Source organism: Pipra filicauda, unplaced genomic scaffold (genome assembly GCF_003945595.2).
Source record: "Pipra filicauda isolate LSUMZ 115617 unplaced genomic scaffold, ASM394559v2 scaffold11_size5308982_pilon, whole genome shotgun sequence".
Lineage (NCBI taxonomy): Eukaryota > Metazoa > Chordata > Aves > Passeriformes > Pipridae > Pipra > Pipra filicauda.
This window is the reverse complement of record NW_024103652.1, coordinates 3,352,050-3,423,936: the sequence shown is the minus strand read 5'-3', so window position 1 is coordinate 3,423,936 and position 71,887 is coordinate 3,352,050. Positions and strand designations below refer to the sequence as shown.

At 41.9% G+C, this 71,887-nt stretch overlaps 2 protein-coding genes across 2 annotated transcripts; one reads left to right on the top strand and one right to left on the bottom strand.

Annotated features, from left to right (window-relative positions):
- Positions 1-29,272: 29,272 nt before the first annotated feature.
- Positions 29,273-32,852, bottom strand: LOC120324281. Its single transcript, XM_039386326.1, has 3 exons — positions 32,773-32,852; positions 31,472-32,212; positions 29,273-29,326 (listed from the first exon to the last, which is right to left on the bottom strand). Exons 1-2 carry the CDS (start codon positions 32,850-32,852, stop codon positions 31,531-31,533), a joined length of 762 nt encoding a protein of 253 aa, XP_039242260.1. The 3' UTR covers positions 29,273-29,326; positions 31,472-31,530.
- Positions 32,853-33,074: 222 nt separating this feature from the next.
- On the top strand, positions 33,075-62,956 carry EGLN3 (egl-9 family hypoxia inducible factor 3). The gene is made up of 5 exons (XM_027726835.2): positions 33,075-33,789; positions 55,117-55,236; positions 57,125-57,261; positions 57,946-58,019; positions 59,194-62,956. Exons 1-5 carry the CDS (start codon positions 33,433-33,435, stop codon positions 59,229-59,231), a joined length of 726 nt encoding a protein of 241 aa, XP_027582636.1. The 5' UTR covers positions 33,075-33,432; the 3' UTR covers positions 59,232-62,956.
- Positions 62,957-71,887: the final 8,931 nt, after the last annotated feature.

The following is a 71,887-nucleotide window of genomic DNA, read 5'->3' as shown; positions in this document are numbered from 1 at the left end:
CTCCACTTACAGAAGTCTGGAATATAAAATAAGTTTGATAAAAGCCATGCTCAAATGCAATTTCCACTTAAGTCAGTGGGAATTTTTGCTTGAACAAGAACTACAGGATTTAGTACACAGAATTTCATAGAAATTATTTATTTTAGTGGGAAGTTTGATAGTAAGTGTAATGACAAACAAAGGGGAAATAAGTTGGGATACAGGATTTGTAAGAAAGTTCCTGTGTTTGCATAAAAAAAAATCATCCCAGATATTTTTTAACTTTTTTTTTTCGCTTGTAACACCTGTGTTGTAATAATCAAAAACAATGTTGCGTTATAAATTTAGATCCTTTAAATTTTTTTCTTCCTCTATTATTCACATTTCTTTTTCCGCTTTTTATTATCTTGGCCCAATGGGGATTTTCTTTTAACTTTGTTATATTATAATAGTTAGTGTGTATACATGAAAAGACCACTGACCTTTTACTGACTTCTGAGTCACAGGATTAATAGCTGTGCATATGACCTTCTGAAAATAGTGGAAAATATTCCCTGAACCTGCTTTTCACATGAACAAATGGTAAAAATCCTACTCTGTATTTTTTCCACAAATATCACAGTGGATTTCTTCTCTTTTATAATTGAGATTTTCAAGTTGTATATTTTGATTGCTAATCTATGGAGTTATACAGATAATAATATAGGTAATAATATAGTCATACATTCTAAGTTGACTTTAAAATGCAGATATTTTTGAGGATGTAGTCTCTATAATTGAAGTTATTTGTAATTGGTTGGTGAAGGTCAGTCTCTAAACTCATTATTATCTTCACTTACATGAATAGTTTCAGTGAAATATCATAAGAAATATAGAGCCAGTCATTACAGTGGTCATGCTGGTAGAAGCATAACAAAATGAGGGAGAGGATCTTGCAATTATGGAGGAACAAGTTGGTTACAGCTTTCCTCTGCAGTCTACCCAGCAAATGGATTTGTCTCACACAGTGACTCCTATAGTAAAGCAGATTGGTGAAAATATTTCAGAAATAATTCCTAATTTTAGAAGTTACAACTACCAGTAGATTTCTTTGAAATATGTGGGAACTAAAAACTCCATCCCCAAGACGTCCCTAGTTTCAGATACCCTGTATAGAGACATCCAAAAGTGGAAGTCACTTTGGGTGAGTTCTGGCCTTAACCTCTGTGTCTCTGAAACCATTCCATGTAACAAGTAGAGGTTATGAAAAGTGAGAAGATTGGGGAGATATCATGGGAGAAAAATGTCTGGCAGTAGCATTTGCTGCAGAGAAAAAGAAAATAAGGAAAAAAAGGAGACACAAATAGCAAGGAGATGTTTAGCCTCCATAGAAAGGGGAGTGGAGTGGTAAAAGTGTCACTTTCCAAGTGGAACAAAACACAATCTGTCTCAACATAAATTTTCCAGGTGCATTATGTAGCCTACAGAGAGTACTCCAGGAGTACATTACCCTATGTACTATCTGGAACTGGCTGTATAAAGTAACATTTAATTTGTGTGTTATATGTTTTTATTTTATTTTTGACCCTTCTTACATTATTTTAATTAGTTTAGGGCTTTCATTATTTACTGAAAACCAGACTTCTTGTGAGTTAGATTTGCTGACAGCATGGGGGTATGTAATACCAAAGAAGTGTATCCCTTAGCAACAGAATGCAAGTTAGTGTTCTTCAAAACTTCTCTATTCATGTTTTCTCTCATTGTTAATAGTCTTTTACAGAGAAATTGCCTTACATTGGCTTCATTTGGAGTGCTTTAGACACAACTCTTAGTCAGGTTTAATGAGACAATTTTGAGGGTTTAATTTGCCACCAAACAGTGAAAATTATGTACAGAGTTATATCAATTGTTCCAAAGGTAGAGACCTCCTCAGGAAAAAGATAAGGGGAGAGAACTATTTTTGTAGATATGAACTAATCTACTTAGATAACATATGAACTGTAGACAGGGTACATTTTAATTTAATTTGTCTTCATATGGTTTGCCTTAGTCAGGCTTTAGACATTAAGAAAGAAGTTGCCCTGTCAGATGTATCAGTTAAATGATTTTACCCAGAAAATATTTTAACACTATAGGAGTTACTCTTACAGCAACTGGGTATAATATCTTCCAGTGCCTGTTTTACTTCAAGCATACAGTGACACCCAGATGGCAGTTAGATGCAGGCATGCGATGGGCTCTCAGGTCTTACATCCTGAGATGTATGCCTTTCTTTAAGTGACCCAGCCCACTTGACTCCCCATGGTTGTCACCACCACCATTCCAACCTTCCTGCAGCCTCTTCTTCTTATCTGAATTCTGACAAAGCCGATGGATCCTGACAGCAAAGGACAAGAGACCTAGTTTCCACTGGTGCCCATCTCCCATATGGTGGCCCAAGGCAAGTTGGTCTAAGAGTATTTCCATACATTTCCCATGCAAGGCAGGGGTTGTTAGCACCCAGGGCTCACCCCTCAAGCTGCCTGGCTTTCGACAGTCTGTGTTTTCACATTGATGGTGACTGACAAACTCCAGACCGCTTCCCTCTATTCATATTTATTGCACCCATAACTCAGAATCTCAGGTACATGTTTAATGAAAAAAACCCAGGCAGCTAAAAATTGTCCCCTGTGTATAATAAAACATGTAGCAAAATCACTAAAGGCTAAACTGGCCAAGTAGTGCTGATCAAAAAGAGAGAATTTGGAGAGGAAAATATTTCTCATAAATGGAAATAAAACAATTATTTTGGGTGCCTTTTCTTATGGTGGGATAATTCATTCTCCTGATTATTTTTTCATTCTAAATAAACCTGTTATATTTTAAATGATAAAAAGCAATCCTAGTAAGCTAAAGAAAACTAGTCTTTATCTAAGTATATTGCTTAGTTAAATGAAGCATGTTGCATATTTTTACTCCAGATCTTTCTTTAACTGTGTTTTTCGTGTTGTTGATTCAGTGAATTCTTCATTTATTTTCTGGCAGTTTTCCTGAAAGGAAAGCCAAGGAACATCATCTGAATAAATAATTGTAGTTTATTTTGGCAATATCTTGTAACAGCTCAAGTGGTCAGGTATTTTATTTTTTAACTGAAGCACCCTATCATCTTGAAGCCTGACCACCAGCTTTCTGCCACTTTACATAACTTACTTGTTTCAGTCTACTACCTGACCATATTTTTTGCAGATAATGCAGAGAACTTATAGCTAAATGTTGCTCTTCCTAGTTCAAGATATCTGTCTTAAAAGCCGTAAAGCTAGCATTAGAATCATAGAACCATAGAATGGCTTGGGTTGGAAGGGACTTAAGAGATCACCTGTTTCTAACCCTCTACATTAGAAATAGTAATGTCTTTGTTGCACCCTGAAGAATGTGGCTGACTTATCCACAGGCATTATTATCTTCCTGGCAAATTTGTGATTTCTGTGGAACACCTTTTAAAAATAATAGGAAAAGGAATGAAGCCATAATCCTATGTATTCGAGTAGTTTTCTGTAGAAGAATCGTCCGCAAAATAGCAGATTTGAGTAAGTCTTGAGCCAAAATACTGATTTATAAATGTATTTCATCTAAACTTAGAAAAAAGTACTTCCATCAAAAACTGACAAACATTTCCATTGCAATTTTTTTTTAATTGAGAAAAGTTTTCATTTAAAAAAGTAAGTAGACTTTTTGGGGTATGTGTGTTTCAGTGTCATAATTACCTTTACCTCTTTGTAAACGTAATTATGACAGACAATTAAATAAGCAACAATTGCATAGGAACAAATAAATGTAGGCTGAAAATCAGTTGCGCTGTAGCTCAATGCTCAAGATACTCTTGAAGAAGATAGTTGTTCTCAGTTCCAGTTTTGGCTTCTGACATCTGTGGATTTTACCTGGACCGTTGTTATGTGAAATACATCAGCCATGTCTGGAATTGTACATGGGCAGAAGGAAGAGGTTTCACACAGGATCTCTTGGCAGTATCAGGCCTAAGAATGGGATCCTTGTACTGAAGGGACACTCTGTATTCTACCTATAATCTTGCCCCAGTCTTGCTATAAATTGAGAATTGTGTTAAGGCTTCTTAGCAAAATCAATTTTTTAAAGGGAGAGTCTGAAAAAGCACCACTTCACTACAAATTGTGTATGAACAAATAAATGTAGGCTAAAGATCTGCCATGCTGCAGCTCAGTGCTGAAGATACTCCTGAAGAAGATGGTTGTTCTCAGTTCCATTTGTGTCACTAATTCATGACATTGTCCTTCCTTTACTTCTCTTTCTGTGGATAGCTTTGGCAGAAAACTCACAGCCTAAGAGAATTAAAGGATTCCTTGGACCATGTTTGTTTTCCCTTTCCCATCTCCATTTTTTTTCTTTTCAAAGAGAGACCTATAAATGTAAAATGTTCAAAGATTCATTAAGGAGGTCAGATTATAATTATTGGTGAGTTCCACCCTAGCATAGCATGAAATGTGGCTGCCTGTGTAATGCAATACAAATCTGTTTGGTTTTGCCAAGAAGAGATTTCCTAGTTAATAAAACAGCCCTTTTCCTAAACAGGAGGAGTAAAATGATCTGTAATGATCTCTCTCCAATGAGCTCAGTGGATGAGAAGACCATGCCTGATCTTGGCAGGCAAAGGAGTTGAACTGCAGGTCTTTGACCCTTTACAGGCTGTTTTGCAGAGGTATGCCTGTGCTGACCATGCCCCTATGGAAGATGAATTTGGTTTGTGTTTAATTCATCCTTTACTTAAGTGGAAGTGGTGAGAGGCAGCTCCTCTAAATTGGTGCAATGCTATTCAAAGATGCAGGAGGTGATACTTCACTGCTGAGCATGCTGCTTGAACCTCCCCTCCACACTTCTGCCAAGACACTACTGCAAGTTCGATGCAAATACCCTCTGGCAAGAGCTGGGTGAGGAAATACTGGGTAGGTTGTACTGACCTAGCTGATGGGGTACTGAAATGTGAGTCTGGAAGCCTTGGGCTCTGGTTCCAGGTCAGGTAGAAATCTCCTGTTTTGCACAGCCAAAACACTAAGACTTTGCACATGAAATATACACCACTGTCCTTGCTGACTTTGTTGCTAGTAGTGGGTGGGGTTGTTTCTGGTTTTGGTGGTTTTGCTTTTGTTTTTCTTTTTTATTTAATTTGGTTTGCTTTTAAGAAAACCCTGGTGTGTATTTGGATGTACAAGACTCTCTGAGAATAAAGGATATTTACTTTGGAGGCTGGGCCTGGGCTGCCTTTTCCATTTTTTTTTTTCTAATCCCCTGAGTTGGGAAACTGAATTTTATTTTTCCTGGAAGACAGGGGGAGGGTGGCAACAAGAATCAATGTGTTAAGCCATTAGCCACCAACTGCTGGAGTACAAATATTGACAAGTGCAAAGGTTTGGTGGTCTTGCTTTTCTGCATGAACATCAGCAATCTATCGCACAAAGTATTCATGTACTTCCAGGAGGCCTGTCCCTGCGTAACATGATTATTGCAGTGTAACAGGGAGGTGAATGGTTAGACGTGGGTAGTACAGCTCCCGCTGAACCAACGTTACTCAATGTCTGCTTATGCAGTGTTTTGCCTTGCAACACAAATATCATAAACTTTATGGTTCTAAAATCAGCAAATTGCTTTCCTGAATCATACTTCCTCATAAGGACAATCTTGTAAGTTCACATCTGATAATTTGATTGTGGATCTTGGGTCTCTGCTTTAAAACATCATATGCTCTGAGGGACATCCCCAGGAAGAGTGCTGTAACTATGTCGTTCACATGCTAGGAATAGAATCACTGTGGGAACTGAGTAATTTTCAAAACTGAAGCAGCCTGCAGTGAGATCTATGAAATGGATGGACAGTGGGCTCTGAACATGGATCTGTGAGTAGAAGAGTAGATGGTAGTCTCAAAAATCTTGCCTGAAAGAAAAAAAAATTGAAAACTTTCCACTGTTGCTCAGTCTGGCTAAGATTCATCAGCTTGTAACGCTGAGTCATTATAAAAGATGAATCACTGGATGCCATAGGCAGTTTCAAATCCTTATTGATGAGACCTGCTCACAGCAAGGCTAGAAGCCCCGGTGTTGGAGATCTACAACCTGTGAGACAGATATAGCCAAGGAAAGAAGCGTAATCTTGGTCCATCACACTTAGTCAAATTGCATGTATACCCTTAGTCAAATTGCATGCTTATAGTCCCTTCTGCCCATATCATTCTGAAGCTGAGTATCCTTTGAAGGTACTGTCATCTCCTTTCTTTCTGAAAATCACAAATCACTTTCTACACAAATCCTACTTTTTACTAGACTCTCTAAGACCCTGGAACCACTGCTTTAATCTCCCCTCCTAGGAATAATACTGCTTTGACAGGTATATATCTGCACATAGGTAAATAGCTGCAAAAGAAGGAAGAACAGCATCAACTAAGTCTTCCACTGGCAGCAGTTAAAATCACAGTTCTGTTCCAAAACAAACTTTCAAACATACTTCCACCAAGTTCCATTCCCTTTCGGTGTTCATAGAATCATACAATCATAGAACGGTTTGGGTTGGAGGGGACCTTAAAGACCATCTTGTTCCAACCACCCTGCTACGGGCAGAGACTCCTTTCACTAGACCAGATTACTCAGAGCTCCATTCAGTCTGGTCTTGGACACCTGCAGGGACAGGGCATCCATAGCTTTTCTGGGCAACCTGTTCTAGTGCCTCACTATGCTCACAGTAAAGAATTTCTTCCTCATATCTAATATAAACCTACTCTCTTTTAGTTTTAATCCATTCCCCCTTGTCTTGTCACTACATGCTCTTGTAAAAAGTCCCTCTCCATCTTTCTTGTAGACTCCCTTCATATACTGAAGGCTGCAGTAGGTCACCCCTAGACTGTCTCTTTTCGAGAATGAACAAACCCAATTCTCAGCCTTTTCTCATAGGAGAAGTGGCCCATCCCTTTAATCATCTTGATGGCCCTGCTGTGGACTTGCTTCAACAGGTTGATGTTCTTTCTGTGCTGGGGACCCCAGAACTGGACACAGCACTCCTCATGGGGTCTTGCCAGAGTGGATTAGAGTGGCAGAATCCCCTCCCTCAACCTGCTGGCCACTCTGCTTTGGATGCAGCCTGGGATACATTTGGCTTTCTGGGCTGCAAGTGCACATTGCCATCTCATGTCCAGTCTCTCATCCACCAACACCCCCAGGCCCTTCTCAGCAGGGCTCCTTTTGATTTGTTCATCTCCCAGTCTGTATTGATACCAAGGGTTGCCCCAATCCAGGTGCAGCACCTTGTACTTGGTCTTGTAAACCTCATGAGATTCCCACAGATCCATTTCTTGAGCTTGTCCAGGTTCCTCTGGATGTCATCCCATCCTTCAGGAGTGTCAACCGCACCACTCAGCTGGGTGTCATCTGCAGATTTGCTGAGGTGTACTTGATCCTTTCATCTATGTCATTAATGAAGATATTAAATAGCACTGGTCTTGTGGAACACCACTTGTCACTGATGTCCATTGGGACCCTTGGTGTTAGCTTCTTCTGGAAACCACCCTATATTTGCTTAGCCTGGCAAATAGCTCCTTGGTGTCTCTGACTTCCTAAACTTGAGACCTGGAAATCTATTTCCTGGTTGCTTTTACTTTGATAGCATGTGTTTGTTATAGATGGTTTATCCATCTCTTTTAGGTACTTCTTTTTAGGATTGCTATACGTAACTCCTCTATATCCTTAAAATCTAAGCAGAGGCTTTGGTTGCAGCTAAAATTTTCTAAATCATCTAGAGTTACTATTCTTAGAAGCAATCTCAATTAAGTTAATTGATCTTCTCTGAGTAATAAAGAAATTATTTTGTTCTTGTGCAGGTTGCACGTTACATTCTTGTTAGCAGAAGTATTCAATAATGAAAACATTCGTTCTTTGGAAGGCCTCCTATGCTTTACTGGGTTTTGATCCATAAAGTTAATTCACAACTTTTGATCTTTTCCCAAAAAATATCTTCTTCAATTAATTGTGTTATGTCATCTGTTACCTATCAGGTCTCTGGAAAATGTGTGTTTGCCTAAGGGCCGTGGTCTACTGCTAGGAGCAGTGTGACGACTTTTACACTTAAGACCTTCTCTTGTGAAAGTAGTCACATTAATATAAACGGGAACCTTGCCTAAAAAGGAGCTAAGTGAAGTGAGAGAAGAGTCTGAATTTGGTTGTTGGGATGATTCATATACATTGAGTCCTACATTTGCATCTATTCCAGTTGTATCACTGGAATCTAGGACATTGTCTCTCTCACTTTCTGATGATGAAGAGCTGGAAACATGCTCCTTTGCATGTCCTTATACTAACAGGCAGTTAGATACATGTCTGCCATCTGTGAATATTGCTGGAAATATTTTTGGCGTGACTTAACTGTTTAGAGTTTGGGTGCTGAGAATCAACTGTTTCCACTGTATCATACACTGCATTTTTGTCTTTGACACATCAATTTTTAGACTTGGTGCTGAAAACACGAAACAACTCTGTTGACAGATGTGCAAGTCAGTTATTTCAGTGACTGTTCCTGAGATCAGGGCCTATATTTTTCAGACCCAGATGGGAAAAACCCCAGTTTTTCTCCAGTGAATCTACTACATTGTCTTGTCCTGGGGTATATTACAATACAGCATATCATAGGACACCATCCTGAAGTAGGAATGAACTATATTTCTGTAATTTTTGCCTGGGACTTATGTCTGGAAATTAAGATCTTGGTCATTTAATCTTTCTAAATTTCTATTTCTGTAGTGTGAATCAAATGCTACTTCTCATTTTTATCCCCTGACATTTGCTGGGAGCATGTTCTATACAGAGCGAGGCTGTACAAGTTTGAGAGCACTTGGGTATGAGTGCTGTCAAGGTGGCTATGGGGCTTTAATTTATAAGCAGGCAGTAGAGTTATTATAGTTTAGTGGTGGACTTGGCAGTGTTAAGTTTACAGTTGGACTCAGTGTTAAAATCTTTTCCAACCTAAATGATTCTGTGATTTATTTGTTTCTTACTACACAGTAGGTTAGCGCTCGTAATTTCTAATAGGTTAAAAGACCCTGTGTATTTGGAGTCCTTGAAAGATGCCATTCCACTTCAGATCTGTGCCCCTTCTGGTTATTCTAAACCTGTTCCGCACCATTAAACTTGTCTCCCTGGATTGTTCTAGTTAGGATTCACTTTTGGTTGTATCATGTAAGCATATTGCACCATGTAACTCCCACCCAAAGGCGGATTAGAAAACCTAAAAAACGTACACAAGGTTTTAAACTGTAAAACTTGTTACTGCTATTCCATCAGAAAAGATACAAGGACAAGGTTTCTCAGGCAATGAGCTGGGATTATTACTGAGACTCTCTCAGCAACAGTGATAGAGCAATTTACTAATTGCCTGATGTTCCCTTTCTGAAGCAAAGCCAGTAATACTTTTCTACCTCATCTGTAACTCTGAAGAGAGGGGCAATCTCAGGGATGAAATCCGACACTCACTGGCAAAATTCCTGCTCATCCATGAAAAGGATGCATTCCTCAGGAGTAAAACTAAACATATGGATGAGTTGGTAGAACACAGACTACCAGCACTGAGACCACTTCATTATGCAAGCCACATTCTCCCAGTGGAATTCCCACTGCGCAAAAGGATTTTCAAGGAAAGCTCTGTCATTTTCAAAATGACACTCTTGCATGAGCGTTTTGCAAATGAAAGAAAGCAGGATACACGGTCTCACTCATTTTGCTTACCTGGTACATTATGGTCAGTTTTGCCCTTTTTCCCGCATTTTCTGTTGGGTAATCAGTTTCTTGGGAAGTTTTGTGGCTTTTCAAGACATGATATCATGTCTTGCTATTTATAACTGCTCAGGGTTGTGAAAGCAGAGGATTTATCTGAGAACACAGAGACTCATGCAAACTATTTGCAGATCATAGGGTTTGTTAGAGGAACAGTGGAAATGCCCTTCTTTCTAATTCAGTGTTTAGATTTCCAGACCTGCAGAGGACACAGCGCATTGTGAAAGAAGATAGTAAAAGCAAGGAATGAAAAATACTATACATGCAATGCACAGTATGGATCACATCATGTATTACAAGTAACAGCAGCTATAAATAGGTCAAATCTTGAAGCTGAAGTAAACAGTCACCAGCAGGGAGAACTCAGATCTGTTTAGCTGTGGTTTAGCTCCTCCTCTCTGCCCTGCAGCAGGGAGAGGCAATGGTTGACCTCCTGAGGTCCTTTCTGGACCTTATTTCTGTGATTGCAGAAGCTACATGTAAATAGTTCATGTTGAACTGAAAAAAACATCAGGAGAAAGATAATGGCTGTGACAAGACCAGTCTTAGCTCACATAACTTGTTTTTGTTAGCATAACTACAGCAAAGATAAAGTAAATGATGCAGAGCTCTATTTGAAAGAAAGTCTCACAATTATTTCCTGTATTATTTCCTGTGAGATGATGGAATAAAGACAGAAGTGGATGCACTTACATAAAACAGATAAAATAGAAAGATATTCGAGTGAAAAACTACCGTTTTGTTACTTTAGCTACTTACCATACTAATATGAACATGAAGTATAAAAGCAGCGCTGCTGATCCCTTCATTGTTTGGGTTCTCAGGCTCTACAAAATAAGCTTGTCATGGGATAGTTATTATCAGTTACTGCTCTTGTATCATTGTGCAAAACAGCAGTCACATTGAACTAAAATGTCAGTAGAAGTGCTGGTTGCTATAATGTCCATACAAGTAATGGTGTATGACATAACAAGCAATTCTTGTCATTTGCTGGCCTTTATTTTACTTAAAAATTTTACTTAATAAACATTAAGACAGCTAAAATGCAGTGCTATGCCCTATAGCATATCTTACCAAAAGTGGACAACACAGAAAATATATCTGAAAAATAAGGTGTCTTATGGTTATAAGGCACACCTCTAATGCTGAACAGGGCTTGACTGGACTAGTACCTGCATGGAAAATCCATTAAAGCTCCTGTACATAGGAATATTTGACTAATGTGAATGAGACTCCAAAGGGCAGTGGTTATATATTATTTATCATACAGCATGGATACTTTTCCTCAGAATGAAAGTAAGTTAATACAATTTCTTCTCTTAGGGACATATTCAAACAGGTATTTAGGGGTGTATAGCCTGATTTATTCCAAGACCTGCGTCCAGTGTAAGCAGCATTACTTGCTAGACTGGGATATCTTTTATTTGACATGTAGGACCAAAAAGGTTTGGAGTCCTTAAAACGTAGACCATTTGTTTTACAAGTAGTTTCCCTGGCTAAATTCCAATTAGTGAGAAGAACGGACTTAAAGAAGAGGGAAAGGGAACTTGAAACACATGAAGGATGTCCTCTTGTGAGTACTGTGTGTATCTTGAATTTAATTCTCTGCTTAACATAGCCTTCCCTTGTCACCTTGGCATATCAGAGCTTCTGTTTTCTTTCCCTGGATTTTAAAGAAAAGTGAAGGACTGGTGACTGGGGAGTGGGAAATCAGTCTACTTTTCAGAGAGCACTCCTATAAAGGCATCCTCAAGAATGCCAGGTTTTCAGAGGTTCTGTTGTGTGAAAGACGGTAATGCAGAGATGACAATAGAAGTGGAAAAAAAAAGACTAATGGAGCAATGTGGTCCAATAGACAAGTATATGGACTGTATTAAAGACAGAGAGAAAAAGTACGCAGAGAAGAGACTATAGGAGTTGACAAGTCACTGCTTGAGGTCCTAAATGATATTAGAGTTTATATCATAGATTTCAGTGGGCATGCTGGATCTGTATCTTCCTTTGCCTTTTGTAGCTCTGGAACTAATTTTACTTCATAAATGAAGTACTTTGTCGACTCTGTGTGTCTAGCACTGAATTTGTAAGTCCATCCTTTCTATCAGTCAGGCATGATTGGGTGATAAAAGAAGTGACATGAATAATTCTTCCGTGAAATAAGGTCAATGTTATCTTCATGTGACTTGAGCTGTGTGGAAGGCACAAAGACCTACATCAACCAGCTGCTATTAGCAACTCTAGGTGCAGACATATTTTGTCATAAGTCTCAGCTAATAATGAAAGAGTCATTACAATTATCTCAGTTTTTTCAAGAAAACAGTATTCTTCATAGAAATGTGTTTCAGCATCAAATCCACCTTGGGGTGAAAGAAATTTTGTCACTACAAAGCAACTTACATGTTATGCCTCATATATATTTAATAAAAAGTTGCTAGTATTCATATTCTGATTGGTCTTTGTCATCATAAACCTAATCTCTTCTTGTCATATTAAAATGCACTTTATGGATTTTTTTTTGTTTTTTTCGTTCCTTCATGTACTGATTTCTCATTTCAATATATAACACAACTGATTTACTATTGTCAGTTACCTCTGCCATACATACAATATTTTCAGTGTAAAAGAAGTGGTAATAGTTGACACAACCTGCTTCCTGTGTTCAAATAGCATCAGAGGGGGATTTTTTTTTTTTTTTTTTAAACATACAATTTCAATCTAGCTTAATTTACTGTGGAAAGATTATTTTGTCCTTACCACAAAAAGAAAAGGACAATTTTGCAGATATTTTTTTTTCTAAAGAATGACAGAATAGCACCAGTGGTCTTGCTAGCAGAAAATGACAGCATCTTTAGCAAAATGAACTTGCATAGATTTTTCTTTGATTGTTGAAAGTATCCTGCCTTAAAGAGTAGGTAATCTCTTCAGAAATGCTTAAGTTACCAATTTCACTGCCACATTACACTTCTGCTTATCTCTTAATAGGGGTTCACATTCTGCACTATGTCTATCTAAATCTACTTAGAGGAAGGAAGGATAAGTCAGATGTATTGCATTGAAAAGACCTACATTATGTTCTTCTTCTTTTCCTTACCTAACTCTAACTACTCTCAGCACAAATTAAATAGCATAGGTAGGAAAACTTGTCTTTCTCATTTATACTGATTTATCAGGTCTATGTATAATATTAAACCCATGCTATACAGTTTTACAAACATGCCACCAGCTTCATAAACATAGGACTTTAAAAATTGCTTATGGAAAGCTTATGATGTACTACTGAATCATCCCGACAATTCTCTCTACCATGCAATCCCTTCTGTTTAGTGTGGAGAAATGTTATGTCAGAGGGTTTTTTGTCAATTGATGTTTTGCTTCCACTCTTTCAAAATCTGCATGTAGGAGTCAGGTTACAGGAAGGATGCTGGATGAGGCATCCTGGGAAATGAAGTCCCGAAGGACTCCCACACATGGACAGTGAGATGTTACTTTGGGGTGCATATAAAAGGTGTAGTCTCATTTGAGTAAAGAAGATTTGGCTGTGAACCCTCACCAAGCTAGCCATATGGTTTATTATGTATTATATTAATATGCCATATCTGCAGTTATAATCTGGTATCTTGTAGACCAGTTCTTTGCCCTAGGTGAGTGCCCAGTGCAGCACTTGGAATATGGGACCAAAATCTCTTCTCCGTTTGCTGCCCAGTTCAGATGGATGATGAGCCAATCTGGATCTGTGACCTGCAGAGGCTATGGCAGGAGCTAAGGATGGTGTGGAGAAGGTGAACAAGGAGCATGCTTTCTGTTGCCTAAAATACTGTTGGGTGATGCACAAAAGCAAAATCACAAATAAGCTGTGGGAATCACAAAATCTGCCTTAATTTTCATATTTCTAGTCGTTTAGGACATGCAGGTTTGAAAAGCACAGGTCAGGACAGATTGCTGAGTGGCAGTGGGAGGCTGGATGTCGCGTACACTGGAGCTGCACCACAGTTCTCTCAAATCAGAGGATGCAGTCGCTCCCTCCCCTCTCTTTGAAGGAGATGGGGCAAAGCAAGAAGGCAAGATGGGCATTAGTCTCAGTGGCTTCAATACATAAGTTGCTTGGCTGACACTACTGTTTTTTCTATAGAGGAGAGTATTGCCAGGTAGCAGCAAGAGGGAGGAGGATGTTATGGATAGGAATCTGTTTGGAGTTCACAGGATGCAATGAAAGTTTTGAAAGTGCTACCCTCTTGCATGAGTATTCATTAGCATATTCAAAGATTATGCTAAACACATATAAGGCATCATAAGGCCTTGCATGAGAGATCAGAGAACAGTATTCTGTGGTGTAGTGAACCTTCTCAGGTTACCCAAGAAAATACATCTAAAATATCAGGTGGTTTGTCACAGGTGTGCTGTTTTATGGGAACCACTTTCTATAACTCCCAGATTATCTTCATATCATATTTGATTATTCTGGTGAGATTACCAAGACTGGGTAAAAGAAAGCAGATGGAGATAGAGGTTTATATCTTTTGCTGATACTACAATATTTTTTGATAAACTGTTCTCATTACTGGAATCTGGCACAGGTCATGGAAGACTATATTTGAGTAATCTTTTTAATTTATTATTGATTTACCTATCTTTTGCCCTGATTGTGTAAATACAGTTAAAATTAATTATTTTTTCCATTCTGTTTCTCAGTGGTGGACAGCTATTTCCAGTGACAGCAATTCAATTTTTTTTTTTTAATCTGGCAGATTGCACAACTCTGATTTTACATCCCAGTCTTTCTAGGCATAGCTGAAGCCATTATCAGCAGATTTCAGTTCTAAAAGGACAGAATTCTGGCCAAAATCAGCAGTCATAGAATCAAAGAATCATACAATCATTTAGGTTAAAAAAGACCTTTAAGATCACTTCAGCAATGTAGGAATGTGACCAAAAGTCAATTTCTTATCCATTGAAAATAGATCAGGAGATTAAAAAGAGTTCAACAAACGCAGAGTTAACATGGGTTAGAAAGCAAATTCTAGATATAACAATTTATAAAACTGAAGTGGGACATATTTGATTTTAGGGAACTGTAGTGATCTAGATCCTTTGAACCTTTGATTTATATAAGCCAGTTTATATAAACTGACTCCTTTAAAGATGTGGAAATTAAATTTACATGTAAGTTCTGTTTTTCTGAAGAATTCAGTCAATGCACTTTTCCTGAAAGCCAGTGGTCCTTTTTAACACTTCTTCTCCTGATGAAAGAAAATATTTTAATGATTGGGGAATTAGAAAAAGTAAAACTGTCTTAATGTCAGTTTAGCTCTGCTAAACAAACTTTTCTGTGCTTTCCAGGATCCTGCCTCCATGGTCCAATGCAAGGCAGTAAAAATGGAATTTGCACACCCTAACTGTATTTAGATTGGTTTTCCAGAAAAGCAACAGAGCCTGATCTCAGAATTTAACCTTGCATCTACAGAATACAACACACTGAAGCCATTAACTCTTTAGCACTAAATTTAGTGATGAGAATTCCCTAGGTTATTTTTGCATTCCAGGGCTGCTACCACACAAGATTCATGGGGACATGAGGAAGAATCAAAATCCTAAACAAACACACACACACATATATATATATATACACACATATATATACACACACACATAATATTTTATTATTCCTCAAACTGTCTGGTGAACTAATATTGTCTTCTAACATCACTAACTAGGTCTTGAAAAAATTCTGTGATATCACAGATGTTACTGCAGAGGAAACCACACTGGCAAGCAAGGAGGAAATAGTAACAGTGCTTTTGTTGATTTAACAGAATAGAAGGCTTAACCCTTTTAGCGTTAGAGCAGGATCAGGGTCTGATGTTTTACACTAAATATTTTCATCCATTTCAAGGTGTTAGTACTTTTCCCCTGGAAAGAGTTTTGGCAGAGACTGACTGGACAATTCATACAGGCTCCCTTTCCTTATGTCCCCAGGTACAAATGTCACCATATCAAAAAGTGGAATTTTGATTAGCAGAAGGACATCGTAACACATATTCTTTGGACTAATATGCCTTCGGTCTCTACTGATAAAACTCAGAACTCTTGTCTGTAGTTCCACAGACAAGAGGAAAAAAAAACCACCTGAGATACAAGTAAAAAAATTGTAATGGAATGTAATTTTTAAAAATATATGCAAGCAATTCCGATGACAACCCACTCGATTTTGTCTGTTCTCAGAAACACAGAATAACAGAAGTGCTTAGGATGAAAGGGGCATCTGCAGATCACGTGGCCCATCCCTCTGCTCAAGCAGGGCCACCTAGTGCAGGTTGCCACAGACCATGTCCGGTTGGGGTTTGAATATCTCCAAGGATGGAGACTTCACAACCTCCCCGGCTAACCTGTGCCAGTGCTCAGTCACCATCACAGTAAAAAAGTGTTTCCTAATGTTCAGATGGACCCTCCTGTGTTTCATTTTGTGCCCATTGCATCTGTTCCTGTCACTGAGCACCACTGAAAAGAGTCTGGCTCCATCCGCTTTGCACCCTCCCCCCAGGTATTTGTGCACATTGATGAGATGCCCCCAAGCATTATCTTCTTCAGGCTAAACAGCCTTTCCTCATATGAGAGATACTCTAGTCCCTTTATCATCTTTGCTGGACTGTCTCCAGTATGTTCATGTCTCTCTGATAGTGGGGAGTCCAAAACTAGATGCAATATTCCAGGTATGGCTTCATCAGTGCTGAGTAGAGGGGAAGGATCACCTCCCACTGCCTTTCTCTTCTGTTTTCTTCCTTAAACTAGGATTGAGGACATTGTACTTTCCAACATCTTTATCCAAGCTTGGTAAAAGATATTTACTCTTACAAAAAAACTCTGAAATAACTTTTTCTTGTTAAACTCTTGGGGGAAAAAAGATTTAATAACTGGAGTAGCCCTTGGGAAGTATCATCTGCCCATAGGCGTAGCAGAAACCATTGAACTTTCACAGTGGAACTTCCTAGTTTAGTCCCTATCTTGGGTCAAGACAGAGGGCATTGGAAGGTTTTCATGCTCACTTATGGTCACTTTAAAGGATGAAAATTTTTGTTTTGCACTTAGTAAGTTATTTCCTTTGCTGTGCCCCCTATTAGTAATCTGACATTGAAGCTTTGGCTTCTAGCCATTGGATTGTTTTCTATGTTTGTATACCAAAGTAAAGACTTTTCTCCCTGTGAAGTAATACAGTCTCCTTGGGCTCCCTATAAGGTGGGTTTTCTGCCATTCATTCTCTTTAGGAACCTTTCAAAAATTTTTTTTACATTTTCTTTAGGAATGACATAAATAGAAATAGGACACTCCAGTCATGGTCTATCTGCCGTGGTGTGTGGTGGCACCAGATACACTTGTATTAGCACAAGCCACATACTAATGCTTCTATCTTTCAGAATCTACACATAAGTTAGCTAAAAATACAACTGTTGATTTTGCTTACCCAAAAAATGTTATTGGTAGGGCAGCTGACTCTGAGCCCTGTTGTGTCCCAGCTCTTCTCTCCATGTGACAGTGTGGAAGTCCACCACACGTGGACAATCAATGTCCATGATCTTACTCGCTGCAGCTATGTCTGTTAGAGAGGTCAGCAGTGACCACTCATGCATCAGGGTGCATGAGCAGCCGGGAGCAAGCAGGGCAGGGCCTCCCAGATAGGGCCATCCCACCATCCCCAGCCAGGTTCCAGGGCAGGCTGGGGAGCACTAAGGACAGGCATATGGCCAGGCTAAGATCTCAGCCTGTGGATGGAGGCCTAGGGTCAGACAGCCCTGGGATGGTCCAGTTGAGGTGGCAGGCAAATGGTTGGGACTTGGCTCAGAGCAGCTCCCATGGAAAGGGGGGCTAGCCCTTGCTGCGGCTCCGAGAAGTGTTGCCTGGCAGCCTTTTACCACAGCCACCAAAGGGACCCTGAACCCAGACCTCTGGGAGCAGGGATACTCTTGGGGCCCTGTCAGCATACCATCTCTCATCGTAATAGTGGGAGCTGAGGTTCAAACACTGACTTTTTCTTTGTTTAATCTATTAATTTATTTGACTGTCTCATTCCTGAGGGTACCATCACCTGCATGGATAAGGACCAAATAATTAAGTACTTTCGTATTGTTAGGTCAGGATATACACTGCTGTAATAGGGAGGATGCTGGAAGTATTTATGTCCAAGGGTGGAAAACATGTTAGAGAGGAATAAAGTTTAATCGCTTGTAAGTGTAGTGTTTGCAGGGCAGATGAACAATTTGGTGAATCTGGTTGTTATATTGGCTAGCAACGAAACTAAAAAAACAGGGTGCATCATGTCCTTGGAGCTGTGGATTTTCAGCAACAAAATGTACAGGGAGACTACATTCCCCATATGTACTCATTCCAAGTTCCTAATTGATTGTGGGTGTAATTGATTGTGATTTTTTGTCATCCTCACCTACGGGAGCTAGTAACTCCCATGTTAGCAGGTTACTGGGGATGCCTCAGTATCATCAGCCTGGGGTGGAGAAGAGCATTAGGCAAAACATTTGGCAAAGCTGTTTGTAAGGACTTCTCCCTCCCCTAATCACCTAGTTGATATTCATGACACTAATCAAGATACTAGCTGTCCCTGCCTGTTTCTCTTCTTTTCCAGGCTAATAAAAAGCAGAGCTCTCTTCTTGCTAAAGGAGACAAGTGGCAGGTGATCATAGAAGGTGTTGAGCAGTTCTGTGGAAAGTCAATAGGTAAGTGGATGTATCTTATAATAGGGCTTAAGTTCAACAAGAAAACTACATGAGACTACCTCTCCTGTTTCATTTTTGGTATATAGAATTTGTGAAGTTCACTTTTAGCATGTGAATGTACTGCCATTTTGGATGGGGATGGCAATACAGTACTATTTTGAGAGTAGGTGATCATGATACAGGAGTGATTGTAAGGCTGCACCCCAGTGCTTATCTCTACTCTCTCTATTGTTCATCTCCTATCTATTCTTATGGTTATCACTTACAATAAAAGGACATTGATTTACAAAACACTTGAACTTCATTAACAAGGCATTGTTGTAAGATGATGAAGTCAATTGAGAGCTCCAGAGGAGGAGCAGGAGGAGGTGAGTTGATGGAGTATGATGTATGCATTTGCTGGTGGCAAGGATTTGCATGCCTTCAGCTCTATAGCTCTGGGCTTATATTTCCTGTCCTTGCAAGTGTACTCCTTGCTATTATTTACAGTAGTTAGTCTTGTGTTTCGTTGTCCAGATAGCATCCAACAGCATGTCTTTCAGTATTTCTTTGCCATTCCCAGAAGGATGGCCATACTAGACTGTAGGGGAAATCCAGTTACCATTCTCCTTGTGGCAGCAGTACATACTGTAGGACAGTATCTGTTGGTGTTTTTGTTGGCCTCTGTACATAAGCTTACAAAATACATGCTCACTGCTCTTTTTTTTTTCTCTTATGGTTCAAACCTTGACCAGAAATTTTGCAGAGGTATTGTAAAATATCTGTAAGATATTGCAGAAATTTACTTCTTCAGGTTATGCATGAACTGAAAAAACAAAGAACAGATAATTGTTCCTAGTTTTTTTATTTCCCCACTTAAAACCATGTATTTAAACCTTAATTAGAGTCTTGAAGTCCATTTAAGGCCTTACTGTGCAAGATCAGCATATTGTAAAACTTCTCCTGGGAGTACTGAGCTAAAGGGATAGGGAAGGGTAAGCAGATGAAGTATTTAATGAAGGATGTTAAACCATTCCAGACAGAATCCTTGAGGGAATATCTTTCAAGAGGAATCCCTAAGTGACAAGACACAATCTGGGAAAATATGAAACCAATATCTTTTACAGCCTTCTGAGAAGGGCTGGTGGAATAATATGACGAATGTTTTCCTTTCTTGCCACATTGTTTTCTCTTTGGTGCAGTGCTAGCAAAACGTTAAGCACCTTATGAAATACTGTCTCTAAATACATGAATGCTAACGGGTTTCTATAGCTGTAAACCACAGGACTGAGTGTGGCTACCTCCAGCGAGTTGTTAGAGGCTTCTGCCAAGCGGCCTCTCTGGCTCCTTCCCCTCTGCCTCTCCAGTACTGGCTCATCACTGTGTGTCTGCACTGGGGATTCAGTGGCCGTGGCAAGCTCCTTATAGCCCAGTAACATTACCCTGTAGATAATGCCTCTACTTCCCATGCCCTAAATAAATACTGCCTTTGCCAGTACTTGTATCACGTGCCAAGACAGGCAGAGCGTGACCTGAAACATGCATGGCACAATCCACTACTCAAATCTGTGTCTAAACAAAAAAGGTGGGTTTCTGATGCACACGCAAGGCAAGTTTATGTATCTGTGACTGAGTTTGAAAAAAAAATCCTGTTCTACTTAAAAACTTGAATTTTTGTAAGCTTACATGTCTTTTCCTTAGTTGCTTATATGTGTGCATCACATTTCACACCACATGTAACACAATCAATAAGTGTGGTTTATATGCATCTATACATATAATTTACTCCTCTATTTTTCTATATGATGGCATTACATAAAAATTAGTTTTGTCATACAAATCCTGTATAATACACTTCATGTGACTTAAGTGGTTTTCATTAATGGATTGAATTATGTGCTTTAAAAAGATCAACAAGTTATTGTATGCTGTTATCACTGAGGTGAAAATGCTGCCATCCCCAAGCAGCGTGTTTTGTTCTTGCATTCAGCTTTTGGCAATAATTAGGTGCCTCTGGGTGTTATGTAAGGATAGAAGAAGCCGCTTGCTGGAAATTAGTGAACTGTTATAAAAGAGAATTTTAGTGAGTTTGAGAAACCTTATGATCCATTTTCAAGAAACTATTTGGGGCTTTGGGTGGTGTTTGTTTGTTTTAGGCAGTGGAGAATTGGAAAAAAAATCTTGCCAGAAAGGAAATGGACAATGATTTGAAACCATGTGAATGAGGTGGAAAAAAGACAGAATCCCTATCTTTTAACTCATACCTGTTTTCATCATCTGAGAAGGTAGGGGCCAGAGATGCTTACTGAAAATCTAAGTACAGTAAACATTACTTTGAATGCAAGGTAATTTGACAGAGATTAGTATAAAATGCTTAGCTGAGTTTTGTTTCTTGTGGAATAAAACTTCAGGCATCTGAGTAAGATTCTGAGCTCCACCTCTGTGTTAGGGTTGGACATGGACCAATGCTGGGCTTTCAGACAATTTATTGTACTTGTTCTTTGCCTTTCTGTCCAAGACAATACATGACTTCCTTTCTGCACCTTACTGATCATGTAGTGAATGTTCATTGACAGGGAATAGAAGTGGGGAATGTAGCATCTCATAATATAAAAAGCCTTTTAATATCATTGCGACTTTGAATTATGAACAGAAGTACTCAAAAAGTTTGCCAGATTCTTGATTGTGGAATGTGAGAAAACCTGCACTCAGAGGGCTGTATCAGTGTAAGTCACCATTTCCACTGCTCTGATGTGGCCCACTGGGAAGGGTTTGCACTATGAGAAAAGAGTATGCCAAAGTGTCAGTAGGACGTGTCAGTGTCAGGTAGATATGGGTAGGATGCACACACATATCTACTAGAGCAAAATGAATTCTCATGACATAATTTCTGCGCTTAGAACAACAATTCTGTCATGATTGCAACAGTTTCTCAGCCATGACCCTACAAAGCAAACTTATTTTCCCTGACCTTTAAGGCCTTTTGAAAACCACTCTGGATCCCAGAGCACAAAATAGTATATAGTTCAGCTATTATACATCTAAATATACATGCACACAGAGACCACATCTTATCTATGTTCTTTACTTCTTAGTGCATAGTTGATTTGCACTAAAATGTGTGTTGTTGATACCAGATAGATTAACGCAATGATCCACTTTTCTCTCTAAAATCAGCCTATCCTTATCGTTGATGCTGTACTGGTCACATTTAATAACATCTACTCCTGGTCACATATTTAATAATACACATACACTCAGACAGCTTGTTGATGAAACAGCAACTTACTTTAAAGATTATCTTTAAGATGTTGATTTATCTTTTCTGTATTTAATTGAAAAGACATAGGAATTTATAAGAGAAATGACAAGAAAAAAAGATGAATATGAATCAATCCACTCTGTGATCAATACATTATAACCTACTGAGACTATGGCCTCTAGAAAAGCAATAACTCTGCCAGAAGAAATGTCTTTTTCCCCCAAGACTTTACTGAGATCACAAGCAAGATTTCAATGGGCTTTTCATCAGGCAGTTTGTTCTTACGCTTATAAGGCAGAGTAGCTCCTGGGATATAACATGCCTTAAAAATACTCTCCTGGGACCCCAGGATAGATTTTTACCTAGATCAAGCCTAAGAAAATAGTGTAATCAACCTCTCAAATTACAATACAATGTGGCACAGATCTCTTCACGTGACTCCTCAGTCCCAAGCCAGAAAGCATAATCAGTAATTCCTAGTGAAGTAAGGGTGCAGTCGTTTGCTAAAAATCTTTCTTTGCAAAACATAAACACCTTTTTCTTCCTTAGGGAAGGGAGAAAATGAACAATTTTAAGTTTTTTTTTTGTTTGTTTGTTTTTTTTTTTTATTCATTCAGATCATAATGTCAGTTCATTCAGAGCACAGCAGTGCAGATAAGAGCCCAGATGAAGTTTCCATTCACCACCACACAATGGGGAGACAAGCTTAGTCATAGGTGTTCTCCAAGTGTTTTTCTCTTTCTTCCATATATCTAGAAAAAATAGATATTTTTCTCTGAAAATTGCTAAAGAATGAATCATGTAGATTCATGTATCTCACTTACCATAGACACAAAGCCTTGAACACATGCCTAGCTGCTCCAATCTCCGGATTTGGCAAGTATCTGGTATCTGCTCAAATTATCTTAATCTAGGTAAATCTCCACTGAAGATATTAGCTGCTCCCATCTGGTTTGGGCACCCACATTCCCAAAGCTGGTGTTGCTCTGTGATCTCCAAGCCTGACTTCCTCGACATTGCTATTGAACCTCCACTGGGTTTTTGGCAGTAAATAGCTACTTACCCTCTGACTCGGAAATCCCCAGAAAGGCAGAGAAGGAACTGCGAAGTGAGATTGATCTGTTTATTAAGGAAGAATGACATTTTGAACTGAATCTAATTACTGTAATTTCTGTGCAGGAAAGGCAGCTCGAAAAATCCCTCATGGAAAAAAAATTGGTGACAAAAATGTACCTCTTCAAAGGAGATTATAGTCACCATGTCCAAGGGTTTTATTTGAACCTATCAGCATTCTGACATGCTAACATTTCATAGGCAAACAGACAGCGAAAAACAAAATAACATCAGCCTCTATGGATAGATGATGAAAAACATGAATTAAAGTCAATTAATCCATTCTGACAATGAACTAGGAGTAACTGGATCCTTGCTTTTGCTACAAGATGAATTGTAGGATTATTGCCTTGTCTACCACATTAACGCTTTAACTGTATATAAATTAAATATATAGTCTGCTCCTTTGATTATAATATTTTTCAGTCCTTTTGCTTTTAGAACTAATTAAGCAAGACAGTCATTCCACAAGGCCTTTCTCCATTAAACCCCCTTATCTATCAGTTAAGTCACCATTTTGTGCCTGTAACACAAGTTCCTTTTAAGTTTTCCCATTGTAAACCACAAAAATAATTTCAACACTTATAAGAAAAGATATGCACAGTATCTTTTTTGGCCACAATTCTTATAATCCCTTTAAGAGCCTGCTTTTTCTAGGCACTGCATGAAGGCTTGGATTCTCTTTTCTGCATTGCCTTTTGAAAGTTTTGCTAGGGAAAGACTACTGGCTAGTTGGAAACACAAAGTATGTTTGAAAAGTCAGGTTTTAATTACGAGTAGTGTTTTTTTTTCTGCTGAATTGCATATGGTTTGTGAAAGGTAATGTCATTTGGCCAGCAAAGACTGTTGGAGCCCCATGTCAGAGATGATAAAGTGTTGTGCACACTATTCAAACACTGGGAAAAGGACTTTCAGGTTTAGGAGTAATAGTGTAGCATTTGGCCAACACCAGCTGAAAACTGTGCCAGTGTGATTGATAACTACTGTAACTTCTGCTGTTCACTTTTGACTTATGAGAATCACTTAATAACATTGATTTTTGTTGCTATTTTGTGGCTGGATAGCTTGCTATCAGTGCTTGAGGCAGCAAAAAATGTAAAGAAAAAAATTGCTTATCAGAAAATCAAATGTGTGAACAAGAGGTAACCACCTATGAGATCCTCAGAAGTGCATGAGTGTCAAGATTTTAATTACATTTTATTTACAAAAAAAAGAAAGTCTTATTTTAGGTAGATCAAAGCCTATGTCCTGCCACAAGGGTGTTTAGTTAGAACTGTGTATAGGACAAACTGAGTGCAGCTTTGCTTTAACGCTGGTTCTACAACTTTACATGTATAAATTATTGATTTTATAACTTCCTATGGACATGTATTTTATATGTTATGCAAACTAAAACTTAGGCAGTACTTGCTTGGAGTAACATGTGGCAAACATCCTACAAAATAGATGAGCTTTATTAGAAAAATTAATTTAAGAGAGGAAAACAAATCTTTTGTGTTTTACTAGCAAACCATTCAGAAGAGAATTTAGGGAACAGTACTTTCATGGTTCTGCATTAGGAGGAAAAATTGCTTTAATTAGATATGGTAAGTGATCAGTTTTGCATGCTATGATTAGGAGGACAGCTCTAGTAATTATATATAGGATAAGACGTCCAACTCCTTGAACATCTGTTCCTAATAATCAAACTTACAATATAGAAAAAGTTTACATTTGTATTTATTTTGTATGACAGAAACCCAAATCCCAAATATTTTATTGTGATCTTTATGCAAAAGTGCCAACTTTATTTTTAATAAAATAAAAAAACCCAGCAAGGTATGTTCTATATTTTCATTAACACAATTGAAAAAGTCTTTATGCTACAGATAAGCATTTAGGAAGGCAGAAGTAGCATATTATTTATAGCCTGGCTATACACAACATGATAATCAGTATTTTTTACATTTTTTAACTGAATAATTATACTGGTATAAGTACTGATGTGGATATAAGTACAGCAATATAAACGTGCCTTATATTTTATAGGATTTATTCTCCATCTGATGCAAAAAACCCTATATACTACTATAAAGCACCTTTGTATGTGTATAAATACACCAATACTTGTAGAATAGGAAAAAGGGCAGAAATACACAGCTTTAATTATCTTAAGTAGTCTAGACATATTTTGACTTCTCACTCAGGCAGTTTGAAAAAATCTTATTTTCTGTTTGTTTAACTTGAATCATATCTTAATCTAAAGACAGAGTGGAGGACTATAATTCTTGAGAGACAAGGCATGAGAGTTAAAATGTATATTCACTAAGCTGCTTAAAAATTTTCCAGTAGTCAGTAACGACTTCCTAAATAAAAAGGCAAAGAGATGAAATAAGATAAAGCAAAATCATAGCTCATATTGAAGACTATTTTTATAGCCATGTTGATCAGAAACAGGTAAGAAGAACCGGAATTCTGATTTTGTTCCCTTATAAGGTGTTTTGCTGTCTCTGTTTCATCAACTTTAAAAACATAGCCCCCTCCGAAAAAAGAAACACTCAAAGAGAAAACTCAACAACAAACTAACCCAGACAACTCTCTTATTTACTGGCATATCAGTAACTGCTGAAAGTCAACTGTAATTTTTGTTGCCAGCTAGGGATTTCTCAGAAATTAAATCTGCCTGTACTGACAATTGCACAGTGGAGGCTTTAATTATAAAATCCAGATAATAAGCTAGTGCTCATTCATTAACTAACACGACAGGAAAAGTGGAAAGTCTGATCCCTAAAATTGTCCATCCTCTAAGATCCTCTTGTTTTGGTTTTTGTTTACATCACATACTTATTTCTTGTTTTCCTTGGAAGCTGGAAGAGAACTAGAAATGTGAAAACTCACCTGCAAACCACCAGAGAAGATACTTATTTCTGGCTCTCTTATTCTTCACCTATATTAATGTTAAATGACCAGTTAATGTCTTTGAGAAAGAAAAGACATAAAAAAGATTTCAAAGTCAGGTTCTATCAGCAGAAATCTCTTTAATATCAAGAACTTTGATTTCTGGTCTGTCAAAATTTGTGTTTCTGGCTGTTATATATCTCTGACTTGAAATACTTGGCAATGCAGCTAACGCGGCTATGGCTCCAGTCTTCTGATCAGTGGCTTATTGTTTTCCTGGACAGATTCTCTATTTTGTTACAATGCATCATTTGGGACACACTTATTTCCCTGTTCTCAGGATTTACTGTTTAATTCCAGAAACACTGAGATACACTTGGGAGCAAATTATATGGTTTCTGGGGGAGAATATCTACTTAAAATGGAAATAGGTTTTAAGGTAATCATAATGTTATCTATGGTAATTTTCTATTTAATTTCAAACGTAAGTACTTGCATAGATATAGTTCTTAACTGATCACTCCAAGTCAAAAAGGTAAGACAAACCTCTCTAAAACATGGAAATATATATATGAATATCTGTACACTCAGATTTCTATAAAGATATTAACAATTTAAAATTCATTGAAACTTAGTTTTACAAAAATGTTATACTGTCAAAGTTTACTGCTTTCCCTTATTTGCGCTATTTACTTACCACATTGAACTTTTCTGTTTACATAATGAAAGTCTCAATAACTGCCTTTTTTTCCTCATAGCCATACTTCCAAGTTCTTGGTGGTATGATACTTGATAGCCATAAAATTAACTGCCTAGTGCTATATTGGTCAGATTGTGCATTAATTGCATTTACTATACAACTTCCCTCTACTTGCATTCTGCTCACTTGCTAACTGCCTGAAGGACAGTTTTGAATGCCCCATGGCTCCTCAAGCAGCTGACAGGATGCCACGAACAACTCTTCTTCTACAAGAGATGCACCACAGGCCAGTAAAAGCTGCAAGTTTAACATTTGGCATACCTCAGGAACGGCTGGCACAAGATAAGGGCACTTAATCCTATCAGGAAGGCCATTTTTGCACCTAGAATGCTTTAGGAAAACTTTGATAAAACACTCAATTGTGGCTGAGGCTAGCTGAGGTCCCTTAGCCATAACGACATTTATAGTGTTATATTTTCCCAAGACTAGGATTCGGAAGATACTTACTGGTGCATCAGATACACAGCCTACTACAAACAATGGAATCTTTAGCAGATGTTAAGCTGAGTCAAAGCCTATCCTGAAGTTTCATCACATTACTAACTGTGAAACCTAGTGCAGGCCAGGTGACTGTGGCAGTGAGGGCTGAGCTATCATAGATCACAGAATGCCTTGGATTGGAAGGGACCTTAAATATCACCTAGTTCCAAACCCCCTGCAAAGGGCAAGGATGCCACCCACTAGATCAGATTGCTCAGAACCCCATCCAACCTGGCCTTAAATACTTGCAGGGATGGGGGCATCCACTACTTCTCTGGGCAACCTGTGCCAGTGCCTGAACATCCAGTCTAAATCCTAACATCTAGTCTAAATCTCTACTCTTTTAGTTTAAAACTATTCTCCCTTGCCTTATCACTATCTGCCTGTGTAAAAAGTCCCTCTCCCTCTTTTTCATAAGCACCCTTTAAGCTCTGGGAAGCCACAATGAGGTCGCCCCAGAGCCTTCTCTTCTCTGTGATGAAAAACGCCAGCTCTCTCAGCCTGTCTTCATAAAACAGGTGCTCCATCCCTCAGATTATCTTTGTGGCCCCCCTCCGGGCCTGTTCTAACAGATCCATGTCCTTGTGCTGAAGACTCAAGCCCTGGAGACAATACTCCAGGTGGGGTCTCACAGAGGCAGACCTGAGGGGCAGAATCACATCCCTCAACCTGCTGGCCACGCTTCTTTTGATGCAGTCCAGGATGTGGTTGGCCTTCTTGGCTGTTAGCGCACACTGTTGGCTCATGTCCAGCTTTTAATCCACAAGAACCCCCAAGCCCTTCTCCTCAGGGCTACTCTCAGTGAGTTCTTCTCCCAGTCTGTACTCATGTCTTGGATTGCCCTGGTGCATCACCTTGCACCTGGACATGTTAACTTAATGAGATTCTCATGGGCCCACTTCTCAAGTTTGTTCAGGTTCCCCTGTATGGCATATCTTCCTTCTGTTGTTTTAACTGTACCGCTTTGGGTCATCTGCAAAGTTGCTGAGGGTGCACTCCATCTTAAAGAGCTCCAGTCCCAAGACAGAGCCCTGAGGGACATCATTCATCACTGGCCTCCATCTGGACATACAGCCATTGACTACAACTCTCTAGCTGCATCCATCCATCCAATTCCTTATCCACTGAATAGTCCCTTCAAATCCTTATCTCTACAGTTTAAAGATAAGGATGTCATGCTGGGACCATGTTGCAGGCCTTACAAGAGTCTAAGGAGATTGCATCAGTCGGTCTTCCCATGTCAACTGTTGCAGTCATTCCACCACAGAAGGCCACCATATTAGTCAGGCATGATTTGCCCTTAGTGAAGCCATGTTGGCTGTCTTGGATCACTTCCTAGTCTTACATGTGCCTTAACGTTGCAGCCATGAGGGCCTGGTCCATGATCTTACCAGGCACAGAGGTGAGATACCAGTCTGTAGTTCCCCAGGTCTTCCTTTCTCCCCGTTTTAAAAATAGAAGTGATGTTTCCCTTTTTCCAATCAACAGGGACTTCATCTGACAGCCATTACTTTTCAAATACCATGGAGAGTGGTTTGGCAATACCATCAACCAGTTCCCTCAGGACTCTGGGATGCATCTCATCAGGCCTCATAGACTTGTGCCTATTCAGTATCATCAGGGGATCTCGAACCTGCTCTTCACTTACAAGGTGAGGGACTTCACTCCCCCAACTCCCATCTAGAGGCTCATGGACTGAGAGACACGGGAGGCCTGACTGCTGGTGAAGACTGTGGCAAAGAACTTTTTGAGTAGCCCAGCCTTCTCTGTAACCTGTGTTCCTTCTTGTTTATCAGATCATTCACTCCTGCCCAAGCGGGTCAGTCCCAATGATTCCCATCCTTCCAGTGCATCTCACTGGACCTGACTCAAGGTAACTTAACCCTCCAACCTGGCATACAATGACTCTTTCTTTGTTGTTTTGTTCAGGATAGCTTTTTTGTCACCTTAGCAAGTGGGATCGGCTGTGAAGGAGTTTAAAGTGTGCCAAAGTGAGTGCAAAGAGAGGTGTGGGGGAAAAGGCACTGAATGAGTTACTAGATCAGCTCAAGCCATGACACGTACCTTTGCCCTCATGCCTGCTTTCAGTATGACCTAATATTAAGGGTGCTGACAAAGGAGCTCTGTCAAGTCTCGCTGCTGTAGTTGGAGGAGACCACACCAAAACATGACTGCTCTGCCAGGAGTTGGTATGTGCACAGCAGGCAGAGGAATGGTACAGGTGCTGATGCCTCAGCTTTTTCTGTGTAAAACTAAGTCTCCGGTGAAGGTGGGTGTAAGGCTCTGGACTTTGCACTTTTGAAGGGGCCGAGGCAGAAACACATGTTCTCTTCTGTCAGCCCTGCAGGGGAGAGGTTGCAACCTGCAGCAGAGGGATGGGAAAGGCAGGTGGGGTTAGTGACCTCTCAAGAAGGCATGGCAAGATGTGCTAGCACTGGTGTGCCATCCCTGTACAAACACTTCCTTGGCCAAAGGGGTTGTATAACCATACCAACATTGCCAGAAAAGTAGTTTCTGTAGGCAGGGCTTCAATTAATGCCTTACTAGATCATGAGACATCAGCATTATGAGGTATTAAAAATACTATTTTACCATTTCTCACTGATATAAAGAATACTTTTCCCTTCTTCCCTTTCTCTTGCTGGGGCCTTTGCAGTTCAGCCCTTGGTACTGAAGTGGTCTGGCTTTCCAAAAAGAAAAAATCTGAAAACAAGACTTAAAATGTTTAAAACTCACTGCTCTAAAAAAGTGTGAAGCAGTTCATCTGTAAATTCTGTTGTAAGAAAAATGCACTAGTGTGTAACAAGTATCCAGCTTGACTGACATCAATTATTCTAATCCTCTGAAACAAATCTCCTTAAAATCATTCTGCCAGCATGCTAAATGCCCTGTTTTGGTCTACTGAACTTTACTATGTGCCATAGCGGCAGGTGTAAGCAACAGATTTAGAAGTTTTGAAAGTGAGATTCTAGAATGGAAAGTAAGAAAATAGAGAATTAATTTTGGAAGGGAAAATAAAATTTTCTACAATGTAAGGATAAACAGGGCTTCACATGGCAGAGGGATTGCTCATATATAGTTGAATGTGGTAACGCCTTTCATGCCTGTGATACACAGCAATGTAGACAAACTGTCCATGTTCAAAAGTGTGGGTGACATTGTGAATTGCCTGGTTTAACACCTTCATGCCTTTATTTGTGCCCTGTGCAATACTTACATTGTATGTCCTACATGATAGCTTTTTTTGGTGAGCAGTAGAGTGGTTGGGAAGGTTCAGTGTCTGGTCCTGCTCTGGCTTTTATTCCTCTGGGTGGTTCTTGTACAGGATAGCATACGCTGAGGGCTGCTTTGCATCTTTGTTGGCAAGTTCATAGTTTAGCTCGGGAATTACCAAGATTGCAGCCCAGCATCTCTTGATTCAGCTTTGGTACCCTTAAGGGGATTAAGAGAGCTCTTGCAGAGTGTGTGTGGGCTAGGCAGGAATCTGTCCTTCCTTGGTGATGATGAAGGTGTCTGATAGAGGCTATGATTACTCAGTTTACAAATTCGTTCCTGTATAGTGATGTGAAGACTGCTGCTTGGTGCAGTCTGTATGCATGGAGAAAGAGTTTCTAACCTAAACAATCACAATCTCAATCACACATCTTCATCATCATCACATTTGTCACAAACTAATGGGCAAACAGATGAAGTAAAATAGCACTCGTAAACAAATATAAATAAAAATCACCATTCTTTGGTTTTGTTTCTCCTGATGTTTTATCTTCACATGTAACAGTCTGACTGCTACTGCAAATGCTAGTGTGAAAAGCACATCATGCTTTAAGGGACAAAGCACACTGTCCACCGGAAAACCTGATTTGAAAACAAAGGGCAGCAGATGCCCTCCCGAGGAAGGCATGACTTATCAATGCTTGAGGAATAAAAGTATTTACAACTCTGTGAACCTCACTCTGCAAATAGGGCCACGGACTCAGTTTTCTAAGACAAATCTCTAACTCTCTAAGGTGGCTTTTTCTGGTGCAGATCTGCCTAACTCATAATTAAAAACTCTCAAAAGGAGAAAAATAAAGCTGTAATGACCAACTTCAGCTACTGCTGGAAGACATCACTCTCAGCCCTTCACTTGTCAAGGCAGCATCATTACACTTGACAGAAAGGCTAGAAGGTCAGAATCTGCAAATACCTGATTCTGGCACAGGAGTATGTGCTTGAATGGGTGTGTAAACAAGAAAATGGGGGAAATCCAAGAGAAGTCAAAGGATTTTGGCACATAATAGCTTTTACATGACAAAAAAGTGTGAATGCAGCAGCAATAATATTTCCTACTGTATCCAAATTTCATAACTTTGAGATTTTGTAGTTGAACCTTGCATCCCTTGCTGATTATGACAGCTGCTCTTAGTCTATCATGCCTGATTGATTTTTCAGATAAGCATTAAGGGATTAATAAGATGCAGAATTGTATCTTATTAGTTATAAAACCACTTAAATGTGAAGTGTGTACCTAAATCAAAGGAAGTCCTTTCACAGTCCGTATCTCACCACATATGAATTTATCTGATGTCATACTGCTTGGATGTCGATAGAGCTGTCAGGGGGTAATTTTAGAGGATTAGACCTGTGCTTAGTGCTGTGCACTGAGGGGTAGATGCTACTGGATTCGAGGAGAACAAACGTGGGATACGTGACCCGCTCCTGCATGTGCCGGGACGTGGAGTTTGCAACTCGAGCAGCATCAGCAGCACGCACTGCTTTTAATCCCGTCAGGATTCGCGACGTGAAGGGGAAGAAAAGAACCAGCATGGATTTTGCCTTTTTAGGGGGTGAAATGTACCGGGTTCCAGCTGAAGCGCATGTCACCCCGCGCTGTGCCGGGCTCTGCGCGGGGCCCTGCGGGACACGATACGCACACACCTCCGCCGCGTCTTGAGGGAATCCCGGGCGGCACTGATAGCCCGCGCTGTCATCGGTGGAATTGCGGGGGGTGGGTGCGCGTGTGCAGGCACCGCGGGACGCGGTGCCGCGGAACGCGTGGGACAGCACAGGTCGCCGCCGAGCAGAATGGATGCCCTCGTCACACGGATGGACGCGGGGTGGTGAAATTAGAGCGGGGCGTGATGCCGGTAACTTCAGGGACACCGAGTGAGGCACGTCCGCCCTGTCCCGCCCGGTGTCCCGCCCGGCTTGGCCGCAGGCAGCGTCTCTCCGCAACGTGTCTTTGCTTTGGTTTTGATTTCTGTAGAGGCTTCGTGTGTTTGTTTAGTGAATCCCGGGCATGTTGCGTGTGTGAGAGGAGCTGAGCGGTTATTCACTTTTCCTTTCTCATGAGGCGTTTTGCCGTGAAAGCGTGCTGCTCGGTCGGACACAGACTGAACAGCGACAGCGGGACATTATTTCGTGGCCGGCCAGTGCAGGGACAGTGTTACTGGCAAGGGGTCACGCGGAGGAACGGCGAGTTTTGGTTTGGAAGCGAGGAATGAAGTTTGTCACGGTTTGACTGCAGTTGTCCCGGCGTGGCACGAAGCCACCGACGGTCCAGGAGGTGTTTCCTGCTAGCAGAGCCAAGCAATCTGGCGGGCCCTTTGGGGCAAATAATTCAGGGAAGTGTTATTTTATTACATAAACCTTTATAAAGGAGTGCATTCCTCGCCCAGAAAAGCGGTACCTGCCGCCTAATGCGACACTTCTGTCTGGTGCTGAAACTGCCGGTGCAGCAGTCGGAGGTAAGAGGCGACAGGAGAAGCCCAGGGAGGCTTTTGCAAAGTTCACTTGGACTAGTCCAAGAGCTCCGGAGCGGCGAGGTACGTCGAGGTGCGGTGCGGTGTCCCCCAGGGCGCCTGCGGGACGGCTCGGTGGGGCCGGGGGGGTCTCAGCCCCGCCGACATGCAAGGCGAGAATTCCTCAATGGCGCTGGCCACGCCCACCCCGCGAGGAGGTGGCACCGGGGGCCACGCCCCCCGCGTGCACGTGTGGGAGCCCTCGCCGCCTGTTCCCCGGGGGCTGGCCCCGCCCCGCCCCAGGCGATTGGCTGCCCGCGCTGCCGCGGGCAAGGAGTGGGCGGGGCGCTCGGCCCGCGCCGGCGGCTCCACCCCCGCGCGGCGGCGCGAGCACACATCCCGCACGTAGCCGGCGTGTTAATCAGCGTGGGGCCATCTGCCGCCGCCGTCCGCGCGCCGGGCGGGGGCTGCCGCGCCCTCCCGCACGCCCCAGGGCGGTCCCGCACGCTGCTGGGGCGGTGGCGGCGGCAGTAGCAGCGCGGGGCTCCGGCAGCACCGCCGCTCCCGCAGCGCCGGGCCGCGGTGCGTAGCCGAGCCCGCCGCTGCCAAAGTTTTGCCTCGCCTCGCCTGGCCCCGCGTCGCGGCGGAGCCCTTGCCCGGCTCGGCCTGGAGCCGGCGGCGGCCCGGCGGGCATCGCCTCCCGACGCGGGCGCCGGCAGGGCACCGGCGCTCCCGTCCCCGCCGCGCCATGCCGCTGGGGCACATCATGAGGCTGGACCTGGAGAGAATCGCCCTGGAGTACGTCGTGCCCTGCTTGCACGACATCGGCTTCTGCTACCTGGACAACTTCTTGGGGGAGGTGGTGGGGGACTGCGTGCTGGAGCGGGTGAAGCGGATGCACCGCGACGGGGAGCTGGCCGACGGGCAGCTGGCCGGCCCCAGCCGCGGCGTCGCCAAGCGGCACCTCCGCGGCGACCAGATCAAGTGGATCGGGGGCACGGAGGAGGGCTGCGAGGCCATCAACTTTCTCCTCACGCTGATAGACCGGCTGGTGATGTACTGCGGGAGCCGACTCGGCAAGTACTACGTGAAAGAGCGATCCAAGGTGAGGGTCCCCGGGGTCCCGTCCCTCCTGCCCGCCCGCCCGCCCCGGCTCCCAGCCGGCCCGACCCGCCTCGCAGCTGCTCGTGGGACCTGCTGGAAAGTTAACACGGGCGTCCGCGCTGTCCGCCTGTGGGTGCCTGTGGGCTCGGGCTGTCCCGCAGCACCGCCCCGGGTGGCGGAGGCGCCGTGCGCTGCCCGAGGGACACCCTTGCCGGCGGGCGGCCGGGTGCGGGGGTCCCTCGCCCCGCTGGTGCAGGCAAGCGCTCAGGGGCGGCTCGTCTTGCTGGGTTTTCACTGGGCTCTTCGGCTGCCGGACCCTGGTCAGTCCCTTGCCTGTTCCTCTGTGTGGCACCGACGATCACTTCGCAGCCGTCCAGGGGGCTGCAGGCAGCTCCCCGCTTCTCGGTGGTGGGGCCGGACCCGCTGCACCCCGCCGCTCGCTACTGCTCGCCCCAGGTGCGGAGAGGGTGGACCGGCGCGGGGCGTACCCCACCAAAAACGTCTAGCCTTGTCTATGTTTCTGGGGTGAGGAAGCTCTCCACCTCCCTCCCTGCGAACGTACCCAGCTCGGATCCGATTATTTGGTTGTTTGCGCCCATGTGGTAGTATTATACAAAGTAGTTTCGAGGTTCCTATCATGCCATCGTCCAGTAGCAGAAGAGATTATCGTTATTGCATTGGGTATGTGGCACAAAATAAGGGATGCTCAGTTTGAGCACTGCAAACTTTTGTCTTAAAGAGTTGTTTTTTCTAGGCTTTTTTGCTCAGAAATGGAGAGGACACTTGTGTTGGTATAGGACACTTGTATTGTTGTTTTCTTTCCCAATGAAGTTTATTTGCACTTGCAATGTCATTAGTTTGAGATAACTTGTCTTTTTTTTACTTGTCTGTTTTGCTGTGGCAAAGTGGACTGGCTTGGAACTAAGTTCATTCGTTGTCCTGAATGCTGAAAACATCCCCATTTATTTATTCCTGTAATATATAGTATATTTTCAAAATGTCCACTGCTTTCAGAGATATACCAGAAACAAAAAACAATGAAACTTTAAAAAAATGACTACAGTGAGCAGTTAGGCATTTCTTTTGGTCCTTACTTGCACTGGAGTAAGAGGATGTGTGAGTGGTACTGAGATTTATTTTTCCCCGCCACAAAAATGAAGAAAACAGAATGGTGATGCTTACCAGTTGCTTGGGAATACACTGAAACCTGCGCATGCACCCCCCCACATTTCCTCTCAGTGGTGGTAATAATAAAAGGTTGAAACATTGCTCCTATGCTTAGCTCCACTGAATTACTGATCATCACTTCAGTTAATGCTTGGGTAGATATGGTTTAAAATGTGGGTAGATTGGATTTCACTTATTCCTGTTGGGAGCCTGGTATTAGGAGGTATAAATAACCATTCTGCTTTGGCATACCTTTAAGGTCATCTTCGTCCTTTCTCTGGGTGACTTCTGTTTATCTGTTTATTGCTGAAAGTGTATTACTGGCTAATGGAGTGGGTGTTGAGGGGGTGAAAGAATAGGGGCTTACTTTAAAGTTGGATTGGAGTGAAAGGAGGTTGTCCAGCCTTTTTACAAGGTATTTGGAAAAAGACAACTGGATGAGTGAAGGCTTTTGGCACTGGCTGGGGAGAAGGGTCTTTTTCTGAGTGACTTTGGGTTTTGGAGATGATTTTAAAACTGAATTGTGTTGTTCTTGAAGTCATTTTTGCACAAATGGTAATAACAGAAAGGACAGAACTTGTGTTATAAATAGACACCAAGCTACTTGCTTTAAAGAGAGACTTTTGATGCTTGTGCTTTAGTGTGGAAAGTGTCAGACTCTGAACAACGCATGGAAGGGCTACACAGCAGTCCAGGACTGAAAGGGACTCAATATTGTTTGTAAAACTAAATGCAGAGAAATTTTTATCAGACATTAATAGTCACCAATCCCCTTGTTATAATAATAAGCACCATGGATATGTGAGGCCCTGGAATAGCAGCTGCCATCTGTAACTGAGATGTTGGATGTCTTCAGCAGGAAGATTATTCCTGTGACTAATCAACTGACTACTACAGTGCATGCAGGTTCCCACGTCATCTACTGACGTTTCTGTTCCATCATTAAACCTTCCCATTTTGCTTATCATCTAAAGTCTTGTGAATGCATATACACAAATCCCTAATTTAAATTCAGTGTATTTTTATCAGACAGATTATACACATAAATGGATGCCCATAAACTTTCATAGAACTTCTTTGTGGGACATGTGCTATTGTAATTTATTGTTTTGGAATACAGATATTAGACGAGCTAAGAGTCCAGAACAATTTGTTTAAAATGTAAGCCTTTGGCTACATGGTAACTCCTCTTGTCATGAAAATATATCCATCTCGTATTGGCCCATCATTATTTAAAGGTTTATACTTTTAAATAAATAGTGTGACTTCAGTCTTCAGCCTAAGTGTTGGAAGAGGGGGAGAGGTTTGCCTGGTAAATGAACTTATGTCAGATTACTATCAACTTAGCGTGAAGTGCTTCATGTTTTTGTAGCTACACAAAGGAACACAAGAAGAACTTTTGTCCATTAAAGGAAACTTTCCTTGTAGCTACATGAGAGAAGTGAGCCAGTTAGGATTTTACTGTTTCCAAATGAATTTCAAGAGCATTTCAAGAAAGTTAAGATTGCATCAAAGAGAAGGGATAGAAGGAAAATTTTACAAGGGTATTGGATATTCTTACGAGCTGTTGGTTGACATTTGAGGGCTGATAATGAAATGTAACCTTTCATCTTTGCAGACTAGTGATAAAAATCTATCTTTGGAGTAAGTCATAGTTTAAAATATTAGCTGATTAGATGATCAAAACATGGTTAAATGATCAAAATAACCAGATAATAAAAGGATTCTTCTGTTGATAGACTTGCACTGCTTGCTGGCTTTTGCATTCTCCTCAACTAGAGCCTCCGTTTTCCAGTAAGATAATACAATCTTCTGATTTTGAGGACCTCTTTCTACTCTATTGGAGCTTTGCTTGAAGAAAAGCTGGTGGGTGGTTGGGGCCAGGAAGAAAAGCTGCAGCTTGGTCTGTGAGGCCAGTCACCTGGAGTGCTCCCCAGGGTCAGATGATGCTCCAGGGACCATGTGTGAAAGGGTGTTGTGCTGCAGCTTCCAGTTCCTAAGGTCCCAAGGTCTCTTCTTTGGGTTAACTGGCATTTGCGGTGACTTGACAGGATGCCCTGTGGAAAATTCCCCCCGTATTATATGTAAGTAAGGGCAGTAACTCTTTTTTAAAGGCAGGAAAATATTCCAGAGGAGAAGCCCTTTCAATTTCTCCTTCAAGACCTGAGAAATATTTTGGTGGTGGGTGGAGGTTTTTTGTTTTGTGGGCTAGATTTTGTTTGTTTGGTGGTATCTTTTGTGGTTTTTTTGGTTTGTTCTGTTGTTTTGTTTTGTTTGTTTGTTTTTTTAGGAGCTTCTGGGGAGCCCTGGAAGTCCCTGCTGCGAGGAGACAGGGGACAGGGGATGGTAGGAACCAGGTTGGCTGGCTGGTGATGTGCAAACCTAAAAGCTGTGTTTGCAGTGTGATGGCTGGGCAGCTCATCTGCTGCTAAGAGGCTGTGGTTATTCCCTCTTTCTCATTTTGCCTCTGCTGGTGAAGGGCAGCTTTCCCTGTGGTGGGCAGGGTCCCAGAGCAGTGCTGTCAGTGCCTGCTGCCCTCAGTGCTTGACGTGCTGCCAATAGGCTGCGTTGGTCCTCACGGGCGAGGGGTGGAAGGTACTTTGAACTGGTGTGACTGCACTCTGCATGGACTCTGCACCTCGTCCTGACAGCAGCACATTCTGCTCTGAGTCACAAGTACCCTCCTGGGTACCATCAAGGGCTGAAATCTATGTCGTTTCTGCCATTGGGGACCTTGAGCTCATATTGCACCTGGATACCAATGAGTCCTGCTGGTTAGAGAATAAGACAAGAATTCGTAATCTTAAGAGTTGATCTGTTGTTAAAGGAAGCCCATGACTGATGTTTTCAGCTCAGAATACAACTGTTCACATTCAGCGTATCTGGCCTGAAGTTAAAAAAAAAAGTGTTTTCAATATGAGATTAGTTAATTTAGAAGTCCCTGTGGGATTTGAACCTTCTTGAAAACTTGCTTCCTTTATTTGTAGCTGTGAAACCACCCTGCTCACCTCACCCTGTTGGACCCTCTCTGATGGTCACAGGGGAAGCTAGTCTTTTGTGGTGGCACTTCATGCCTAGCAAGTGTTTGCTGAAAACCAGAATGGGTGGTTCTGCCTATCACATGATGGGGCGTTCTTAGGTAGGTTTTGAAACATAGTCTGCCTAGCAGGTTGTTACCAAGGTTTCTGTTCCTGAGGATTGGAGGAGTAGATGAGATGTCACAGGAGTGGTTTCACAAAGTCCCTGATAACTCAGGTAAGGTATTTTTGCATTTATGTGCGAAGAAAGAAGAGGTCTCTTCTATAGCATTTGAATTCTATCCTTTGCAATTAAAACACCGTGAAATGCTGAATTTTCTAACTTGAGGTGCAGATTTGAAGAGCAGGATAACAGAAAACTATAGGCATGGTAGGCTGAAGAGCAATACTGCCTATAGAAATATACGGGTTTATTATATGTCACAAAGTGTTTTTGATACTTTGGTAGCAACATGCCTTGCAATTAGTTTACTATGGGAGGTCCGATGAATACCACCATCCAGAAAAAAATATGCATAACTTCTTTCTTTTAATCAAATGCACATGTTCTGGCATAATGGATAAGTTCAAATCTGTTCTTCTGGCCAGCTGCCGGCAGAGTCTAGAGCCACTGGAACTGTAAATACAACAGACAAGTCATTTTATGATATCAGACTGAAGAATTCAGCATTGGCACAGATCCTAGAGTGGTTGCTTTGGCTCGTTGTCAAAGCTGATGTTTACATCTGTGTTTGTCAAGCAAGATTAGTTAGCCTGGTTAATTATACACAGGAATGTATAATTTTTACTTGACAATCAGATGAGTATAAACTTGGGCATATTAGCACTTGTTTTTGTTCTTCATCAAATTATTCTCAATGACTTTTGAAACTTTCAAAAGAACTACTTCTCTGAAAGAGGCACTTGGGGAATCAGATTTGTTTTTCACTCAGCAGGGACTGGTTATTAGAGAAATGGGTCAATATTTTACTGACAGTGAGGCACATATCTGTAAGTGGGTTCAGAAGCATGCGGAGCCTCTATGAAATGGTATTTGAGGTAATACTTGGGTGTGGAGGTTACAACCAGATAGAATTTGGTATCTGTTATGTATCATCGCTCTTAAAAACCTGACTGTAGTGCACTGCTAGACTTATTTCATGGTGACAAAAACATGCTGCCTTCAGTGTGTGTTACACCAGAGCCTTTGGCAGCCAGGTGTCTTCTCTTGGTCCTCCTTTCCCACTCTTGCAGAGGAGAAGTATGTCTGCCTAGTGACCTTTCTTACACTGTGCTAGGAGCCTTCTATGTGCTTTACAGTCACAGTCCCAGAGGAAGGCAGAAGGCTGTTAATCCTGTAAGAGAAGGGAAATAAACCAGTGCTCTCAGATAATGTAAAGATCAGAGTGGTCTGTTTATCCTGAGTTTGTGCATGTGTTTGTGGCATCAGGGCAGGTTACTTAATTTTTTTTATTGTCTGTAGTTTTGCAGTCCAGCAAAGACTCTTCACGAGTCTTACTAGACTCTGGAGTTAGAGATTGATGGCAAAGCGGTGAAGTTTTCCATAATGTCTCCCATATTGGTAGTGCATTTTTCACAGTAACTTCTTATTTGTTGCAGTGCCTGCTCTGGTGCCACTCCTTGCTAGCAGCACTATGTCAGCTCTTAATGCCAGAGACTTGTGGTAGCCCTGCCGGTATGCCTGCCAATATCTTGATTACTTGTGAGCCCTAAATGCCTATGTGCTTCTAGTTTATGTTTGTATGAGGGCTCGTTGCTCATTAAATGCCAGTGTAACTGTAATATAGGTGGCATTAAGGCCTCTGCATACAGGGAGTGTTTGTCCTTTGGACTGGCGGGGGAGTGTGCAGCATTGCAAGGTGCATTATCCTGAGGAGAACCACTGGGCAAACGGCAAGAATCAGAGTTCAGTGCCCCGTCCCGCTGAGCTTGCGTTTTGAGAGGGAGGAGAGTTGGTCACAGAATCATGGAATCAGTCAGGTTGGAAAAGACCTCTGAGATCATCGAGTCCAACATATGACCAAACGCCACCATGTCCCCTAGACCATGGCACTAAATGCCATGTTCAGTCTTTCCTTAAGCACCTCCAGGGATGGTGACTCCAGCAGCCCATTCCAATATCTAATCACCCTTTGTGTGAAGAATTTCTTCCTAACATTCAAGAATTTCTTCCTAATGGTCCTTACTATTAATATTTGTACGCCTTTTCCCAAGGTAATTATTAATGGATAATTCAGTCCATTACATACAGCTCATTGCTAATAACAGTATATGTTAAAATGGAGATTGATGCTTATTACACTGATGCAGGGCAGGATGTACACAGTAAAAGTGGCTTGTTTCTTTGCATTAAGGATTCCAGCTGTGTGAATCCCAGTGTCTTTATTTGATTTCACAGTAAACTCTTCTTTCTTTGACTTCAAAATTTATCTGGATGGTGACTCAATACAGCCTTACCTTGAATGTTGTTTCCTGAGAAATTTGCTTGATTAATTACATGGAAGTATCTTCTCCCTCCTCCTCTTCTATCTTGCACACTGTTTAATTTTTTTTTCCCTGCAGTGATGGGGTTGTTCAACAGTGTCTTTACTCCTTCAGCAAGTCCTTTACACATGTGTGTAGAAGGGGATGAGATAGAGGGAGAAGATAAAACCACAATGTCCAAGCATGAATGTATTTTTAATTAGATGAATTTTTGATTGTTGTTGAATAGACTTGACAGACCTGCAAGAGATTAATACTTTTATCAAATGTTTCAAGATGACTCTTACAAAGTCAAAGAACCTTTTTTTTTTATTTTTTTTTTAAATAATTTTGAGGTGTTTACTTTTTAAAAAGTTTTTTTTACTGTTCCTCTTGCAGTTGGATTGCCTTTTCCCAATATGTAATGGGCCAGGGGCAAGTGGTCCTTTGGCACTAACGGGCCATGTAACACTCACCCATCTTGCAGTAGATGGCTTGAGAGAATGAGGAGATCAGGAAGGGAAGCCTAGGAGTAAGTGTTGCTGGTTTCAGATTAATGAAAAAGGGGTTGAATTTATCATGACTGTAATCCTTCTGTGACAAAGCTGAAGACTGAAATAACATTGTTAGAAAGCTGCCAGCAACACAAGCCTCCCTAGGCTTCTGTGGAAAGGTTTTGTTTTATTTATAGATGAATTCTTGGTAAGAAGTGTTTTGGAAACTGCTTGTGGTATCTGTGCCTAGGGCAGATGATGGCTACTATGGTGGGCTTCAAGGTGAATAACTGATGCAGTGGTACAGAATGTGGTGGGCCTTGACAAAAGACTGGCTGATGCATAGCACTACATAGCAATTAGTTTAGACCTTTTACTGCTTTAAAAAGAGCTGACAGGGAGTAGGTCAGAAAAGCAAGGTCTCTGTTCAGGCAGTGAGATGGAGTAAGACCATGAAGGAGGCTCATGCCAAGTAAAACCTCTGTCTCCTGCTGTTTAAACTATTCACAGGCATGTCATCCCATCAGCACACCACTCATGATCATTGCTGTGAGTGATTTGATTCCTTGGCTGTAAGGCCCATTTCCTCTCTGTCACTCATACATATGCATTTACTATCTCTCAGTGATAGAAAGGAGCTTTTTGCCCTGCAGTCATTTTTCTCTTGATATTGTGCTTTGATAAGATTAGTAGATGAAGAAACTTAGTGCCACATGCAAAGCACTTATTAGAAAGCAGTCGATTAAATAAGTTACTTGTTGCTCTGATTTTTTGCAAATAAAGTAATGCAAGAGATTTCTGCTGACCACAATGGTTCCACGGAGGCTTACTAAATGTTCGTGCCATCAGCCATCCACCTAAAAATTAATAGTGTAAATTACAAGAGTACAGCATAGCATGCTGTTTGCACTGACTGGAAAGAGCACAGTTTGTCCAAAGCTTTGACAGTTGGAAATGGCAGGGTAGCCTCGTCTTTTGCCAGACATCAGGGAATTGAATCCTAGTTTGTAGCAAAAAAGATGATAACCATTTTGAGTCTTGTATCTATGTAGTTCATATGAAGTCTGTTTTCTGTGCTTTCTTTCTGGACCTGAAAATCCAAACAAGAAATATGTCTGCATTTTTCTTGTCTCTAAGTTATAATAATAATTAATCATTGCTTATGTCTTCTTGCGCTGTTATTTTTTATGCAAATTAGTAAAACAAATATTTTTAAAGTTTTGGCCCCAGTTCAGCAATTCACTTAACTACTTTTTTTAAAGCTCTTTCAGATAAATGGGACCTGAAGCATATCCTTTGGTGCTTGGCTTAGAGTATGCTAGAATATGTTTAGAAAGCTTCAGGAAAAGTTGTAGTGATTTCTCGTGCCATTCCTGGTCTTGCTATAAATTTTTTTCTTCTATTTGAAGTGCAAGCCATCTTTTATATTGTCTCTTGGGAGGCAGCAAGGAGCCTTACTTGATGGAATAGATAGGAGTTGTGATTTTTATGACCTTTGCAACTGACTGTCTTGCGGCAAACCTGTCTTATACCATTAACAGTGCCAGTTATTCCAGTAATACATACAAGGAGATAGGCAGCGCGTGGTGGGGAACACCCCCCTGAATGGGAAAAGCCTTGGGTGCAAGGACCCCAACTGGATAGAGCTTATTGCTAATAACTTCAAGGTCGTGAATTTGATCCCTATATGGGCCATTCTCTTGAGTGTGACTTGATGATCCTTTTGGGTCCCTTCCAACTCAGAATGTGATCCTGAATGTTTCTGATTCTGAGTGGCCTTCATTGTAGTGGATGGAGCCTCTTGACTGCCTCGAGACTCCAGGGGGTGAAGAAAGTGTCTTGCACAGCCCCTCACTGGACCACGTGGGTAGGAAGAATAGTGCAGAACCAGGATAGTGAAGAAGAAGTGGGGGGGAGAAGGGAAGTGTCAATTAGTCCTCAACTTGCCTGTTCTTTGGTTGTTAACAGTCTTAGGGTATTGTGCTTGCTGCTGATGACTGTGTAACTGCATCTTCCCCTTCTGATTTCCCACAGGAAACCTGGTAGAAGTAGTCTGAGAAGTGGAAAAAGAAGCTTCGCTGTAGATGCTGTAACATGTCCTGTTGTTAAGACACATAGCTATGTCATATGTGCACAAACAGAACAGGGTCCCCAAGGTTGTATCAATAACTCTGTTCTTTACAATATTCACCAATGTTTCCACTTCCACTGAATTAACGTGAAGCAGGCCAGCATGAAGGGTCATCGCCTGGTTAACTGTTTTATAGACTTCCTCTTCATGCAAGAGCAATGAGAGGATTTATGAATGCTGGTCCTCATTGCCAAATTTGCTGTAATTCAACATTTCGTGGTGGTCAAACACTGAAGTGTCAAAGTTGTGCATTTTACTATTATATTTCTGAGTGCAAAACTTGATGTTTAACTAGTGACCTAAAGGCTCAGTACCAGTCTTACACTTGGACTGATAATTTCTTGGCAAGGTTAAAAACGTGGTTGACTTGGATTTTGTTTGTTTGTTTCTTTACACTGAGATGTCTCTGTAACTGAAACAAATACAATTTTATTTCTTTGTTAGTTTACTTTTGTCTCTTGCTGGCACTTGGCTAAAAGCCTGTTTCACCCTCACACCTAAATGGGCACGTGTAACCCTATAGCTCTGCCTTCCCCGCATTCATCTGTCCTGCCTTTCCCCTTTGTGTTTCTCATTGCAGAGATGTACTTGCACCCCACACCTCTAGCAAAGCCAGCTGCAGGACCCCCACCAAGGGATTTCTTACCTTGGTTCTTACCACAGCCTGTCATGCCTATACAGTCACCATCTCTCATCTCAATCCCAGGGAAGAGAGAGGGATGAGGGCTGCTTCTTCCTCTGGCTGCCCAACCAGCTGGCATCCTGGGAGAGCAGCCCCTGTCCAACCTCCAGCTTGGCTCAACCCTGGCTGCCCCTGTGGTGGTTCTGAATACATGCTGCTCTTGTCACTCTGGCAGCCAGAGAGGAAAGATTATGGAGAGGAAGAGGAAAAAGGAGGGGAATGAGCCAGAAAGACCACTCCAGGCTTTCTGCATCCTCAGGAAACATCCTGAACTCACACTAGAGAGACCACCTTCCTTGCTCAACAGTTGCTGTGCTTCCTGCAAAAACTACCTTAAATGCCAAAGAACATTATTACTTTAAGACTCAGCCCTGAGCTGGGTCTTGAGAAACCTCCCAAGGACTGCTGGTTCAGTGAATTGTGGGAATGGCTGGGTAATGTTCTGGAGGGGACCGCAGCAAAGCAGAGCAGCAGGAGTGAGCAGGCTGGAACCTGTCAGGCATGACTGTGTCCCTGTGCAGGGAACCTGTCAGGCATGACTGTGTCCCTGGGCATGGCCACTGCCCCAGCAGGAGGGTCAAAGCCTATGTCAGTGGCTGCAACGCTGGCAGCCTTTAGGGCTGGTCACTTCTGTCAGGTGGTGGCAGCATAAATCCATGGGAGAGACTTGACCAGTGGAAAAAGAGAAGTGGGAATTCTGCAGCTCATGTTCAAATCCAGAATCTGATGTCCTGCATCTGGGTTAAAGACCAGACTTTCTTTTAAGAGATGAGAGCTTTTGTGAATATCTTTATGATGTGCAAATGTAAGGCTGGAGCTCAGTTTCTTGTGTGTGTGCATGTCTGTGTCTATGCAAGCTTGCCTTGATCAGAGTTGCTGAGTTTCTGTCTATACTTACTGGTGCAAGTACGAACTGTATAGGTGGAAGAGAGGGGAGGCACTAAAACGCTTAGAAAGATTTATTTGGGTTTTTTACTAATATATTTTATTGCCTAACCTTAGAACAGGTGTACAGTTATATTACTATGAAATTGCCTTGAATCTGAATGTCTTGTTTCCCTTCCTACATGGAAAGATGGTGTGTCACTCCATATACATCCATCTCCTTTAACTAAGAGATTGAACTGTTGTAATGTGCACATGTACACAGAGCAGTACAACTTTATGTGCAGGCAAAGCCTTAGAGGTAAAGACCACACAAGCTACTGAAGTGTAGCAGAAATTATTCCTGATGTTACAGGTAATTTTAGTAAGTTTTACCAATAAATACTCATTCACACAAAATCCTATGCAGGAATACATGTATTGTTAGCTAGGCAAGGTCCTCTCTAAAGGTGTGGGTGAGCAAAAGATGTGTGGAGGGTGACACTGCTTCCTTCCAAAATTAACACAGAAGATAACTGGTCTCATCAAATTAGCCTTGACTTGGTGCTACTGCTGTGATAACAAACCATTGATCTCCCTGTTTATTCAGTGCAGTAATGTCTTAGCAGGCTCAGAAGCCTAGACAGCTTTGACAGTTCTGGGAGGACGCTTGAAGAGTATTTGGGGTACCTGCCAAGTGTGACGGTGCTTGTCTGAACCCTGCATTCCTCTCTGGCAGTGGAGAGAGAATTTCACTAAGCCAAAGGGGACAAAGGAAACCATTTCCCCGGTGTGGTGCTGCCTCTGCTGTGGGAGCATGCGAGGTCACAAGAGGTGTCCTGGGTGGTGTCCCCAAGGAAGGACTGTGCTGCACAGCTGGGGCCTGCTGTCCCCATGGCACACCTGGGTCAAGGTGGCGGCTCATCACCTCTGCCTGCCAGGGTGCCCAGGGCTGCCCCGATGAAATCCCAGGAAGTGTACGAAGTGCTGCATACCATATATGAGCTGATAGGTCTTATGGGCAGCATTGCTCACTTGCCCTGGGCCCACAGGCTAAAAGTAATGGGTAATAGTAAAAAAATGATGTTGGCCAATTCAGGCAACTCCAAAATCAGCAAAACACAGTTTGCCTGTGCTGTGGCTGTCTTTCGTGACCTTTCTTTGTGCAACCAGAAGAGCATCAAAATGTGCAGAGTTCTTTAAATGTTGGAAAAAAAAAAAGTGGTGTAATCCTCTGGGTGATTAGTAGCAGAACTGAGAAGGTCTTAAGTGCTGACAAAGAATGAAAGGCTGGAATATTTCAGGAACTATGAAATTATCTTTCTACTACACAGATGAAGATATTCCTCAGAGGATGTCTCTGCTGCTTACCATGCCTTTATTCCCTGCTGAGAACCTGAACATACAGGGACAGTCCTTACAGATTTTCTTAATGAGCCTGCACTTACTTATGAGTTTGCCTTTCTGCGGGGGTGGCGTTTGTCATGGTGTCCCCCCAGGGCTCATTACAGGGGATGCTTTCTCCATCTGCATCAATTGCTTGAGATGCTTTCTCATTAGTGCAACTTGGCCAGGTTTGGTTCTTGGGGGAGAGGAGGGGACTGAAAGCGTTTTCTGGGTGATGAAAGAGGGCTTCAAGAACACGCAAAAATAATCCTAAAATTTAATTAAACAGTATTATTTTTTTAAGTGTGGGAAATAAGTGTGTGTGCCTCTGTGTGCAGCAGAAGGGAGAGAGAGCCCAGTAAGAACGAGAGACGAGAAGCGCCCTAAGTGCCTGTGCGCTCGCTGCATATGTGGGTTTCCCCTCTTCCCTCCGCAGCCTGTCTCTGAAGTGCACTCTGGAGTAAAGTTTGCGTTTGATCGCCGATCGCCTCACGCTCCGCACGTAGCACTGTCGTTAAGCCATCATCTCGCTGGCCCCGAGCCAGAGCTCCGCGGCGCAGGGCCGGGCGGTCTCTCTAAACTGAAACAGCCTTTATTGATAGATCGATGCACTGCGCATGTTTACAGCTGCTAATTGGATACTTAATCTGAATATCCTTGACTGAACTAATTCACTGGCAATAGCCTTTTAAATTTCAGGTCCTGCCGTGATGGTATGCCTGCTCTTCACAGCACGCTAATCGCTTCTCAAGCGGCATTGTCGCTGTGTGCGTGCAAGCCCCAACGACCCAGTAATGTCGCAGACCAAAATGTAGTTTTAGGTCAGAGTAGGATGTAAAATAAAAATCTTACCTGATTTTTGCCTTTGCATAAAATGAGAGGAGTACTGGAAAAAAGTGTTAACTGACAGGCACGCAGACGTGTAGATTAATTAAGCACACAAGAAAGGAGGTTAATAGTTTTAATTATTAGAACAAAGATGTGCACCACAAGGACAATTGTGATCCTGTGGCAATTTCGGATTTGTTTCCTTAACTTTCAGCGTTCTGTTTTCTCCTTGCCATGCCCAGAGGCTGAATACAGAGAGTTTGGGTGATGGAAAGCAATCTTATTTTTCTTGGCTTTTTTAAAAAGCAGGCAATGTAGTCAGTATGTACAGTGGCAGATGAATGCCTGGGACTCTTGTGCCCAGGAAATCACCAGTCAGACTCCTCTTCTTGGAAGCCTGGAGAACTTCTCCCTCAGTCAATTTCTTTCAGAGTTTCCTGAATTGCCCCTTCACTTTTGGATCCCATAGGATTCTGGAGATAGCTCAGCAGAACTCACCACTGCCTCCAAAGCTCGGTTCACAAATGCTCCCTATTCTCTTGACAGTTACAGGTGGCCACCACTGACATGAGGCATGGCTATTCCATGCCTTCCCATTTCACAGTGGCACTGCTCTAGCAGCCAGCTTGAACTTGAAGGGCATCCAGATTTATCTCTAAGCATATGTTCTGTGAAGAAAAGAAATTAAAAAAATTGTCACAGGCTAAAGCAGTCTTCCACATTAATAGGACTCTTCAGGCCATGAAAAACTAAATTTTGTTGCCAATTATTAGGAAAGCTTCTTAAGCTCCATCACATATTCATTTAATAGGGAGCTCATTTTTATAGCAGCATCAATCTGTGATCTGGCATCCTTACAGACACATTCCATAAGTTTTGAAAGCTTCTTAGGGGCTCCTTGAGCTACCACTATATAACATGCCAGTCATCAACAGCTGTGTGGCATGGAGATAATCTATGAACAGAGCTTTCATGGATAGTTCTTTCTGTCTACTCTTAGTTCTTAGAAGAAATTTAACAAGCAGGAACAGTTTTCCATCTTATGGTAATTAGAATGTTTTCAGGTAGTAATAGACTTTTGGTTGATAAGCAAAAATAAACCAGTGTCTTGTCATCTTTTTCCTGCAGATGAGAGAATAGTCCTTCCCAGGCTCTTGGGCTGTTCCTCAAAATATTCTCAAAAGCTGAGCTTTTATGTACCTGGAAACAATAATCAAGCTACCATGGTTCATGCAAAAGACTAAATAAAATAATAAAGGAGAGATGAGGTTGCAGTTCTTGGAGGATCTGAATCTGATGATTAAGGTTGCATGTAAGCATAGAGAAACAAGTATCAGATGTCCTGGCTAAAATGCTATGCAATCCAAACAAGATTTTTGTACAGATGCAAGTACTTGCCCAGCAGAGAGGTATTAAAAAACCAACCAACCATGCAAACAAACAAAAAAAACCCCTGATGGGCATCATGAAAACAGCGTTATGCACCTGAGGTGAGAAATTGTGAGAATGGATGTATTTTCACTTGTGTGATTGCATCTCTGGCCATAGAAATGTTCTTCTTTCCTCTAAAATGCTCAGGTTTGCTGACATAATACAAGAGCCAGGAGCAAAAATAACTGTGATCGTCAATCTCATCTAAGATGTAGTGCTCCAGAGATGAGTCACCTACTGGTAAAGGGTCCTATCAGTCTTTCATATCTTGTTTGCCATGGCTCATCTGCCCCTTCATTAGACACTTGTAACCTGCATCCAAGGTGACTTTGTGTAGGACTACTTCTGCAAGCTAAGAAGGAAGTGTTCAGCAACCTGTTTTTGGAGCTGAGTTTGATCTGCTTTGTGTTTCAGACAGAAAATAACTGCTTCACTAGGGTGTTTATTGTTATTTCTGTTGGCTTTTTTGCTTTTCAGATGTCTTCCACATGGCTTCCGTTTAGGCCTCCATATGAACTTGAAAGTTGAAGTGAAAAGTTCTGTGTGTCTTGCCCTGCCGAATTCTAGCACTTTCCCCAGCATTTCTTAATTTCAAAACATAAGCTCCTTCCTCACAAAACTTTTCTTCTCTCTTGCCTCCGCCTCTGAGCAAGAAGCTGATAAAAGAGGAGATGGCAAGGTTTAGCTCTCTAACAGCTGTTTGATTGAAGACTGATAATCCAGTTATGGGTGAGGAAATGAGGGCCCAGTTTCTTATGCAATACTGCCACTGAAGCCCATTTCATGTGTTGCATGACTGCAGCGAGCAGGGTTTCCCCCCCTCTTGGAACTGGTGATTCCCTTTCCAACAGGCATAAAGCTAATGTTTCTGATTTGTTGGTGTTTTAACATAATTTTCTTCCCTCTGTTTCTTCCCATCCCTACAGAGTATTAAATTAGACCAATTTTCCTAGTTCATGTCTCAGTATAGCAGTTGAGTGTTTTAACTTTCATAAATTCAAACAAACTAATATTTAATAATGTTCATGAATATTTTATACTTAACCATTATAAGCTACATGGCAGAAAACTCTTGGGTGCAATTGGGTGCAACAAGAAATTACTAAAGAAACATCCTGTTGTGCTTGTGTGTCAGACAAGCCTCAACTGAGAATCTCTTGTCTTTGATCATGAAATGTCAGACTACTCATGTTCTTTTAATGTAGAGCATGCTGGGTGCCTTTCACTTTCTGGATGTACAGACTGTGCACATCTATGAACTAGAATCAGTCTGAGCACAACATGCGCTTAGACCATCAAGTGAACCCTGGTAGTCCTCATTTTCTAGAGGACTGGTCAAGTTATTTTTGTTCGCCCTCAAGTTCAGGTCTGAGAACCACATATTGGGCTGAAATTTGGAAAGTGTGTAGCCAAATAGAAACATATTTGAAAGCTGTAGTGGCTATAGCACTGTTAATTCTTATTAATACCTTGGTTTTCTAGGCAACCGTCATAGTGATATTGTAGAGGAGTATTGCTTTGGGGCTGTATAGCACCTTTCATCTAACAGACTTTACAAGTAATTTCTGAATTTAACTGTTTGATGTACAAGAAATTATCTACACTAGGGATCAAAAGTAGCAGCTGTTCAGCAATATACAGTACAAATCTGGTACAGAAAATGGAAAAGCATATTATGGAGTCTGTAGTTTAATCTGCAAAGGTGGTTGGTGTTGGCGGGATAGAGTTACACGGGTTAGGATTTTCTCTGCTGGCTGCAAAGGTCATACTAGTTCTGAGAGGAAAATACAGGATTAGTATGGGGTTACAATACCACCTATGCAATCTGCACTAGGAGTGTACTGAGGCCCTAGCTTAGTGCTAGGAGGTACAGAGAGCTTCTCCTTCTGACCTGGTGTGATTACTGCTTCTTATTAAGCAGTGTTAGCATCTTCTAGCTGAGGTATTTTCTGAAATGTTTTGTTCCAAGTGTCAGGCTGCTCTAGCACTGCTTATTTTGTGAAACGTAGCAGAATCATGTCTCACAGCATGATCCTGGCCATCAGCTAAGAGAATTTGTTTTTCTTCTTGCTAGAAGCACTGGGAGGCAGGGAAAAATCCTCTCTATGGAACAGTTGTTTATTATCTGCCTCCAAACTTTGCCGGTGTCTTGCAGTTTGACTTGCAGATTTCTCTGGCTGACTTGAGTGTAATACTTAGCCTGAGTGATGAATAACATTTTTGCAAGCTTCTGTGCAATGTGGAATTTACTGATGATTCCTGGGTCCTTACTAAAGCTGGTACTTGCCGCTTGTTTAACTTGTGGTTGATTTGCACCCTCTTGGGAAAGCTAACGTTCCTGAAAATGACAGTGCAGAAACTTAAGTCTTAATGATTTGCTTTTCATTTTCCAAGTTTTGTAGTCTCTAATTTATAACTGTTGACTAGACTGCCAGAGCGTTGGTCTTCATGTGATGGTGTGTGTATGTGTGACTGGAAAGGCATGCATCTGTATATCAGAATTTTTAACTGTTCAGTAAGACCAACCTTTCTATTTTAACTTAGAAAAGGGTAGTGTTGCTGAAATTTTCTGAGTGCTTACACTAGGAAGTTAAGCCAACTAACAGTCATTGTAATGGATTGTATTGGGAAAAAAAAAGTTAGGTATATTCCTGCTCATTACAGCCTGCTGTAGTTAGTTTAGGTTTGGAGTTGGTTAATGAAGGGAGGAGTTGTATCCAAAAATTTGGAGTGTGCTCTTCTGGACACAATAGCCAAAAGTATAGGAAACATTTTTTACTCACATTCCATATGTGCACCTGGTAAATGGTTTGATTATTGTGATGGAGCATCTGGCTTTTGTAGCTAGACTGTGCACTAAACTGGCAAATAACATTGTTCACCAATTACCTAAATTAAGTCTGGGTCATGCATCTCATCTCCTGTTTCTTGTTTGCTTTGAATGAATCCAAAAGTAGTGCTAACAGCTGGAATCCCTGCTGAGGCCAGCTTGATCTGCTCTGGAGCTGCTCCAGCCAGTGCTCTGATAAAGCTTGATATCATTTCATCTAGGAGGACCAGAATGATTTCCCTTCATTGTTTAAGGTTTCATTCAAATATTCACTGTGCCAGGAAAAGGATATTTCACTTCTGCTTTTCTCCTTTTGCTGCTGCTACTAAAAAACTTTTTTCTCTTTTCTTTTCTGAAAGTTAAGCTAGAGTGTGGCCAGTGCTTTAGAATTCTGTGGAAATTGTTCCACTTCATCTCCAGGGAATCAGTGTTGCAATTGCAAAAGGTGCACACTGTAAATAAATAAATAAATAAATAATGCATCGATGTCTCAGAGACAAAGCACACGTTCTGGTAAGAGAACATATTATGTGGGGGAGGCTGGGGAAAACGCTGGCCTTCTGCCCAGATTTCCATAGTAAGTAAAGCACCTGAATCCCTTTAAGGATCTGGCCTGCAGTCTGTTGTTATTCAGTAGCTTTTTGATTGTGGCATTAAAAAAGAGTACTAATATTGAATTAATTTTTAGGCAGTTCAGTAATCTTGGAATAATATCTACTCTCCAAAGAGAGACTTAAGACCTTCATAATTTTGTGTTGTACATTGACTTAAAAACGAGGTATTATCAGTCAACAAAGTTTTGTTCCCATCTTGTGTCATCCCTCTGGTATGGTTAGCAGAGCTCTGCCGAGCTCACACTGGTAGTGTAGCTGCACATCCCCTTTGGAAGCAGCTGTGCCTGTGGCAGAGATGAGCACCCAGTTCCCCTGGCACAGCCCTCCTCCCTGCCTGTCTGTTGGAATCGCTGCCCCTTCTCCTTTGCACTCTCAGCTCCCAGGATGTGTTGGGTTTGCAGGGCAAGGTTTTGGTAGCTGGTGGTGCTACCAGGGTGACTTTTGTGAGAAGCTGCTAGAAACCTTCCCCCATGTCCAACAGAGCCAATGCCAGCTGGCTACAAGGTGGACCTACTGCTGACCAAATAGAGAACTTGGAAATGAAGCTCATCCCAGGAAGAAGGGAGGGGTAGAGGGAAGGTGTTTTAAGGTTTGGTTTTATTTCTCATTTTCCTACTCTGATTTGATTGGCAATAAATTAAACTAGTTTCCCCAGGTCAAGTCTGTTCTGCCTGTGACAGTAACTGATGGGCGATCTCTCCCTGTCCTTATCTTGACCTGTGAGCCTTTCATTACATTTTTCTCCCCCCTGCTCAGTTGAAGAGGGGAATGATGGAGCAGCTTTGCTGGGCACCAAGGTTGTGTTTCCCAGTGTATGAGGATCCAGTTTTGCAAAAGGTTACTATTTTAATTGCTAGATCTAATTCAGCTCGCTCTGCATGGGATGGGTGAAGAGTGCACCTGCATGAGTTGCTGTGCTAGCAACTGGGATGGGGGGAGGGATGCGTGAGGTGGGTTATCCTCACCAGTGAGGGCGCAGCTCCCTCAGACCATTTTTACGTTGCAGATACAGCTGACTTGCGGTTTCCGCCAGACTTCTGCTTCTAACAGACTTGTTTCCAACACTGGCTGTAGGCTGACCCTTACTGCTGTTATCAGGCTGATAGTGAAATGCAGATGCAGCTGTGAAGCCATATATAATGGCAGAATGACAACAGAGCAGACAGGGTCTACAGCAAAACATCTAGCCAACTGCTGGGTGTGATGGAAGAGAGCTTATTACTTGGAATTAAAGGTATTTGCTCTTGTTTAGCATAATCTCCTGCCTCTGTAGGCCACCAGTCTCTAGGCATCTGTGGCTTGAGGTGTCAAGGTGAAGAACAGGTCCTGGTGACTTACTTCTGCCTGCAGGTACTGTTCTGGTGCTTGTGGGGAGGAAGGAAAGTTAATTCATACATGCTGACTCCTGTGGACAGATTTTGTTCTTGGTAGCAGGGGGTTCAAGTGATCCTCTGTGCTGGCTGGCAATAGCTTCTGCGCTGGTGTTTGTTGGCATGGTGATTACCTTGGTGATTAAAGCAGCATGTGCTATACTCTAGCTGGTCATGTGCCCCATGAGAACAGCATGGCTTTAGCATGTGCTTGGAAGAGGAAAACAAGACTTCTGAGGTTCTTAGATAAAAATTTCAACTGGTCTTAGTAAAGCCTGTACTGTCAATCTCCAATGCTATCAACTGTGCATGGCAGATCATTGGAGCAGGTCATACAAATGGTACAGTCATATCCTTGTCCTGGGGGACAGGCATGGACAATACTCTTGCATCTGAAGGTAGGATGTTATGGTCTGAATGGATGGAAAACTAGATGGGCAAAAAGCTGGTTGGATGGTTGGATTTGGAGGGTTGTGGTCAATCAGTCATATTATACCTGGAAGCTGGTAACAAATGGAGCACCACAGGGATCTATCATGGGACCTATCACGTTAACCACTCTTATTTATCAGTAACCTGAAGCAGATGGTAGCAGATGGTCTTCAAGTGTGCAGAAGACCCCAAACTGAGGGGGCCAGTTGATGGCCTCGAGGGCAAGGCTGCAACCAAAGGGTCCCAGATGGACTCAGGGAACAGGTCAACAGAAACCTTATGAAAATAAATATGGGCAAACACAAGTCCTGCTCCTGGGAAGGAAGAGTGCCTTGCAGCAGGCTGGGGGCTGCCAGCAGCTCTGATCAGCTCTGCTCCCCCCCCCCCCCCCGGGGGCCTGGGAACACTCAGGTGGTCTTGGTGGAAAGTGAACTGAACGTGAGCCTGCAGCGTGCTTCCTGCACAAGAGGCTCCAGGGCACTATTTACAGAAGCACAGCACATAGATTAAGGGGAGTGATTATTGCCCTCTCATCTCTGGAGAAACCACATCTGGATACTGTGTGCAGCTTTCCAACCAAACTTAGTTCATCATCTCCCATCACTCTTGCTGCTACTACTGGCAGGCAATGAAAGGAAATGTCAGCGGACTGGGAACAAGACTTCTGTTGCAACAACTTTAGTGGTGATTGGTATCACTACCAAGTAGCCCCAATAGTGAAGAATTGACTCTGAGACAAAGATCTATACCTTACCAACAGTCTCACCTTCTCTTCCTTGCATTCTGCTTAGGCTGCTAATGATGTCAACATCTTTGCTGTAAAAAGCCTTATAAGACGTTGACTGTCATGTGGTTTGGAGTAATTCATGTTAGGCTTATCTCATCATTCAACGTGAAATTTAAACTGTGAAATAAGCGATTGTATCAGCAAGTCTGAAGATGATCAAAGAGAGAAGTATGCTCTGAAAGCTGTTTGGTTAGTTCTGTGGCTCAGTCCATGAAAGCAAACATGCCCTGCCCTTTACAAACACAGCACAAAGGAGCTGCAGTTTTTTGCAGACTTTGCTCTGTGGACTTTTACCCACACTTCCTGGGAACCCTTACTTTGTGTTGGACTTAGGGGTCTATATGACAGTGACTGGAAGATATGAACAGAGGAGGATGATGGTAGTAAGGCATGACGTGCTCGGATTGCTTTCTACTTTCATTATGACTGGCAAATCAATTTTGCAATGACTGCTTATCTTTAGAAACCTAAGCAAACTTCAGCTGAAACTCCTTCAAAGTCACGTAACTTCTAGATGACAAACTTGTACCATACATATTAGTGCTTTAGTTTAATTCAATTTTTTTCTACCTTAGTGTATATATTGTGAATTATGAAGGGTATTTATTTTCCAGTTTGGAATTTCATTCTGGCTAACTTCTCCTGTGAAAGAAGTTTGTGCAAATGTACCTTCTGGTGGTGTCTGCTGCAGGTTTTGGATTGATAAGCTGAAAAATACTGAACCAAACTAGTGATGGGCGGACGCTTAGAAAATTAAAACTGAAGTTAGGCATCTTGTAGGATTAATTATTTTACAATCTTTATCTTGCAGGCTATGGTTGCTTGCTATCCTGGAAATGGAACTGGTTATGTTCGTCATGTGGACAATCCAAATGGTGACGGGCGCTGCATCACCTGTATTTATTACCTGAATAAGAATTGGGACTCCAAGGTGAGTAAGCCACAGGTTTGAGGCAGAACATGAAAGAAAAACTACTTCAGAAACAGAGCTTTGGAGCTGGTGGTTTGTTTCTGTGAACTCTGAGTTTCTGAACAGCTGGTCTATTCTTCATCTCTCCATTTTTTTTTCTTGGTGTTTATGGCAACCCTCTGGAAGTAAAAAGCTGAACTGTTTTCTTACCATTCTCTCTCCCATCATACACACATACTGTTTTGTTGCTATAAAATAAAACTTCTAAGCACTGGGCTTTGTGCTCTTAACACTTTGTTTAGAGGAAACAGCACTAGAAAGAAAAACAATCCACTAAAGAATAAGTGGATTCTGGGAGCAGAGTAAAATGACAGTCCAAATTTGTGCCTTTATCATTCTTGATACTTCAGGCTAACCTGCAGAAGATCTTCAGACAGTTCCCTTTGTGGTTTTCTTTAGGAAGCAGTATAGTAAGAGGAATAAACACATGGTTTGGTTCATGCTCTCCAGATTTGATTCTACCAGGGGGTCTCTTGACAGCACAGAGCTCTAGTTTCTGCCTATATTACTAAGACAGTTAAGTCAGCCTTGAATGTACCATACCTTTAAGTTAGGAACAAAAGAAGGGTTTGTAAAACTGTAGGATGTCTCTTTACAATTCTGTTGTCATAATGCAGCACAAACCATTCAGGTGGCTCATCTGTTGAAAATTGTCCAGTGTTTTTTGCTTCTCTAACCCGTTTTCAGGCCAAGATACTCTTTAAGCACATGTAAATACTATGAATCCCCATAAGGGAGTTCAGGTATAGAGATGATGCCATTGAAAAATGCACTGTTGCAGAAAAACACATCCCTTTACAGTGAGTATGACAGTGAAACATCTCAGTGTAATAAAATGAAGGAGGAGATGTGGGAGGAAATGCAAATATCCAGTTTATTTTGTGCACTGCACTCTTACTCAGATAGTGAGGAAGCACCCGAGTGGGCATTAAGAAAAGCTGACTGAAATCCAGGACACTGATGGAGTTCATTAGGTAGGTGTGACAGTAATTTTATGTAAGTGTATACTGGAGGAGATGCAATATAACAGTATAACTGTACTGGGCTTTGAAAGCAACTGTGGCTTGAAACCTGACCTAGTAGTTTCTCATTGAGATCTGCATGCCGCATAGAGGTACTGTCGGGTCAGTGCTGGGTTGACAGCATCTTCGCTGTACTCTGGTGCATCATAAAAACCTCCAAAGAACCCTCTAACAGCAGCAGGGATGAGGCAGGGTTCATCTTCATCTTTTGAAGTTTCCACAGTGCGTGCAGATCGTCAGACCTTTTCCCTAACTATTGTGGCACACGGAAAGGCAGAAATTATACGGGAGAGAAACGAGGCTATGTCTAAGTAGGGACAATGATGACTGGGAGCTATAATGTATTAAGGGGAAGCTTTACAAATCTAACAATAGAACAGACTTCACTCTTCCCAGGGCATAAAAGTTAATTCATATATTATCAGATGCGGGCACTGAAACACTATAAGCAGGGTCTACCAATTGCTGGGAGGAGAGTTTGAATTCAGGCTGGTCAGGTGGAGCAGCTCTGTGGTATTCACTGTTTCTAGAAATGTGACCGGGAGCTCAGAAGTTTCCCAGTGTTTGCTACAGGGCTAGCGTTATCTTTATCTTGGTTCCATTTACTTTAGATAGAAGGTTATGCTGAAGCATTACAAGCTGTTTGGGAAAATTAAGGTGGCCAGGAGATTCAGTAAGGTTTTCCAATGTTGTCACATAGCTGTCTTGGTTATCATTAGATGTTTATTCCTCATTTGTTAGGTGTTGAGGAGGGAGAAATAAGTTGTGGTTCATGTGATTGTGTGGATGTTTATATATGTAAAAAGCAATCTTTCCTTTTTTTTCAGCTGCATGGTGGAATTCTTCGAATATTCCCAGAAGGAAAGTCCTATGTAGCAGATGTTGAGCCGATTTTTGACCGATTACTTTTTTTTTGGTCAGATAGAAGGAACCCACATGAAGTCCAGCCTTCTTATGCAACCAGGTAAGTAGCATATTTGGTATTGGTATTTGGCTAGGAAAAACACCAAAGCAGCTCTTCTACCAATATTTGTATCTAACATTATGGCCATCATGTTTAAATACACATGTGCATAAAAAATAGGTTTTGAGTGAATTTTCTGGTTAGTCACTAGGAATTCTCTCATTAAATAAGGAAGAGCAAGCTTGAATGGTAAGTTTCCTTGTGTGATGGAAAAAAAGGCTTTTAACCATTGACAGGAGAAATCTTCGAAGCAGGCATAGCTATTTAACTGGGAAGTGCTGGGTTATTCTTTTGCCCTTGTAATACTATTGGGATTGTTGGGACTACCATCTGTCAGCAGGCTATGAAAAGCTGATGTGATGCAGGGCAACCCCCAAGCTACCTACAGGCATCCCAGAGCAGAAAAACATGCAAAGGCCTGAAAGCTACTTTTGCCCTCTGTTACCAGGGGCTGTGCTCTCTGTTGTGCCCCCAAGCAGAAATTCTCACCTATATTTCTATTTGACTTGATAAAATACATGCTAAAATGCTGTCTGTATTTGTCTATAAAGATGAGCCATTTTCATCCTATTTTTTTATCTACTAATCCAGTTTTGTTTTTTGCTTTCTCCATGGGCATAAAACTCCAGAGTTCTATTTTAATAGCAAAAGTTGAAACAAACACAAGGTTTCTTTCTTTTATAGATATGCCATGACTGTGTGGTATTTTGATGCTGAAGAAAGAGCAGAAGCCAAAAAAAAGTTCAGGAGCTTAACTGGTATGATTTTTTTTTTTTTTTAATAAATGTTCACCAGAAAGAATTTAATGCATTTTGATATTTCCAAAGTCAGAGACAGACCAGGAATGATTCTGTAGCTAGAGGGGTATGTAATGCATTTTCAGAAAGCTTTTTCACCTCTAATCACTAGTGAGTTATTTTATGCAAAGTGGAGAAGCTGTGGCAGAAGAAGATTTAGGCCTGGCCCTAGTATCCCTGTTGAACGTGATGGGGAAAATAGGAGAGACAGTTTCTGATTTTTCTCCCAGCAAATGACTGAGATTTTTTTCCAACCCAAGGTTCTACTCATAGAGTCAGATCATCTTTTGTTATTTAGGAGGTATATTTCTAAGTGGAAAAATTTACAGTGACCTTGGAATGTATAGATTATGAGCTGGAAAGAAACTAAGTTTAGAAATACATGTAAGTGCATCTTTTGGCAGGCAGTACTGGTGTAGCTGTGATCATGGTGCACTTCAAGAGCTACCTAGTAGCTTCAAGTCAGCCCACAGACACTTCGGCAGAAGCCCACAAAGAGGTGACCCCAGCTTTCTAATGGCAGCCACACTACCTGCTACTGTAGTAATGGCATATGAGTCATGGACTGAGTTGCCCAGATGTGTCCCAACACCCTACCTGGGACCATGATCAAAGGTTTGCTGTTTGGAGCAGTGTAAGATTTGGTCTTCAGGGGCTGCCTCAGGCAGTTCCTCAAAATACAGTGTGGAGAGCACTTGTCTTTTTGAAAACATGTGCAGCTGGGTTCAGCAAAGTTGTAATTAGTTGAATGATTTCCAGAACAGACTGTTGTCATCTCTGTACTTATATGCAAAGCAAATACTGGCTTCACCCTTAAAGGGGATTGTGAGCCAAGCAGTGGTGGGAGGAAGTATCACTAATCTGGAGTTTGAAAGTTTACTGGGCTTCTTAAATACTGTATGGGTCATCTTCAGTTTCAGTGGGACAAAGGTACAAAATCTTGGTGTGACTGTTTCATTAACATGCTGCGGTGTCATACAGCATTTCAGGCCACATAGTGGATTCATACCACAATTCTGAAATGGAAAGTATTGTCCATTGAAAACAAACCAACTTGTTTCTGAGTTTTCAGATGAGTACTGTCAGAACCCCCTGGTGTAACTGCTTCTCACTTTTTTCTTTTTTTTTGATGTAGATGCAAGGAAGAGAGAAGCACCTCTTAATGAAGACTAATCAACTGTTTCTGAACTCTTTGTGAGGAAATAAGATCCCAAAGATGACTTCCATTTCCAGCAAACAATGGCAAACCATTATTATGCACAAGAATGTACTGGTTGTGTCTAGCATGTGCATCTTATACTGATGGTACTTAAGGCAGCCTCCTGTCATGCTGCATCTGGCAAAAGGAACAGTTGTTTTCTCTTTGCCTTTTGCTGGAAAAAGTAACCAGGGTTAAAAAAAAAAAAGAGTATCACTAAGCCTAGTAGTAGTGGCTCAGCCAACTGGCTTTTGATCACTCTTGTAACTAAGATAATGATCATTGGAACTAGTGGTAAAAACCTGAGTCTTATTTGCACTTTATGGTGAAGAAAACGTCTAGCTCAATGGGAAGGAGCTTTGTAAGTTTAAAATCTGTGGCAGACTGCTAATAGGCACAGAGATATATTGGACATGTGAAACTAAATTGGATATTTCACAGATTTGTAGAGTGTCATCTCATGGTCTGTCCCAAGTGGACCTGTTGATGTACTGTTCATCACTTTGCAGAACATTGGTTCAGCTCTTTGATAGCATGACTTTCCAAACAGATTTTTGTCTACACAATCATTGCATTTCCTGGATTTTGTTTGCTTTTCAAGAAGCAAGTTCTAGCTAGTTGCACTAGTTGCACTGCCCTTTCTGTCTCAGGACTGAGGGGTTAGTAGTTATGTATCTGTTCACAACTTTGTAAAACCATTTCCTTTCTGTTCTGATGGGTTCTACATTTTCTATTTTCACAGTTGGGTACAGCAGCTGTTTTCTCCCTAAAGTCTGGTAAACTTGGAAGGCTTATGGCACATAATACTTTGGCACTAAAGGCCAGTGATATGCAGAGTTTAGGGTTTACTTTGTGACTTCTCCATCTGTTATGTTCTGTATGACACAGATATGAATCTGAAAGGAAAAGAGATATCTGGCAGTCTGACAAATATATGATAAATAATGGGTAACTTAGACTTGATTTTTATGTTGATTATTCTTAGTTAACACACTTGTTTAATTTTGCATGCATGTGTAATTTGAATGAAACAGCAATTCCGTTTCAGTTGGTCTGTTATTCCAGGTAACTATTACTGTTGTGCCCAAGCTGTGGGATCAGTTATTCAATGGCAAAGCACACATTTTTTCTCCATTATTTTTTTAAACAATAGACTCAGTGAGTAACTGGTCAGCTATCTCCAATCTGTCTAAGCTTCTACAACCAGCACTTTCTGTGCAGTTCAGAATAGCTCTTAATGAAGCTGGGAGCTGGTGGTGGGTGTATTTATCACTCACACTAACTGTTCTCAACTTAATATACTCACTTGCATTCATTTTTATCTCATGTTGCCAGTGTGTATGTCACACCCTATTAAATGTTCCAAATAGATGCCCCCTTCCGTGTCCCATATTTTCCCGTGCCACCTGCCCGCAGTGGTGAGGGTGGTCTGTCTGGACCACTGGCCCCTGCACTGGTTCACCACACTGTGCCAGGCTGTCATGCTAGTGATGGGTCTGCAGGCCAGCTCTGTTGCACTTGAGCTAGGGAATGGAAAAGTAGTGTGCAATGGCAACTATTAAATGTCAGCAGCAGAAGGGTAACAGCTGCATAGGACAGAAAAAAAATAACTTTCATAACTTAAAAAATTATAATATAAAAGGAGTATTTTTTAAAGCCGTTTTATGTCTTAAAAAAGAAAACAAACTGGGCATTCTTCAACCTGTCCTTGAATGCTGAATGTAAATACAGTAGTGCTAAGAAACCCCTCATTCTCTCTGGCTTCTCCCAGAGATCCAGCTATGGTCTTATAGGCCTGACCACTGTGCACCTTAAGAGAGGAGTATGAGGGAACATGTGTGACAAATATTCTTACAACTCAAGACCAGAAAACAACAAATAATCTGATAAATGTCCTTTAATGTTATGAAAAACATTATTCCTCTATAGTTGCTTCTAAGTAACACACCAAAAATTTGAAGGAAACTTAATGATAATTCTCATTCTGCAATGCCCATGTGGGAGGAGAAAGTTAGGGCTCTTCCTTGAGAGTGAGAGGTAATCCTTTGAAACATGTGAGGTGTTGAAAAAGGGGGCCCTTATTTAGAAAAGGTGGTGGAACACCACCTGTTGTATTACTATGCAAAGTTGATAATGTTATGTAAATTTTAAACTCCTGCATGATTTTAAAAGGAGTAAAACCAGCTAAAACAGAGCAGAGCAAGTATTGCTTTACCTCTAGTAACTGTAACTTTAAAAATGCACTAATAAGAGATGTTAGTACGCATCTTACTGGAGCCTGGAACAGTGAAAAACCAACGTGATGGGAGGGGAAAGGCTTTTGTTTTAAGTCTGAAAAAGGGAAGTACTTTAGTTACCACTGTTGTTAACACCTGGTTTCTGCAGTGGTCAGCAACACATGGGTGGTGGATGGAGCATGGAGCCGTATGATTGCATTTATTGTAAATAAAGTACATGTTTTCATATTTAGCCAATATCTTCCTCATCTAGATAGAAGACAGAATGATTATTCTGTGTCAGAGAGCCCTGTCTTTATTAACACACATAATCAAGTGCAAAAAAGTTGAGGGAACAGGATTTTAAAACCATTTTCTCAGTCCTCTGTTTCAGACTTTTACCCTGTTTCCAGAAGAGTGGGATTATCTCCTTGAAGATACTGTAGTTTAATTGGGGGTGGGAGGTATGGGGTGTTGCTCATGTAGGAATACCCAGGCGTGATGTTTTCTACATAGATTTCTCTTACCTGTCTCTGGAATTGTTGCAAACTGCTGTGTAAGAATGCAATTGACTAAAGAACTGTGGGGGAAGCAGGTTGCTACAGTGGGGAGGGCATTTCAACAAGGCTCTTTCCTTGGGTATTGTCTTCATGGTAAGCTGTTTGAATCATATATGTCTAAACAGCACTTGTTAGCCAGTTGGGAAAGTGTTTTCTCTAAGGCATTTAAGTTTAATCCTCCAAAAGTTCTGGGCTTTTTTTTCTTAACCTTTAGAAAATGTGCCTTCATCATTTGTATCTGTGAAGATATTTCATGCCACATGTGCACGTCATACAAGTTTTTCATGGCTCTTAAGAAATACGGTTGCCTTTTCAAATGCAGTTGCATGGGAAAAATGTGCAGAGCCACCAAACCACAATTTTCGACAGGTAGTTTTTGTTGTGCAGGGAGGAAAAAGGCCAGGAAACAGTGCTGAAAATCAAGAGATTATTTTTATTCCTAAACCTGCAGCCACTGGCCTTTTGAGCAAAGTAGCCTCTAATAAATCTTTTTCTCTAGATTACTTCTGACTCTATGAGGAATGACCTCTACAAAGTAGTGACTAAAAAGATCCACTCTTTTTTCCTTCTATCTTTAAACAGTTTTACTCCTTTCCAATTGTGTTTTTTAAAATGTTGGAATGTATTATATGTATTTGTTGTTGCAAAATAGCTGGCTCTAACACCACTTGCATCTAGAAGAAAATATCTATTTGCAGGCAAATGACTACTTCTACTTTGTGATGTACTCCCAGCAGATATCTGAGAGTGAGTTATAACTACATCTTCTCTTGTCAGGTTGTATGCTGGTCAACAATGCTGGCACTTTGCATTGGATTCATATAGAAACTCCTAGTAGTATTTTACCATACATCACATTTTGTGTTCCTGTTACTATTAAAAAAAAACTGTAGCAGGAGTCAATAAACACTGGGTCATGTTAAACGTTGTCCTGTGCAAATCTCTTCAGTCTTGTGTCTTACTATGGCCAGGGATGTGAGGGATAGGTGCAGTGCCACGCTGCTGGATGTAGAGTAGTGGCACTGCACAGAGGTGACACTGAAATCCATATCCACCACTGTCTTCTGCTGTTGGGGAGACCTTTTTTTGTTGTCCTCAGTTTGGTACATTTTGTTGGTCACATCCTGCTATTTGAAAGTTATTTACCTTGCTAGTGGCCCTCTTCTTGAAATGCCTATTTGTTTTCACACTCCTGTTGAACCAGATAACATTCTCATGATTCAATTGTTGTTTGATAAGTTTTATTTTTAACAGTGTTCACATCCTCCCCCTGCTACTTTTCCACCCTGACTCCCACAGTTTTCTCCTATGGCTGTGTGAGAGACTTCTCCTCACTCCCACTAACGCTGCAGTTGAATGAAAGCCAGGGCATTTTTACCCGTTTCGTAGAGCTGTGAACTTTCTGATTCCTTTGCAGTATTGTGAATAGTGAGAATTTTCCTTTTCCTATTTAAAACATGCGTTCTATCATTCAGAGCTTGGATTTTACCTTTTTGTTTGTTTGTTTGTTTTGTTTTGTTTTTGGTTTTGGTTTTTTTGTTTGTTTTTGTTAAAGGGAAGAGATCTCTAAATAATTTGCCATTTATTTAAGCATTTCTTTTACACTGAGGAGTGCTTAGAGCATGTGGAGAAGACCTAAGGAAAGCAGAGGCGTTTCTCTTCTGATCATGCTCCTCACAGACTAAAGGTTCTTAGGGACAGTTTGAGAAGAAGCTGGCTGTTGGCCATCCAGCTGCCAAGAACTTCTCTCTGAACTCTGACTAAACTTTCCCTAAGCAAATATGTTTGCAGTAATTGTTATCTTACAGCTATTTAGGGGTCTCTTTCCTCCCCCACCTACCCAAAGGGATATGGCTAAATATATTTGCACTGACAATTCCCATGACTCTTGAGAATGCATCTGATATCAGAGGTTGCACTGAAAATTGAAAAGTAGCGTGACAGTGGAAGAGAGGTTAGTAAAAATCAATTCCCCTTTCCCACATAATGTTGTCTCCCATCCTCTTCTGCAAAGCATAGATAGAATTTTTAGTCTGTCTTGTGAAAAACAGGAATAATTTCATCCTGTGTGCATGTGTGCTTATTTTAAACAAAGTTGGAGATGCTGCACTGGGTCAACTGCAGTCAACAGCAATTCCTATGTTGTAGCAAATGCAGTCAGTGCCAGCATGCCCAGTGCTCCTGTGCTGGACATCCACAGTGGTAAGTCTTCCTGCCAGAGAGGAGGCAGTTTGTGATCCCTGATCTTAGCCAACACACTGGACACTGATTTGACAGGAGGGCAGTCGGAGTGTAACTGGCTCTTAAAAGCCTGCTGTATGGGGGGCTGGTGAGAAGCATGGAAAGAAGTACCCTGTAGTCTAAACGGTGGAGCTCTGAAGATCACTTGTGGTTACATGCAGCTGTTATTAGTTCCTTTAATTTTGACAGTTTCTCAGCTCATACCTGCTGACTGTCTTGTGCTAAAACACCTCAGAGCAGCAAAATCAGAATGAAGGTTTAAACTTGTGCACTTGGGGAAAAGAGCTCTCCGAAGAGTAGAGCCAGTGCCTTTAAACAGAAGGGTTTCTGTGCCAGAATGTATCCCTTTTTTCCCAGCTGTGGCAGTCTGATTAATAAAAAATGCTATCTCCCCTTGCCAGCCTTGTTTCTCTGATACAGGTGTCAAAATTTAGTAACTTCCAGAATTGTGACCTAAAGTATTTTCCTGGTCCCTGATGGCCTCTGACCTATGAAGCATTGCTGCTGCATGATGTTTTGAACACCATAATGCTGTATGCAGCATAGACAATTTCTTAATGAAAAACCATTATCCAGTATAGCAAAACAGCGGCAGAAGGGTTGGCACTACTTAAAAGAGGTCCTCTTTGCCCTGTACAGCTGCTGGTGGTGCTGTGGCAAGCAAGTTATGTTGTGCTTTTCTAATGACAGTAATAGGTGAGAGCAGACCTGGGCTGGCAGAAGTGGCCACAGGGCAGTGGTGTGAGCTAAGAGTGGGACAAGGTTGCCAAGCACCCTGGGAACAGTGGCCTTTGGCACTGAGCTGCCCTCTGCCAGTGTGAGTTGCAACCAGATACATCATCCTACCAATGTGGATGAGCCCAGGAATCTGATATAGAAAGCTGAGAGTGGGAACCCAAGCATTTATATATTTAGCGGTTACAGCATGGAGCTGTGACCACCCTCTGCAGGCTTTGCCTTTGCTCCTTGGCAGAGGGGATTGAAGTCACAGCTCCCATCAGAGGGAGCAAAGCCATCCTCCATTCAGGCTTCTCTTTCACACCAGAGTGTTACATAGATAGGCAAGAGAGCTATTTAAGGAATGAGCAGGCAGCACAACAGTAAAAACCTTCCCCTGTCTTCTGTAAAGCTCACCAGCACTAGTGATGCTATCACAACCCCATGTAGATGGATCCAGGAGGTATCTGTGCTTACAGCCAGAACAAGGCACTTGAGCCTTCTCCTGGGAGACAGGAGATGTGTGAATGACTGTCCTGTGCTGAAGGGGAGAGAGATCCTGCTCCTCAGGGCTCCACCTGCAAGTGTTGTCATGGAAGGGGAAATGGCTCTTGCCAGTTCCCACATGTACCACCACTCTAAATTGTGGTTATTTTTTTAACTTCTCTTTTCACTCCTTCCATGCACTGGAGGGATTTGAAACTAAGTGCTCACAAGATGCAGGCATTACAGTGCTGGGTGCTACAATGCCCACAGGTCACATCCTCAGTTCCCAGAGCAGTTCCCTTCCTAATATCCACACCTAAGAGAGAGGCAGTTTTGACTGCCGTATCAGCCAGCAGCCTAGGCATGTAAACACCTCAGCCAGGCCACCACTAATATTGAAGATGGGGAAAAATGCCCCCTTTTTACACAATTCCTGGTCAATTTGCAGTTCTTGGACAGATGCTGTGGGAAGTGGGAAGACAAAAGTATCTGAGGTGGCAGGCAGGTGTGTGTGTCTGCATGTGTTAGTGTATGTTTGTTTCCCAGTGCGGCTGGGCTGGAGGGAAGCCTGATTTCCAGGAGGAATTAATTTGAGATAACTGAAAGTCACTCTTCTGTTACCAAACGAGGTTGGTAATAAAAGCTAGTTCTTTTTCCTAAAAGGAAACCAGAATGAAACCACATAACACATCTTTGAAAGTGGAATAATTTAGACAGCAGTAATTTTTCTATTGAGCCCTTGTTAGCCCACTCAGCCAACCTCCCAGGCTCTTTCACTAGCTACTGTTACTGGAGAAAAGATATGTTGCATTTTCCAGTGTACAGAAGGGACTCATTCCCTTTGCCAAGACTGACATAGGAAAGAATCTATACTTTAAATATTTACTGTTCCTGAAAGGGGCATCTTTGAAGTTTTTTTTTTTAATATTTTTTTCTTAAGTAAACTGAAGGAGAGGAGTTAGAAAAACAGAAGTGTAGCATCTGCTTTTGATATAAGTAAAACTTATTAGCGTTGTGCTCACAAGGGAGCAGGCTTAGGCTGGACTGCAGCACTGTAGTAAATCACAGCAGTTCCCAGTTCTCCTGCCGGTCTCCTGCCAGCTGTTTTGCAACATGGCATTACTGCATGTCAGTCAGGAGCATGCCAAGAGGGAAATATGATTGGTGCTATCACTGATGCAACAGTTGCCAACTCTGGATTTGTTTGTTTAAATCAGCTGCATCTCCTATCAAGTGCCTCCATGGGGCAAAACTCAGCTGTGGGCTGTTTTTACAGAGGCTGCCTGTGATGGACCTGACAGCTCCAAAAAATACATCTCCAAAGTTGTATTCCCAGACAGTTTAATGCTCTTACCTGGGACTCAAGGCCCTTGCCCACCTACCTTCAGCAGCCACCCTCTCACCACAAGCTTCTAAGCTGTTGGGGATGAGCCCTTGTATATCATATAGTGGTGGCAAATGGCCCAGGATGAGCTTCAGCAGTGACTTGCATGACTACAAGCGTGTGTCCCAGCTGCTCTGAGACCTCAGGGTCTGGAGAGGCCTTCTGAGCCTATGGCCAAGATGTTGGCCGGACCTCAAGGCAAAGATAAGACAGGACCATTAGTGTGGAAACCTGAAAACAGGCATAAAAACTTTTGAAATTTCATGAAAACTGCACAGCACTTTCATATTTAGATTGAAGAGAAAAAGAAAAAAAAAAAAGAAGAAAAAGAAAAATATGGAAAAAAGAGACTGACGCTATACATTTGGCCAAAAACTCAGGCTTGATCAACCTGCCAATCATGCTATTTTTAACCATGTGTGAAGAACCCAAGAGGGCTTGGCATTTCCCTGCAGCAGTACTGTAAAATCTCCTGATCACCCATGGGAAATGCCTGCCTTCCTTCTCAGTGACTGCTGATACTCCAGTAAAGTGAGGAGAATGTTGGAGTTTTTTCCCTCCCAAAGACAGAGTATAATCCACATTTTATGCTGGAAATATTTTTGTCTTTCAATATATGTTGCATTCATGTGAAATAACAGAGAAACTAACCCAGGCTTGGTTTTCTTCTTGAACTTGAATGGAAAACACTTCCAGAAAAGTAAGAAAAGAAGATTTAATGGCACTTTTCTGGCAGGGAGAGAAACAATCCTTAAATCAAAGAGGGAATTAGAACTCCCATGTTGCATTTAAGCACTCTGTCTTGGTGGTTAGTCCATACAGGGAGCAGGAAGTTATTACACAAAATTATTAAATGCTCTATACAAAGGGGATAAAGTGGTAAATGTAGTTGCTGTTTCAATCCAAGTGCAGTGGCTACCTCTGCTTTTGTCAGGACTCCTGAGTGCATAGCTGGGGCTCCACTGAGGGTGCTTGCGGGTAGCTGGTGTATGGCCGTTTCACTTGGGTGAAAGTTTCCCCACACAGGACCAAGAAGTTGGTTAGCTTTTTAAAAGGGGCTTGGCATTCCCTATAACACCTAGAGGTTGTCTGTCAAGGAACGGTGCTGATCTAGGTGGGCCAGGCCAGATGGCTGTGCTTGGGAAAGGTCTGGTCAGAACGTAACCTCAGGTGGATGTTGTGGCATGCAGTGACAGCAGGTTGCTTTTAATTTACTAAACACTCCATGCCAGTTTTAACACTTGTCCCACCTTTACAGTGGTTCAGTGGATGACCTGTGTTCATCATGTGGTGTGATATATGTTAACACACCACCCCATGCTCCAAGCAAGGGAGAAAATGCCTGTTGTTTAGAGGTACCAGGAGCTTCTCTTATAAGAAGAAAAAAATCAAGGCAGAAAAAAAAAGACATTTGAACAGACATTTAGTAGTCAGAGTCTTAACAGACTTAAGCTCAGCTGTCTTCAGAGAGTTTTCAAAAGCTTACTGCAAACACTTCTGTTTCAAAGCTTATGCTCCTTTATCTATGAGAAGCTAAATACTGGCTAATTCTTTAATTAGTTTCCAACAAGATGTTTTTCTCTGTAGCCAAGGCTTTCAACAGGATAATTATGTCTTTAGTTTAAAAACAAGTGTCAATACAGAAAGTTGTTTTGATTTCTCTTTCTTCAAATGTTTTACTTTGCCTTCTATTTAGCTTCCACTGTGTTGATTCTCACCTGCAATATCTTTCTTTGATTTGGGAAAGGTTGATTACTTTATTTTTAGCTGCCTGCACTGCAGTTCTAAGGCATGGACATGACAGAACCAAGCCAGTGCTGTGGTCTGTGGTTCAGTTGTATGAATGCAGTGCTTGGGCCCCTCCCAGGACCAAGAAGATGGAGGAATCTGAGCCACCATCAGCTGAGCAGCACAGCTTATTAAACTGTAATAACCATCTGTCCCTGGGTGCCCATGTGCTACGCTGCATGCCAAAGACCTGCATTTCGAGCTTCCCAATCTCCTGCCTACAACCAGAATCATCTACATTTATTTTAGCAGAGTTCCCAGCACACCTACAGATCTTCTGCTGGTTGGTCAAGAGCTGACTCAGTCTTGACAGTGCTGAGCAGACATGAATTTTATAGGCCTGGGTCCCCTGTGAACGTCATGGTTTAAGCCCAGCCAATAACCAAGTACTGTGCAGCTGCTTGCTTACTCCCTCACCAGCCAGATTGTGGAGAAAATCAGAAGGGTAAAAGCTTGAAAATTAGTGGGTTGAGATAAACATGGTTTAATAGGGAACGCAAAAGCTATGCATACAAAGTAAAAAAATGAATTCACTGCTTCCCATTGGCAGGCATGTGTTCAACCATCCCCAAGAGAGCAAGGCTCCATCAGACACTTACTTGGGAAGACAAAAACCATCAGTCCAAATGTACCCCTTTCCTCCTTCTTCCTCCTGCTTTAAATACTGAGCATTCCATATGGTATGGGATATCCCTTTGGACAGTTTGGGTCACTTGTCCCAGCTATGTCTCCTCCCAGTCTCCCAGTCCCCTTGCCAACGTGGCAGTATGAAAAGCATAAAAGGCCTTGGCTCTGTATAAGCACTGCTCAGCAAAATCAAAAACATCTCTATATTCTCAACCTTGTGTTCAGCAGAAATCCAAAACACAGACCAGTATTAGCCACTGTGAAGAAAATTAACTTTACCCCAGCCAAAACCAGCACTGAGACCATAGCGAGAGGGAGAGGAATTGCCCCCTCTACCCCTGTCTGGTCCCTGTCTGTCAATGCGTGGATGCAGGAGGCCAAAGGTCTGACACCAAGCTTACCCAAGGGGAGTCAGACTGCCTTCATACTCCCCCCAGGAGAAGATCCTGAGTATTAGGCTACACAGCATGTCTGTGTGGTGAGGGGGGAGTGTGACCTTTCTGGGTAACCCATTGAAGTTGTTACATGAGGGAACAAGTACATTTTCATTGATTCAAGAGAAAATTTTATGTGAACTTGAATATTGTGGATCAGCTGTTTTCAAGAAAGATGTGGAAAAAAATGTTCTCCTATCAGTCTACTGAAAAAAATTAGTATGATTAGAGACCTAGAAAATATAGCCTGTGAGGACAAGCTAAAAGACCTGGTACTGTTTCTTCCACAGACAAGGAGAGTGGAAAGAGGAGTGAAGGAAGAAGTAAAAGCATTGTGAGTGTCTTAAAATGCAGGAAATGTTGCTGCAAAGAATAAGGAAGTAGTTTGTTCTATATACTTGTGACGGATTACACAAAAATAATGGGATGAAATTGCAGCAAGGAAGTTGCCAGCCCGCTGTTGGGAAAAGCTTTCTTATGGCTGGGACGCTGGACCACTGGAGTGCCTGAAGATGTATAGATGCCATTACCAGAGATTTGGTTGCAGAAATGTATGCCAGGAGCTATGTAAGTAGCAGTGATTTTTTTTCCTGTAGCAGTGAGTGAGGACCAACCAGTCTAAATGACATGTCCTGTGTCATAGAAATGTAAGCATTGAATCTGGGCTCAACTTAGGGAGCAGTACAGAGCAGACATGAAGTTGGCTTCTCTGTTTTCTAGCAAATGTGGAGTTATAGGTCATCTTCAATCATTCACTACTAATGGAATAATACTGGGGGGGAAATAAATGGGAATGATGAAGAAACATACAGTGGGGTATCAGAAGTTAGCCTTTGGGGGCATATGGGTTCGAAGGCAGGAACCTCCACTCCCTCCCCCAGTTCAGGTTCTGATTAAAAAGAATGTGCATGCATCCATTGAGAGTCAGCATTTGCTACTTCCGGAGAACATTTTCTCCCCTTTGCAAATCTCTGCTGCTTTCTGAGTATATTGTAAGTAATTCTCAGTTGAGTCATTAATTCTTTCAACACATCTGAAAGAACTTAACTAATATGATCATAAATTTAAGCACTTTGAATATCAGTACTTGAGCCTAGATGTGTTTATTATTAGTATTAAATAACATGAATAGTTCTTACACACTTTCACTTTTAAAACTGGCAGTCCAACATTTTATATAAGTTTGGAACCTATACTATTCTTGCTGCTATAAACATGGTAATATCATAAGCCAAACATTTCCCCCTTATTGTTAGTGTGCTTCCTTTGCTTAGTCTCTGCAAATGCGCCCAGAAAGCGCACGAAAATTCTTGGTCTCGGCTTCCTTTCATTCCTCTTATCAGCAAATCATGACCATAAGATGTAGAAAAGGCCATTTTGGAGGACGTGGGGGCTTCCTAGCCTTCACAGATGGCACGTACTCCCCATGCTGGCTCAGCACTTTGAGGGAATGGATTCCACTGCCTTCTGTCTGGATAGAGCACCCATGCCAGTACCCTGACCAGCATCACCCTGTGCAGCAGGCACAAAGGAGACTTCTCCCCTGCAGTCTTTAGACTCAGTGTCTCAATTTGCTGTGTCCACTGTCAAGGTCTCGGTACTATTATATTTGTGTTCTGTCTCTTGAGAGAGATAAAAGATAGATAAAAGCATGTTTGCAACCTGCCTGGAGAGATGCTGCCTCAACTCCGAAGATGGCGTGCCTCTTCAGTCAGACCTGTGCTTCTCACAAGGAGGGGTTTAAAGTCTCCTGCCCTGGGGCTCTCCAGTGCCTTTGGGACCTATGAAGGACTGCAAACACAGGGTCAGCATACGTCCTGCCACCCTGGCTTGAAGGCCAAGTGAAGCTCAGCACTGTCTGTCCTTGGCATAGTGTGACCCTGTGTATGGCAGTTCTAGGGGATGCCTGATGGGGTGCCTGGCAGTGAACTTGCTGGGCTAGCAGGGACACAGTTGGACAAAAAGAAGCAAGGACAGAAAACGAAGGAAAAAGGAGGGGGAGAGCCCCAAGGCTCAGGTCCAGCCCTGGCAGCTTAGGTCCCCCGATGGCTGTAGGGACAAGTGACTCATGCTGTGCAGGAGCAGGGGAGACCTGGGCACTGTGGGGCCATGGCTCTGACTGCAACCGACTCCCCCTGGTCACAGAGAAGGACAAAGAGGATATGAAGATCCACAACC

What these genes read in the sequence shown, in the direction of transcription:
- LOC120324281 (XM_039386326.1), bottom strand. Translation starts at nt 32,852, where the DNA reads ATGTCGGCGGGGCTGAGACCCCCCCGGCCCCACCGAGCCGTCCCGCAG. An exon ending in ACACCGCACCGCACCTCGAC is followed by an intron (nt 32,213 to 32,772) that starts GTACCTCGCCGC and finishes AAACACACGAAG; the next exon opens with CCTCTACAGAAATCAAAACC.
- EGLN3 (XM_027726835.2), top strand. Translation starts at nt 33,433, where the DNA reads ATGCCGCTGGGGCACATCATGAGGCTGGACCTGGAGAGAATCGCCCTG. An exon ending in CAGCCTTCTTATGCAACCAG is followed by an intron (nt 57,262 to 57,945) that starts GTAAGTAGCATA and finishes TTTCTTTTATAG; the next exon opens with ATATGCCATGACTGTGTGGT. An exon ending in AAAGTTCAGGAGCTTAACTG is followed by an intron (nt 58,020 to 59,193) that starts GTATGATTTTTT and finishes TTTTTGATGTAG; the next exon opens with ATGCAAGGAAGAGAGAAGCA.